The sequence below is a fragment of the Malania oleifera genome, chromosome 3 (assembly GCF_029873635.1).
Source record: "Malania oleifera isolate guangnan ecotype guangnan chromosome 3, ASM2987363v1, whole genome shotgun sequence".
In the NCBI taxonomy this organism is placed as follows: Eukaryota; Viridiplantae; Streptophyta; class Magnoliopsida; order Santalales; family Ximeniaceae; genus Malania; species Malania oleifera.
This window is the reverse complement of record NC_080419.1, coordinates 118,585,490-118,657,578: the sequence shown is the minus strand read 5'-3', so window position 1 is coordinate 118,657,578 and position 72,089 is coordinate 118,585,490. Positions and strand designations below refer to the sequence as shown.

Sequence of the window (72,089 nt, the reverse complement as noted above, 5' to 3'; positions counted from 1 at the left end):
GTTTTATACAGAAATTTTTAAATTTATATTTATTCTAAAAGAAAATTTGAAATTATAGTACTAAATATTATTTTACGAAATTTTTAAAAAGTTCATTTTGGCCACACACTAATAATAATCTTATTTACTTACTGAGCGTCGTCTCACTCCAATCATATTTTATTTCAGATAACTCTGAAGGACATGTGGAAAATCAGGTTTAGCAAGCATGCGGGTGGGGATTAAAAAAATAAAGATTGATTAGAAATATTAGTATGGTTTCATATATTTATGTTTGTGTAATTTTTCTTCTTTTGAAATAAATGATTGTAATATGGATAATTAGCGCTCTAGTGTAATAAAAATTGAGTTTATTTTACTTCCGCTGTAAATTAGTAGTAAAAAGTTAATATCTCAGGCCCCTTCGGGATCGGGGTGTTACACACATATTGTTAAGAGTTAACACATTGGTTAACAAAATCTCACTTGAACTTAATATCCTATCATAAGTGAGTACATTAATTGATTGTGCGTAGTGATACATATCTGCTTAGTGTAAGAAACATATTTGTTTGTGTAACGTCCCTGAATTTCTTAACATAAAATATCACATACTAAATAAAATGGTCAACCCGAACCCGTGGGTAGCGGGGACACCCGTCATACATAGCGGAAAACCTAGCAGCAGTACACATAAAATCTCAAACATCCCGTTATAAAATATAATACCAGAGCATTCTATACATCCTCACATACATCCAAATATCTCTAGGGTCAAACACAAAATAATTCTAACCCTATTACAAAATCTTATCCTTCTCACAGGGTAATCTCACTAGCTCAACGGCGGCCCTGACCCGCCAGTCTCTCAGGAGCTCCTGAAAAATTAATTAAGTTTGGGGGTGAGACACTTCTCAGTAAGGGAAAATAAACTAAATACAGCTGTGTGGCAACATGAATATTTAATGCATTTATACGTATATAGTACATTTCATAACTCCATAAACATCATCATATCGTACTGGGTAAACATATATTTTTACATCTGTTAATAATTCATATCATACATAAAATCATTTGTTATAACTCTAGTATTGAAAATAAACACAGGATGAATAGCTAGCTAGTGTCATGTATTACCCCCCCATGACGGGTTGTGCAGCCCGAAGGCGGGACCCGACAATGGCTGGCCGACCACTGCCGAATCAAATATGTCTGTAAGTACGATGAGCCCGCCACACCCTGGTCCGGACTGCCAGGTGGACGTCCACACTCTACTGAAAGCCACATCGACTATCCATCTCCCATCCCCTCGTGGGACGGTAGCACTAATAAGGCCTCGTGCCAAAATGAACCCATAGCTACGGTACCGAGCTCCTGGTCTGAACTAAACTAACATCCTGGTTGTGAAAACATATAATACATGATCATACGTAACATCATTACGGCCTCGTGCCGAAAACATAGATACGGCCTCGCGCCGAAATCATACATATGGCCTCGCGCCAAAATCATAGTAAATATGGCCTCGCGCCAATAATATAAATACGGCCTCGTGCCGATAGCATAGATTTGGCCTCGTGCCGATAACATAAATACATGACCTCGGGCCCATAACATAAATACGGCCTCGTGCCGATAACATAAATATATGGCCTCGCGCCAAAATTGTTTCAGGTATATATATACTGAAAATACATCATTTATCACAACATAACTCATATTTCCATAAATGCTTGGTTCGTAAAATCTTTCACATCATAATACATTTCACATAAAATAATATTCATGCCACACATATGCTGTTAAAAGTCATACTCCATATTCTAAAATCGTGAATTTCTTACATCTCATACATACATATACATTTTAATCATCATAGCAGTATTTTCCCAATCGTACATTTCATTCGAAATACACAATATAACATATGTTTTTCTGAAAATAAATTTACTCATAATCAATAATAATTTGTATGGAAAATTACTGCTTTAGTTTATTCCCTTACCTGACTATTGAGAAATTCCTTAGAACCCAAAATTTCACTCCCTTGGCGCCCGAAATTTAATTCCTGCAATTTACATTTTTCCCCAGATTAATTAATCTATTTCTCCAAAATAATACTCATCTAACCTTCCGTAGGCTCCATATACCTCAAATTAATATTTAAACTATTATTTAATATCCCTACTTAATTTTTCAAATTTTGCCTGCGGGTCCCAAAATTACACCCGCAGCGCTCACCCAAGCCCTAAATTTTAAAAATCCTATTTCAGTCGCAGATGCTTAATATTTTAGCATTTCTAAATTAATGCTAATTAATTAAAAATAAGCCCCTTAATAATGGCCGCACCCCAAATTTAGAGTTTTGGCCCGATACCTCCACGAGAATTCCGTCCCACTAGACTTGTAGAGAATCATCCATAGATTCTCGTGGTGGTGTCCGTTCGTCAATTGGGCTTATATTTTGCAAGAAATTAAAGAAAAAGGGGGAAATGGCTTACCCCAGGGAATATGCCTACGCCGCTCCTACCACCGATCCGCTCCAGTAGAAATGACGGCAGCAACGAATGGAGTCTAGTGGTATTTTCGGATTTTCTATCGGGCGAAAATCCATCACGAAATCAAAGAGAGAGGGAGAGAGAACGTGAGGAGAGAGAGAAGACCTGCGCTGTTGCAGGAAAAAGGAAATAAAAGAAGAAGAAAAGAAAGAAGAAGAAGAAGAAGAAAAAGAAATCCTGAAGCTGGAAGCTTCAGGATGTAATAATGTTAATAATAATAATAATAATAAATATATATTTAATTAATATTAATAATAATATATTTTATTAAAAAAAATAAAAAATAAATTTTAATTAATTATTTTTTTTCTTTTTCTTTTAAAATCTGATTAATTAATTAACTAATTAATAATAATTTTTTTTAATTAATTAATTAATTAATTTTTTTTTTTTTTTTTGGGTTTTTACAGTTTGTACGAAAAATTGAATATCTGTTGTATTCCCAATGTGTGGTCGGAAGAGGAAGACTTGCCCTATGACAAGTTTCAAACTGGTTCAAACCCGGTTAGGAGAATTAGGTGCACCATCGTGTTAAAGTGTTGTATTAGGAGTCGCTCCACTTGTTAAGCGAGTCATAGTGGAATCCTCTTACTTGTGAGCTTGAGGCAGGAACGTAGACAGTATTGGTTGAACCTCGATAATATACCGGGTGTGCATTTTATATTTTCGCAATTTATTTATTGCACATGTGTGATACCCCGTGGAAGAAAGGCCTAAAAGGATTAGATGTTACTACCCATATTAACAAAGTGTACTTTTTTTTTTCGGAAGCCTTCCCATAAGAACTCCACGGTTTAGCGTGCTTGGCTTGGAATAATCTTGGGATGGGTGACCTTCTGAAAAGTTTTCTTAGAAAGTGTATGAATGAGGACAAAACACACTAAAAATTGCACGTATTGGTCTATGCGGCCAGTTATTAGTCCGATAAGGTTTGCCCCCTATTGTCTGGTTCAAGTAGAGGAGGAGAGACGCAGTGCTCCTTGGTAGATACAGGTTGGGGCATTACAAAATGGTATTAGAGCGATTGCCTAGTCGAAAGTGTGATGAGATTCACATCGCCTGGGTATGGAAATGTGGGTTTGCAACGAGAACATTGCGTTCTGTAAGTGGGAGAGAATGTGATACCTCGTGGAAGAAAGACTTAAAAGAATATTCATATCAACAAGGTCACCTTTCTTATCGGAAGCCTTCCCATAAGAACTCCACGGTTAAGCGTGCTTAACTTAAAGTAATCTTGGGATGAATGACCTTCTAAGAAGTTTTCTTAGAAAATGTGTGAGTGAGGACAAAACACACTGAAAAGGACATGTGTTGGTCAGTGGGACCAGTCATTAGTCTGATAAGGCCTGCCCCCTATTGTTTGGTCTAGGTGGAAGAGGAGAGACGCGGTGCTCCCTGACAGACCTAGGTTGGGGCGTTACAAAGATAGTATCGGTCAATTACCTAACCGGAAGTATGATGAAATTCACATCGTCTGAGTTTGGAAATGTGGGTTCACAATGAGGATGTTGTGTTCAGTAAGTGGGGGAGAATGTGATACCTCGTGGAAGAAAGGCTTAAGCGTGCTTGACTTAGAGTAATCTTGTGATGGGTGACCTTCTAGGAAGTTTTCTTAGAAAAGTGTGTGCGTGAGGACAAAATACACTGAAAAGGACACGTATTAGTCTTTGGGACCAGTCATTAGTCCGATAAGGCCCGCCATCCTTGTTGTCTGGTCCAGGTGAAGGAGGAGAGACGCAGTGATCCCTAGCAGACATAGGTTAGGGCATTACAACATGTATGTTATTTTCAATAGACTGTGAATGGTGCGCATGATTTAATTTCCGCACATTATACTTATCTGCACATTTGGGATTGCATAGAAAGACCCTAAGTTGTGTATTACTAATATCTCGTTTAACATAGGAAGAAGTTTAAAAATTCCAATTCACCGCCCCCCCCCCCCCCCCTTCCTTGGGAATACATCAATTCCAACACCAACCCCTATCCTGAAGTTTGTCAAAAAGATACTAACCCCTCAAAAGACTTGTCTTTTGCACAAATACAAGGAGAGATTTGAATTTTTTTTAGTAAACTTTAGGGAAGGTGCCTAAAATTTTTGATATCCTAGTAGAGGTCTTTAGAATTTTTAAAACCTCTGGGTAGGTTAGTGTCTTTTTGTAAAGTCATAGTGGAGATTAACGTTTTTAACCCTTTTTATATGATATGAATACCATTAAACAACTGTAATCTAATTATTGATTTTGGTTATAAATCTTCTTAAAACAAGTTCTCATCCAAAATTTCAGATCCACTAATTACATGGTGTTATCAAAATGTGATATGTCAAAACATAAAATCTTAATTACTATGTGAAATAATTGTTAGTTGCATATATTATGTGATTCAACATTGCACTTGTCTTATGTTTTGGGAGATTTTGGATTTAAATTTGAATTAGATTTGAATAAGATATTATATAAAATTATAATGAATTTTGTTCAAATTTACCTAATTTTAAATCTAAAGTCCAAAATCAATGCTCTCAAATGCAACGTTAGTATTTTTCATTAAAAGAGTTTATTCTTTTTGTTCATGAGCAAATGGCTCAACGATTCCATTCACTACAACAAACTAATTTGATTTTTGAGAGTACCAACTAATCCAATAAAAAAAAAATCTATCCCGATCAAATATTTGAGGCATTGGACCAACGTGTTGCGGAACAAAAATGTAGAATGACCTCCGATGAACTTTTCAATCTCGATCACTTGAAAAAGGATGAAAGAAGAGTGGCTTGGAGGGCCTCGGATATACTCCAGGGGATCTCTTCGATGCCTAACTAAGGGATTAGTTTGAGAGATTATAAGCAACAATATGTGAAAGGAGGACATATTGCTCTTTGCAGATCGCATGGATCAGATTCTTCCTTTTAGAGGAAAGTTCTGCAGGGTATGCCTGATCTGTTAAGTAAATCTAAGTGGAAGGTTAGAGAAGGAGATGTAAAATTGTGGTATGATAAGTTTCTAGATTCGGGACCTTTATATGCAAATTGTCCAAATGATGCATAATCTCATATCAAATTAAAAGATTTGGTTATCAACAATGCGTGGGATGTGGAAAATTTGCAGAGGATTTTAGGGTATAATAAAGCGAATGAAGTGATGGAAAAGGTGGGAAATTTTAGAAATTTTTCGGACATTCTGATATGGCTCCCGGAAAAGGATGGCTGCTTTAATACAAAATCCGCATGGGATGTTATCAGAGTAAGAGCTCCAAATTTTGATTGGGCTAAGTGGGTTTGGAACAAATGGTTACCGAAGAAAATTTCTATTTGTATGTGGAAGGCTGCTTTTGAGTGCCTAAGTGTTGATGAAAAGGTGAGAAGGGTGGGGGTTTCTCTGGTTTCGGCATGTAATTGTTGTGAGATGAGGCAATCAGAAGATTTGGAGCATGTGTTAAATAAGGGGGACCTTGCTTCTGAGGTTTGGAGGAAGGTTTCGGTGGAGGTAGGTGTTCCTTTCCTTAGGCAACAAAGTTGGAAAGAAAGAGTCCAAATGTGGTTTAATAGGGCTTCTAGGTTCTCTCAATTGGGTTCATTGATGGGTTTGATTCCTTGTTTAGTAGTTTGGAGGCTGTGGAGAAGGAGATGTGTGGCTAGAATGGGAAGAAAATTAGAGAGTAGTACTGATGTGTGGCTCTCCATTAAGTATTGGGTGGGGGTTTTGAGTAGGAACATGACAGAAATGGTTCAGTTAAAGGATGCTGATTTTCAGGTTTTGCAGAATCTGGAAGTGCAAATTGTGAATAAAAGAATTAAAACTATGCAAAGTGTAAGATGGTTAAAACCGAGGCAAGGGAGATTGAAACTAAACTTGGATGGGAGCAGCCTGGGGAACCTAGGGCCAGCGGGTGGTGGTGGCATCCTTAGAGACCATACAGGTTCTTTTGTATTTAGTTTTTCAAAATATTTTTGGTTCTTGTTCAAATAATGAAGCTGAATTGAGAGCTGTGTTGGAAGGAATAAAGATTTGCAAACAGTTGGGTCATACCTGTATCGATATTGAATGTGATTCGAATATTATAGTTAATTGGATTAGAGTCAGGAAGTGCTCATTGTGGTATTTGTGGGATTTTTGGGAGAAGCTTATTGGTTTATTGGAAGGAGTGGATTTTTCGATAAATCATTCGTATAGAGAAGGGAACAAAGTAACAGATGCCTTGGCTCGACAAGGTGCTATGAGGAGGAATAGTTTGTTTATAAATAGTAGTCAACTCCCTAAAGTTAGCAATGGTTTGTATAAATTGGAGAAGATGGGTATGGCTTATATGAGGTATGTTTAGCTGATATTCTTTTGGTTTTTGCTCATGCTTTTTGCTATTTTTCTTTTGTTTGTTATGTTGTGTGAATTTTGTTTTGTAGGTCCTAATTTGTTTTGTTTTGTTTGGACTTGTAACCCGGTTTTGGCTGGATGTTGGTGTTGTTCTTTGGGAGATTTTTAACATTTGTCTTTTGTTATCTCTCATTGATTGTCTTGTAACCACGGTATTCCTCCTCCAAAAGTGAGGGGTTATCAATAAATAAATGGAGGTACCGCCCTTCTTTAAAAAAAAAATAGAGTAGTTTAGAATGATATACCTTGACCTTATTTGCAATGTTCCCCTTTTATATTGGCGAGGTTTGACCCTTAGGAGATTTGCCAATTATGAGCATGTTTATAACGTTTGACGTGAATCCCTCCAATTATTACCGCGTTGGTGTAGATCGCTTTAATTGTCATAGCGCTGACGTCAATTGCTCGGCTAGAGCAATTGACTTTTTTTTCAGTAAAAGAGGGCAACACCTCCTAACTTTATTAGAAAACACCTCCCTTATGGCGGAGGAATATCGTGGTTCTAATCTTGAGACTTTGGGACAACAAAAACAAACTCCAAAACTCTAAAACTAACTAAACCAATATAAATCAAATAAAAAAACCAAAGACCAACAACCAAACAAAAAAAACTAAGAACTAAACAACTATAGGGGAAAACAAACAAAACTCCAAAAGATAACATAAAACTTCAGGGGAATGATTTGATTTGATTTGTTAGAGCAATTAACTTGGATGGTAACTGCCCTCACTTATTCTCATTTTAACTTCTGAGGTAATATATTTTTGGGGTTCTTATGACAAAAAATAATGGTAACACTTAACTTGAGACCATGGCCCAATTTTCAACTTAAAAAAGAATATTTAGGTTGGACTAATCACACAGCCTTCAAAGTTGAAAGCTAGGAAAAAATACAAATAATAAAAAAAAAAATATATTTCCTGGGTAAGTCAAAAGTCAAAACGCAAATTTGAATGGAAGTGCACACTATCTAGGGTTTCTAACTCGTGTCTTTTCCATCTTTTCTCTTCTATCGTTAATTTCTCTTTTCAGTTTTTTTGTGCACTTACAGATGATGAGAAAATCTAAGTTAGAGAGAACACAATTTCAGCCAGTGTCATTTACCGCAAGCATGGGAGTCCAGGCTTTTCGTCCCATTTGTTTTTTTCTGCATTTAATTTTTCTTCTCTAATTCTAAAAGTTTAAAAAACATTCACCCCAGTCTGAAATTTAACTTTTAGATTTGAAGGAGTTTGAATTTTAGGCATAAATTTTATTAAATTTATTTTTAAAATTACATAAATTCAAATTCAAAACATATAATTTATGCTCTCAAACCCAGTCTCTAATTATTCAATTCAGCAATATTACTCGACTGGTCCGACACGAAACCCGGGGGAGGGGGAGGGTGAAAGTAATCTGCTCATTGATGCACCTCTGATAATTCACCGGGATAAACTCTCAAGAGGGAATTGACCCCGTGACCTTAGGGTTACCAAAGTCACACGTCACCCTTACCACTTGAGTCAACCCAACTAGATTACACGACGGACAATTAATATTCTTTCTGTGCTACAATCTAAGAAATGCAACGGATTATTATCATATATATATATATATATATATATATATATATATATAAAATTTTTAAAATATTTAAATTAGCATTATATGGTTATATCTAACTCGTGACCTTAAGGTTACAAAAGTTACAAGTCACCCTTACGACTTGAGCCAACTCGGCTAGGTTACATGAGAGACAATTAATATTCTTTCCATGCTACAATCAAAACGTTATTATGCTCTAAGAAATGCAACGTGTATATATATATATATATATATGATTTTTAAAATATTTAAATTAGCATTGTATGGTTATATCTAGTATTTGAGTGTTACCCCATATACTTTTGTTTTAAATAGGTCAAATTTTAAAAATTTGTGTAAGTAGGTGCAAGTATTCAAGAATACATCACATGGGTTTAAATAATTGAATGTGTAAATAGTAATTTTTTATTTTTTTAAATCTCTGAGAATAACTGAGACTTAATGGCATACAATTTAATATAGTCTGATAAGTATAAATTCTAAAGCAAGTCATTAGTTATAAATCTTGAGTTCGATTTTCACACAACCAAAGGTTATTTTGTTAATTAATTGTCTTGAAGTTTGCTATTGATTTATGATCGAGCCCCTATCTTAATTAAAAAGAAAAGAAGATAAGGAAGTCAATATTTTATAATTTTTATCTCCACCATGCTAGTCATGCCTCACAATTTAAAAATATATTAACATTAAATAAAAATAATTATATTATATAAAAATATATTAAAAAAAGCAGCAAAGAAAACATCAACAAAAAGTTGTAAAAATGAGTGCGTAACAAGTAATTAATGAGTTTTCATCGCCATTATTTATGAATTTTGTTCATAAACATAAAAGACTTTTAAGATTGATTTGTTGATTAAACCAGCTAGAATTTCTTCTTAGCAGGCTCTGCATAAAAAAATAAAACAAAAGATAAAATTTTGAATAGCAAACCCCTTGCTGTTCATGGAGTCAATTCATTTGCAGCTTACATGGAAAAGTGATTTACCTTCATGCCAATACAAATTGTAAAGCATCTTTTAACTGAGAACAAAAACAGAAGCAAGAAACAACAAAGAGGAGAGGAAGAGGAAGAAGAAACACGGATGAAATCATTCAAATATATATTTTTTTTCTAAACTGAGAAAACATGTACCTGCACATATTATTTAGTCTTTTACATCTTAGGAAAAGGTACATTAAACAGCCACAATACAAAGAAGTCAAAAATTTTTGACAGGAACAGAGTATGATTTTAGCCCTCTGCGTGCGCAAAAACAAATTAAATTAAAAAAAATAAAGAATGTGATTATTCCCTTCTACACTACTAAAATCTAAAACTACAAAAACCTGTATTTGCGTGAGGAAGTGCCTTAGTTGCCAAAAGTCCCAAGCCACTCAGTTGTGAATGCCTAAAGAACTAGTTTGCAGCAGCCAAGGGAACCCTTGGGCTAGGATGTCCCATATATGCAAGTCTAGGCGAAAGCCGGATCTTCGGGCTAGGTCGTGGCGAAGGTATTGGAACACGACTCGCAGAGCGGCCAGGCGAGGGCTTCGGGGATAGATTGACCTGCTCGAGTGCTTGGAATTGCAGCTCTGATGGGTAGTCCCGGACACACCCAATCCGAGGCCCAAGTCCAGTGGTCCACTTGCAGGACAAGCGCTTGGCCAAGCTGAACACTGGAGCTTCTTCGTTGGCTCCATTGGTGCTTACACCATCTTCTGCTTCTTGAGGAGCTGTTGTGATGGATGTCCTGTCCATGGGCAAACCAACATCAGGAGATTCTGTATCTGTTGATACTGTGGCTGCAGGGAGACACTCATCGATTTCTGGCTTGGAATCCTCAGTAGTAATTTTGAAGGAAGTGGAATCATCATCTATCGCACATCTCTGAAAATGAAATGGTGAATATCAGATACTTCAATTCTGCCCAGGTCACAAGGCTCAGATAATTTGATTTTAGTTACTCGAAAAGCACAGGCAGATCCACCAGTTTAGCATTAATATGCATAGAAACATACTGGGAAAAACAGACAACTACACAACTACATGCACAAAACTTTATGTGGTGCCAGTGGCATTTGGCAAGAAGAGTTGGGAGTAATTACCTTGACATTGCTTAAATCTACATTGTGCTCCTCAAGGAAACTAATCAACTCTTTGAAGTTCTCTTCAGTCGGGAGGTAGTGTCCGCTATACGGCCATATTGCCTGAAGAAACACACCAAAGAATAAGCTCAAAACAAAAATAGGGATAAAATTAACTGACAAGCCAATATAGAAATCATGTATCGAAGATGTATATATATGACATGTACCTCAAGAACCCCGTCATAGGCAACCATTCTTCCAGCTGCTGTGGTAGCCCCTCCTGATAGAAAACTCGAGTGCTGAAAAACACCCTTTTTCTTCTGTCCCACGTATAAAGCCCTCGACGTGCTTAAAACAAAAATCCACTTACTGCCCTCTACTGTATTTAAGGGTATACCATTTTGCCTATAAATGAGTTTTCCACTCTCCACAATCACTTCATATGTTTCCCTCTCTTTCTGCAAAATCAATTAAGTGGGGATCAGAAATAATGTTATACCAATAAGACACAACAGTATATAATCAGAATATTGTAAAGAAACTTACTGGTCCAAGATACATAATGCATTGACGCTGTAGATCCATCCTTAAGCAAGCCTCAAGATTTAATTCTTTACCGTCGCCAACGTCCAACCTTCATTTATATGGAGAAAGCAAAAATAAGAACGGGGGCATAAAATTAAGAAATCATGTTGGACGGCGAAGTTCTTTTCATAAAGGATATTTACCAGTAGAAGAAAGGTTGAGTGCTTTTGCTATCGGACCAAACATCATAGTAGAAGTGTAAATTGTGACCATACCGATGGCGTGGATCAATCTGTAAAGCAAAATGAACAATTAACCAGGGTAAGCCCATCTATAACAACCAATCTAAAAAATGCAGGCTAAAAATTGAAAAATGGATTCTATAAACAGCCTTAGACAATTGATCACTATCCACCACATCTGTCAAGTAAAAGTGCAACATCTATGATTGCACATCTTCTAAAGCATTAAAAAAATTCAATTTAAATTTGTAACCCAATCTCTATCCTCCACAGTTCAACTCATGGAAATGCAAAGAACAGACACATCAGCACCCAAAAATTATGAACAAGAGTCAAGAAATGCATGTATGGAAAAATGAAAAGTGCATATTGATCTACAACAAAATAGTTGAGGCTACCAGAGGACATGCATTCAAAATTGTATCCCATTTTCAGTGAAGAGTCTACAAAAGAAAGCGCGTTCCTTTTTAAATGAAGAGACGAAGAGTCTACAAAAGCACCCAGACTAGAGTCAAGACTGACTGCTTTAAGTCAGAGATTTGACTCATTTAAAAATAAATCTGGCCTATTCAATTACTTTCCTCAAAATAGAAAAACAAAATGCACTTTTTGAATAGAAAAAAAAAAAGTCATGCAAAAATAAAAATGGCAAAGAAATGATCATCCAGTTAGAAGTTTGCATGAGCTTACAGCTTCAAGCCAGTGTTGTAGAGCGAGTTTCTGAGCCTTCTCATTCTTAGACAAACCCTTTCCAACCTGTAAGTACACGAAATAAGATTAGACTAATTACATTGTAACATAATTGTTTTCCAAAAAGATTAAAACATACAGCAGCTCTGAATGATTCATCCATTAAAGTACCTTCGCAGCCCTTGTCCTTGCTCGAGCCCACCGTGACAAGGCAGACTCTGGTTTCTCTATGTTGAAGAATGATACTGAGCATCGCTTTAGAGACGCAAAATCCAAGGCCTTCCACCTACAAGTTTTTCGATAGATATAAGCACCAAAACGAACAAAGCAGAACAGAAAACAAGCTATGAACAAGGCATCAATTGAGATTAGTCAGAGAGCAACCAGAGCTCCTCAACGACAACTGCACAGTCTGCAAGATTCCGCCGAGTCCGGTAACTCTTGTAAACTTTCTGAAGCTTGGTTGCAGCAGCATCAAGCTCACTAATGGGCCGTGGAGAAAATAGTACCACTGGCTCAGGACGGAAAATTTCGAGCTTTGACTTGTTCATTTGCTCACGGGGTTCGCTCTTCAAAGAGAGAAAGCCCAAACCCTCCTTGCCAGAAACCAAACTAGTTTCAATCTTTGTCTCCTCAGATTCCCAGTTCTTGAAGCTTATTGACCTTCCCATAACCTTTTCATCAGACCCACATGACCAGTTCATGGTTTCTGGGCTTTCTTTCTTGAAGCTAACTGTCCTCAAGGTCATCTCTTCATCTTTCCTTCTAAAGCTTATGGACCTTACGATTATGGTTTCCATGGGATCTGACAAACAGAAAATTTTGTGCCTCATGATTTCATTCCACGATGAAAGGAGTAAGGAAAGACAAAGACCCATTGATTTCAAAAAGGTTTTAAACCTGTATTTGCACAAATTTGAAGAACTCCTAATTGTAAACTTTAGAAAGTTCAAGAATGGACGAATAGAAGATCACAGATTCACAGAACAGACTCTTGGTGCTATTTCCACTTATCCCAGACAAAACCCAGAATTCAAATAACCCACCAGAAATCGAGCACCCAAAACCAAAAACCATGCATTAATCAAACAATAAAAGTGAAAAAAAATGAACACCCCTTACCTCAAATCCGAAACCAGGGCCTTCCCAAGCTCTCTCTCTCTCCCCACTCTCTTATGCGGCTCTTGCTCTTCACAAACTACCAAGCACAGATATCACAATTGCTCCCGACTTTATATCTATATATATATTGGACTCAACAGCATTGAACAAATCAAAATAGGTGTGTCAAAAAGTATGCAATAATGGTGACACTGCTGAAACGTAAAAGAGGGGAAATGGCGGGTGTGGAAATGGCGCGCGTGGTGTGCGCGGGGATCTTCAAGGAAGTTAAAGAGAAAGGATGGAGAAGCTGGGTAAATTCTCCTTTTGCGAAGCAGCCAGAGAGAAATCAAATCCAAGCCTTTTACCATTCTTCTTCAGGCTTGACCCTAGAAAGTGGAAATCAACGATTAGTCACGTGGGTTTGAATTTTGATCCTTCCATGTTCATAAAAAATTTATGCTTGCGCCTTACCCTTAAACGCTGATTACTCCAAATTTGTAAATGAAGAATTTTGTGTGTATATATATATATATATTGTACACGTATGAATTGTTTTTATATATAGAAAGTTTGGTGATGCAATACTACATTTTGAGTAAAAGAGAAATGTCATTTTATTCCCATATAAAGATATTTTAGGAATTTTAAGACTTGTACCCAGTGCTTAGTAGCTTTCGAGTAATTATAAATAAAATCATTTTTTTAAAAAATTACAAAAATATATTATTTTAGTAAAGTTATGGATGATTAGGAGTATTTTGTAGAATATTTATGTTTAATTATAGAAATATTTTTAAAATATACGTGGATGGTTATAAGAATTTTTTATAAAAAAAAAATTATGAATAATTATATGAATATTTTGAGAATGTGAAAAATCAAACCAAGAAAGCATATGATTGAAACCTAAGGCAACAATCATAATATGATAGATTTTCACAAAATTTCTTTATACAAAAATTATTTAATATGATTTATTTTATTTTATTTTATTTTGCTTTCATTATAATAAATTGAAAAATTGATTGTGGCAACACATTTGTTTGTGGTTTTAGTTTTCTATTTTTTTTTTGTTTGATAAAAAATTTCAAAAAAAAAAATTTCATAATTTTCATTTGTTACATTGTTATATAATATATTGTTCTTCATAATGGATTACAGTGGAAAAATTATTTTTTTACTAGAATTAAAATAAAATGAATATTTAAATTTTAAAATATTTGTCAAATTTTTATTTGAAAAAATAATAAAATTCATTGAAAAAAATTTATTTTACCTTTTTTCGATTATCTTCTACAAAAAAAATTTATTTTGGAGTGTTAAAAAGTGAGTTCAAAAATAAAATAATTATTACTAATTTTTATTTTACTATATATTTTTTTTAGAAAAAATTTAAATCCCACCAACAGCTATAGAAGTTTTGTGGGTGGTCATGGTTAACATTACCTTTTCAATCATGAAAAAGAATCAAGAATCATCATTAATAGTTAAATTTATCAAAGAAATTTAATTTAAAAAATGATATAAAGTGATTCAATGCAGAACTTTACGGTAGCAAAGGAAAGTTTTTTTTTTAATCAATAAGTTCACTTTAAGAATGCATGGTGGATAAAAAAAAAAAAAAATTCATTTGAATCATTTTTTTTTTAATTTTATATTAAGTCAGGTGAGCAACAGTAAGGTCAAATTTGTCGATCTCACAATTTATTATTATTTTTAAAAAAATAAAAAATATATATAAATAAAAAAAATAAAAAAAGACTAGCCTTGTAGGATTTTTTTTTTTTTTTTTTTTTTTTTTGAAGCAACGGCAAGTGGACCGACTATACAAGGTCCACCCCCCCCCCCCCCCCGGCGGGGGCCGCAAGGATAGACCCAAAAGCCAACCAATCACCCCCAAAGCATCCAAAGACGCAACCTTATCATTAACTCCTCATTTGACAAAATTGAAGTAGGAAAGAAATCGAACGAGGAATGAAATCAATGCAGAAATAGAATTGTCACGCCTCGAACCCGCAGGTGGTTCTTAGGTGTGAATATATTAAGCTAACATATCTCTGTATCAATTCATATATACATGATACAATACAATAAGAGGATCCGACTCCGTGGGGTATACAGATGCCCTATACACATACACATATACATTCATATTTATCAGTTACGCAGCGGAATACAGTCTTTCCATATATAAACAATATCATACCAGAGTCTATACAAAATTAGGATATATATTCCCATAATTACAACATACTTCGGGTGTCTACAAAAACCATCCCGACAACCCAGATACAAAAACTCGTACCTAACAGGTACTAGTAGTAGCTAATGATACCCCCGCTTCCAAATGCTAGGATGCTAAATACGGCTACCTGATGGACCTGAAAAAAAAAAAAAAAAGCATTTGTACATACATTTGGGGTGAGACACCTCTTAATAAGGAAGAAAGTAGGTTATACCAGTGTGTGGCATACCAGTGTTATTTTATATAAAACATAACACTATACAATACGATACAGTTCCAAAACATTTCTATACAGTTCTAGTATTTTCACAAATGCATTTCAATACATATGATACCCAAAACATACAGTCAGTATCATTACACTAATACGCAACTACGCTATGAAACCCGAAACTTCAAGCGATTACATTGCCAATACGATGTAGCTCACACAAGTACGCAACTACGATATGAACTCAAGTTTCGCAGCGATTACATTGCTAACACGCAACTACTCCATGAACTCAAAGCTTCACAACGATTACATTGTTGTACAAGGTGGCTCACACCCTTCGGTGACCAGTCAAATGACATAGTTATATTTCACACCCTCGGATATAGAGTCAGACACTCTCGCCCATGGTTTTCCATGGTTTTCACACTGGTACATGGCGCAGCGTATGGTAATTAACCGTCATATAACTATTTAGGCGTACGGTAATTAGCCGCCACTAGCCGATTTCACAAAACCTGGAATCATTCTGGAGCTCATACTCCTATACATATCAGCCTACGGTAATAAGCCGCCACATAACTGTTTCACAACATACCTGGAATAATTTCATACAATCATACATACTACACTTATTTGGTTTACGACAAATCATATCGTTTTCCATTTCAAGTATACAGTTTATGCAAATATGAATAACAATCATCTCGATAATACAGTTTAAATGAAACGAACGGTTTTCCAAACAAAGTAAAGATGATACATGAAATCCCCAATTTTTCCCGAAAACTATAACCTGAAAATCCCGTATTTTTACCCGATAGATATCCCCAAATAAGTTACCAAAACATACATACGATCGTAGCCTACAAGCTTACCGATCCTGATTTCGAAAATAAACTAATATAAATTGAATCCCCTTACCTTAACCCGAATTCCAACTACGAATTCTACGGCCCCCAAAACTACGAACCAAGACTCCAAAACCTATGAATCACAGTACAATACATGCTTACAATGCGTACTACTACCTATATTTTGAATCAGAAACGAAAACCAAATCTTACCTCGATTTTATCTCGAAACCTGAAATCGCTTGAAACAGAATTTCGATCAGCTTGTAACATAAAGAATCCTTCCTTGATCCTCGTAGTAATGTCCGATTTACAAATCAGGCGATGAACAGCGAAGAAATCAAGGAGAGAGAGAGAGAGAGAGAGAGAGAGAGAGAGAGAGAGAGAGAGAGAGAGAGGGTTTCGAATTCTAGAGAAAGAGAGGATTTCCAAATCTTAGTATTGTGAGCTCCTGAGACCGTATATGTATGTGACCATGGTATTCCTCCGCCATAAGTGAGGGCATGTATGTATGTATTGTAACGAGGCTGCATATAAATGGCCGTCGTATTCTCTAGAGAATGTATGTATGTATTGTAACAAGGCTGCGTATAAATGGCCGCCATATTCTCTAGAGTATGTATGTATGTATCATAACGGGGCTGCGTATAAATGGTCATCGTATTCTCTAGGGTGTGTATGTATGTATTCTAGAGGGACTGCATATAGATAGTCACCGTTTCACCTTAGAGTATGTTTGTATGCAGTAGTATGAATGTGATTGTAAAGAGAGATTGTAAATTTCGAGGACGAAATTTTTATAAGGAGGGGAAGTTGTAAGAACCCGAACCATGATATATGGGTTTATTATGTAAAAGAGGGGTAAAATGGAATTTGCACAGACTTCGTCGACGAGGCCATAATTCGTCGATGAAGGTAGATGGATTTTCGTCGATGAAATTCAGAGGTTCGTTGATGAGAAAAAGCTGAGAGGTTCAGAGAAATTTAAATATCAGGGTTCGTTGATGAAATCACTGTCTCGTCGACGAAATCTCTGAAGACTTCGTCAACGAGGACACCAATTCATCGATGAAGCCCCTCGGGTCAAAGGTCTTTATAAGGATATTTTTGGTTGCTTCTTGGCTAAGTTATGGAAATCCTCTCTCTCTCTCTCTCTCTCTAGATTTCGAAGCTCTCTCTCTCTTTCTTCAATTCCTTCTCTGTTTGTCGCCGGATTCACAAATCCAAAGTTACTACAAGGATCAGTGAAGGATTCTCTACGTTTATACTGGATCGGAATCTCGTTTCAAAAGGATTTCGGGTTTCGGGCAAAAATAGAGGTAAGGCTCGGTTTTCATTTCTGATTCGGTATATGTATAGTAGTATGGATTGTAAGTATGTTTTGTACTATGGTTTGTAGGTTTTGGAGTCACGGTTCGTAGTTTTGAGGACTATAAAGTTCGTAATTGGAATTCAGGTTAAGGTAAGGGGATTCTGTTTATATCAATCCATTTTCGAAATCAGGATCGGTAAGCCTATAGGCTACGATCGTATGTACGTTTTGGCTATTTATTTGGGGAAATCTATCGGGTAAAAACATGGGATTTTTGGGTTACAGTTTTCGAGAAAATTGGGGATTTCGGGTATCATCTCTATTTTGTTTGGAAAATCGCTTGTCTTGTTTAAACTGTATTATTGAGGTGACCGTAATCCATATTTGCATAAACTACTTGAAATTGTAAATGATATGATTTGCCGTAAACCAAATAAGTGTGGTATGTATGGTTGTATGTATTTTTTTCCAGATATTTGTGAAACAGCTATGTGGCGGCTAATTACCGTACGCTGGAATGTACAGGAACGTGAGTTCCAAAATGATTCTAGGTTTTGTGAAATCAGCTAGGGGCGGCTAATTACCGTACTCTGAGAGTGGCCGACTCTATATCCACAGGTGTGAAATATCACCAGTCTAATTCCAGTTGGTCACCGAAGTGGTGTGAGCTATATGTTACATCATATGATGCAATGGATTCACTGTGGGCCTAGGTTGTCGCAGCGTAGTTGGCACGTGGCAATGTAATCGGGGTAAGACTAAGTGACCTTGTGTAGTTGCGTATGTAGCAATGGATTCACTATTGGGCATGAGTCATAGATCTTCGTAGTTGCATGTGTAGAAACGTAATCGCTGTGAGATTAGGTGACCTTGTGTAGTTGCGTATGATGCAATGGATTCACCATTGGGCCTTGTTCGTCGCAGCGTAGTTGCGTATGTAGCAATGTAATCGCTGTGAGACGAGGTGACTTGGTGTAGTTGCGAACTAGTGTGACGACACTGACCGTATGTATGTATGTATGTATGTATGCTGGGTATCGTATGAACTGGAATGGTTTTCTAAAAATACTGGAACTGTATGTATTTGTATGAAACTGTACGAATTGTTTCAAACTGTATCGTATGTATAGTGTTATAAAGTATGTAAAATAACACTGGTATGCCACACACTGATATAAACTGCTTTCTTCCTTACTGAGAGGTGTCTCACCCGAATGTACGTATAATATTTTCAGGGCCTTCAGGTAGTGGTAAGTAGCATCCTAGCGTTTGGAAGCAAGGGTGACGTAGCTACTGTTAGTACCTTTAGGTACGAGTTTTGGTATCCAGGTTGTTGGGATAGATTTGTTGACACCTGGGGTATGTTTTGTAATATGGGAATGTATATCCTAGCTTGTATAGTATAGACTTTGGTATGATACTGATTATGTATAAAAGATCATATTTCACTGCGTATTCTGGATAGTATGGACGTTTGTATGTATGTATGTAAGACATTCGTTCACCCCACGGGGTCGGACCCTCTTTGTATGTTGTACCAGGTATGTTTATTGATACAGAGACAGGTTAGACTACTTAATTTCACCCCCAAGCTCCATTTCCGGGTTCGGGGCGTGACAGCAAATCATATCGTTTTCCATTTCAAGTATACAGTTTATGCAAATATGGATAACAGTCATCTCGATAATACAGTTTAAATAAAACGAACGGTTTTCCAAACAAAGTAGAAATGATACATGAAATCCTCAATTTTTCCCGAAAACTATAACCCGAAAATCCCGCATTTTTACTTGATAGATATCCCCAAATAAGTTACCAAAACATACATACGATAGTAGCCTACAAGCTTACCGATCTTGATTTCAAAAATAAACTGATATAAATTGAATCCCCTTACCTTAACCCGAATTCCAACTACGAATTCTACGGCCCCCAAAACTACGAACCGAGACTCCAAAACCTACGAATCACAGTACAATACATGCTTACAATGCATACTACTACCTATATTCTGAATCAGAAACGAAAATCGAGTCTTACCTTGATTTTAGCCCGAAACCTGAAATCGCTCGAAACAGAATTTCGATACGCTAGAAACGTAGAGAATCCTTCCCTGATCCTTGCAGTAATGTCTGATTTACAAATCAGGAGACGAACGACGAAAAATCAAGGAGAGAGAGAGGGGGTTCCGAATTCTATAGAGAGAGAGAGGATTTCCAAATCTTAATCAAGAAGTAATCCAAAATATCTTTTAAAGGCCTTTGACCTGTGTGGATTCGTCGACGAATTGGCGTCCTCGTCGACGAGTCCGCCATTACCTTTATCGACGAAGAGGTGGCCTCGTCAACGAGCCTGAGATCCCCGGTTTCCCGAAATCTCTCGACTTCTCCTCATCGACGAGTTTTTGAATTTCGTCGACGAGAAAAGAAGGTACTTCGTTGATGAACTTCGACCTCGTCGATGACCTCTACTCAATTCCCCATTTTACCCTTCTTTCATATAATTAACTCATATATCACGGTTCGGGTTCTTAAAAGAATTATTTCTTAAACGCAATTCCTGTCGTTAGTAAGTAATATGAAATAACTGTATGAATTCAGTTTTAATTTTTTTTCAACATTTGGTATTCTTCAATGATTTCAATAATACAATGAATAATAAGTTATTTTTTTTATTAAAAGCTTATAATTAATTTTTATTATTATATAATAGTTATTTTTATTAGTTTTAATGTTATTATTATTATTATTATTTTTGTTATTATTATTTTTCATTTTTAAACTAATTTTTATTCTTAAAATAATGATTATTATTTTTTCCCTTTTTTATTATAATTATTGTTTTTTTGTTATTAACATTTTATAGCAATAATTATTATATTATTTTGGCCTTTTTCTATTATTATTTATGATGTTATTGTTGTTGTCCTTATTTTAATTGTTGTTTGAATAGTAATAAATATTATTCTTAGTTTTTATTATTGTTATTATTAGTTGTTATTGTATTTATAATAATAACTATTAGTATTATTATTTATTTTTTTATTTGGTTATTAATTTTTTTATTATTTTCACAGTAGTGATTATTATTAGTGTAATTATTATTTTGATTGTTTTTATTACTATTTTTATTATTTTTATAATAATTATTATCCTTAAAACAATAAAATCATTTTTTCCTTTTTATTGTTATTGCTCTTGTTGTTATTATTACTTTACATTAATAAATATTATTTTTATTGTTATAAATATAATTTATTCTTATTGCAATTTATCATTAGTTGCTACCATTTTTACTATAATAGTAGTATTTGTTATTATTTTTGAAATTTTTTATTATAAAATGAGCCTGAATTCCATGGAATGAAAATCAATTCTACCCTATTTAAATTAAAATCATGATTCCTCCATTCACATGAATCGTATTCCGATCAGAATATGATTTCATTTCATATCTGATCGGAATGAATATCAATAAATATCTTTCAAGGCAACCAACTAATGCTATAAATTTGTTCATATAAATCATTTTTTTCCTTTTATTTTTATTTTTTTAAAAAAATTGGTAATATAATGGAAGAATATTTGGTTTTACATTTACCATATATATATTTCTTCTCATTTCCTATCCAACTTTAAAATCATAACAAAATAGTTTCAAATTTTTCCCAATAAAAATATGCTTTGAGGAGATAAGTTCTAATAGTATGCATGTCATACATACATACATACATACATACATACATACATACATATTATTATATATATATATATATATATATATATATATATATATAATAATGTTGATAAGAGGAGTGGGTGGAATTCGTGTGCAAATGGGAATAGATATATAAGATAAGGAAGGCAAGTTGCAAGATCAATTGCATGGACTCATACGCAGTCCTAGTCGCTGTCATGTCCTTTGCGAGCTAGGGAATGAATTCAGCTCTCCTACCCCAGTTTGACCTAATTTCTCAATACAGCTCAACCTAGGGAGGGATTGGGAGAGAGAGTGCGGATTATTTAATGGATTAAGTTGGTCGGTAGCATGTTACGTCTACTATATTAAAAGCGTATAGTATGTACGGCTGTAAGTGATTTTATTTAAGTGATAAATATGCGTTGATAACTTCAAAATCTTAGGTTCGACTGATGAATTATTAAAAATATGTCAGTGCATTAAAAAAAAAAATTTTGTCAAAAAGAAAAAAGAAATTGTAGTACATGTGATGGAGGCTAGGCTTTTCAACAAATTTTAAGTTAATTGGTTTCTTTGACTGGGTTCATTTTCAAAAACTTAATCGTGAGCTACCGACTCAACTCATTTCTTAATAAAGTTGATTGTTGGTAGCATGTTATTTAAGTAGCGAGTACAAAGTCGATGATTTTAAAATCTCAAGATCGATTCCTCATATATGATTTGTCTCATAAATTCTTAGAAATGTGTTAGTGAGCGACATTCTCCTGATTTGGTATTGTTTGGATGCATCTAAAAGACTCGCAAATGTTGAGGTTGAAGTTTCGAATTAAAAATAAAATAAAATAAAATTATAGTATGTAAGATGGTGGCTAGGGCTTTTCAACAAATTTTAATCCAGCTGGTTTGGGAGCCGGGTTCATTTTAACGTGTAGGGCACGGCATATATATATATATATATATTATATAGTACATCACGTGAAAAAAGACTGTATCTTCCTCGTCTTTATTTTTTACCTCAATTTAGGAGAGTTGGTCCTAAGGACTAGGTAGCTCCATGTTACTAAAGTTGGCCTCAGTCTTAGAAATTAGGTTCACTCTTTTTCTTTTCGTCATTGTCCTAACGTGACAGACTACGTGGCAAAAGGATATAGGAGGACTGTAGATCCGTGTACTCTAGTGTTCACCAACCCCTAATGAATGATATTGAAACATGACCTAAATTGTACAATGAGACAGAATTCAATTTCTATTTCATATCCTTTTTCATTTCTAAAATTCCAACGTGGCAATTTCACGATAATAAGTTTTGTCCGTATAACTAGAAGTTCGAGTGAGTCAAGCTTATTCGCTAGCTATTTAGACTCTACTCGTCCCCTAATTCGACACGACTCAATTCTACTCGAATTCAAATTATTAAATATTTTAACAAGTCGAGTCAGAGTTTAATAATAGTACTCGAGTCGAGTTTCAAGCTTAATCGAACTTTCTAATTTTATTAGTTTTATATTATATAATATATATTTAATACTATATATAAATTATATATATATTTATATATGTATTTTATTTATAATCGAGTCGAACTCAAATTTTATGAACTTGCACCTGAATTAAGTTCGCATTTTATAATTATGAAGTCAATCAAATTTGAGTCGAGTTCGAGCTTAACAGGATCAAGTCGAATTAGAGTGTTTTACTATGTCAACTCAACTCAAATACACCCTACCCTATAACATATTTTACTACTTAAAATTTAAAAAAATTATATTATGCATCTCATGTTCAAGATTACCTCCTGCGACAATGCTAAAAAAAAACCTCACTCGCTATTAAATAATGCATATTTCCTTGTAACAAGAGTTGAAAGGCATTTTTTCAAACATAAAAATGGAAAGATATAAAACTTTTCCAAAAATATATTGGATTTGAATTAACATTAGATTTAAATAAAATATAATATAAAATTATTTAAAATTTATCCAAATCACTACAAATATAAGTTTAAGATCCAAAATTCATACTCCCAAACGCAACTTCTAAATAAATATATAATATTTAATTTACAAAAACACTTCATTAAATACTAAAACAATAAGTGTAATAAGCATATTTAACATTTAAGCATTAAATGCTACATTTGCCTTTAATTTTTTTTAATAAAATTAATACATGGGCATTAGGTTTCTTTTAGAATTTTATTGGGCTATCTTCAGACTTCCCTAGAAACAATACATAAAATTGTAAATTAAGAAATTTAATCATATTAACCCCTTTTTTGGGGTTAAAATGTGAACTAAATGGCTGCAGTGCCCCTCTGCAGAACATCATTTTCTTATACATAATAAGAACAAAGTGTGATGAAGGGTTACAAACCCACTAACGACCATTTCAATGAGTATAAAAAATTGCCTCTATTCTCACAAATTTACCAGCAGTCAAAACCAAACCATCACAAGGAAAAAGACACTAGTCATGTTTGCTTTCTTTCCCAACTATGAAAATAAGGATACACAACTAGAATCAGAAGTGGATATGGATGCCATTTTGAATATGTAACATAGTATTTTCACAATAATCAGCAGCCTCAGAAGGCATTGTGTTTGTATGCGTGTGTTAATGTGAGTATTCTTGGGTAAGTAGGGTTTCTCCATGGATTATTCAAGCAGTCGATACAGACTGGGACTTCTGTCGAGGAGGAACCCGCAGCCAACCCTTCATCGTGTCATATGCAGTGAATCCAATTGCCACAGAAGGAACAATCTAACAACAAAACACAGGTACACAAGCTCCGCTAGTCAAGAGGGCTATTCCATACATATAACAAGAAGAAAATCGATGACAAAGAAAGAAAGCATCCTATTATTTTCTTCTTTTGTTTGCTTTTTCTTTTCAAGCGCACAAGATACCATCGCCATGAGGCTGCTAGGAATAGATTAGTTAGAATGAATTATGCAAAAAATTATGTTGATACCATAAAAGCAAGTAACAATGTGACATTTTGCAATTTCATAACAAAGAATATAATAACTGTTTGCAAATTTCACCATGAGAATGTCTATTTCTTTCTTACTACATGTTGACTGAAATAAATGAAGAGAATATACAAAGAATAACTGTTACCTATATATTTCCAAAATTTTTACCATATTCCATCTTATTCTAAGGAATAGTTGATTCAACAAACCAAGTGATCACTGATGCATAGTTCACTAATTGGTATTAGCAACACAAAAAGAACATAGTTCACTAATGCATTCATAAGAGATCACAAGAATAAAAAACATATGCCCATGGATTAAGAAAAGCGGATTTAAATGAATTCTATAAGCAATTTGATGATAAAGTACAGAATGCAAAACAAATTCAAAACATTAAAGATGATCATGACGTACAACAACTCAATTTAAGGATATTCCCTTTTTTTAAAAACAAAAGAACAAAGGAAACCAAAGCTCAGCGGCCCAACTTTTTTAAGTTTTATTTGTTGCATAATCAAATGAATTAATGTAAAATATAGATGATTATTAAATTTTACTTTATATACTAAGGCAAAATATCAATGATCATTGAGTTTTTTATTCCTGCATAATTACATAAATTAATGTCAAATATATATAATTATTAAGTTATACACCGGCACAACTCTATAATTTTTCCACGTTCAGGAAAAACCAGTTGCAAAGAACAGGCAGAACAGAAATTTGGTTTGTTTCTCCCAAAATGCAGACAGACTTTTTCTTCTAAAAAATAGTATCTTCTTTGGAAAAGTCACTCATACACGTCTAGAAGCATGGATTTGAGGTCTTAGATTTGGATGTATGTCGTTGTGCAAAAATTACACTTTTTCTAATACACAAAAATCAGAGCCAAGATCTCAAGCACAAGGTCAGAAAATGCGAATGAAAATGAGCCAAATAGAAAGGAAAAAAAAATCAAGGACTACTCCCAACCAAAATTTTGGCCAGAATCAGTGATTAAATTCAACGAGTTAAAAATTATCAAGAAACTTGCATTTATACAGGTAAAACTAGCAAATAAATTCTCTAAATCCCAGTATGCCTCGAAAATTTAATGGTATTGTGTCAACAACTCTTATTCACAAACAAATGGCAAAAACAAAAAAAAATTGCACATAATTGATGATGCTTCTTCACCCCAGGTACTGTAGCCCTTCGCAATGAGATGCCTTAATTTTTGAGAACAAGAATCAGCAACAATATGATGCCTCTTGAAAAACCAACACACGGACAGTGCAGGCAATAATGAAAAATAATCAATGCACTGAATAGAGAAAAATTACATCTACAATCCAAACAATGCCTTAATTACTAGAGCTGCAAGGTTCAAGAAAATACCTTGATGTAATTGATGGCTTAGTCCGGCAAACAACTGTCTCCAACCATGATTACGGACAATAGTGACAAGCCCATCGATTGTGTTCCTATATCTGACATTACCTTGAGTTGAAAGGCATCAGATTTTCAACCTGGAAAAAAATGGCCCAGGTTCAAAACCCAGAATCTACTTGAATTTATCAAGATTTCGTAGGTAAAATAAATAGGGTTTAATTAACTTCAAATACTCATTCATTCCGACACAAAAAAGAGGCAGTCCACCCAAATGAATAGCAGAATAGGCAATGCTTCATATTAACTATTCACATTTCACCTTTCTTTTGTTCACATAAGCTTGATACCATCAATCATTACTCAATTAAGTTATTTCTATAAAAAACTGACTAAGATAACTATGTGTGCATAAGATGCCAGTCCAAGCAGTGACAAGTTCTCAAATAATTTGACCTCCAAGCAAGTTCATGTACCTCTATCATCAAGGGACCATCCTCAATAGAAGTGATTATTTTTTGGGAAAGAAAAAGAATAGTAAAGAGATTAGAACCCAAAGTATTGAACCACTTGATTAATCAAATTACCCAGTTGGCTGAACATCAAACCTGGCAATTCCCAACAGGTCAGAAGCTGACAGCTAGGTTTAAGTGTGCACAAGGATGAGTTCATCGTGATGTAGGGCAGCAAGCAAGCCAAAGAGACGAGGGAGAGAGAGATCGAGGAGAGAGAATTGAGGGGGAAGCAAACAGTAGGAAGAGACGAATAAAAAAAGAAAGAAGAGGAGAAGAGACATCTGCAAGAGCAGACAGAAATTAGGCAAGAATAGAACAGAATAGAACGAAATAGAATAAAAGAGAAATGAAGCAGGAAGAAAAGAATGAAGAGGGAAAAAAAGATGAGATGGAGAAAGTTGAGAAGAAGTGCCCTGCGGCGAGACCATCATAACATAACCCAAGTGATTAAAATTACTAAATAAATAAAATATCCGCCAACTAGTATACAATCCTATTTTTTAATGTTGTTATCACCAATACTGATCCCTAGAATTATTTGCACAATCGCTCCATCAAACCTCCGGGCTCCGTTGGGTTTTCACAAAAATTGGAGCTCCAGGAGGTTGGTACAATCGGATGGGGTCGACGAGATAGCGATAAATGATAGTCATGAGCCATTAACTTATACTTTCACATTGTCTACTTTCAATTGACATGCAAAATATCAAAAACCAAATTATTGAAATCCTCAAGATTCCAATCCAATAAAGTCAATAGGTAGAGAATATCAAACTTTGCTAGATGATTGATGGCTTAGGGTCTATGTGTCACAAACTTGGTACAAGATTCAACAATTTCATCCTCTAAAAAGCTCTTGCTTTGCATTGTCCCAATTTTAACAATCGAAATTTTGTTGTTTGGTCCTGCAGGACCCTTTCTATGGGTATGAACAGTTTGTTCCAATCGTAATTGCGTGCTCTTCAGATGGTCACACAGAGGAACTAAAAAATCCGGACACAACCAATTGGGAGTTTTTTTCATGCATTTCCACATTGTATCCATAATGCACAAAAATAAATTCAAGTTAACTTGAGAATTTCTCTTTTCTCTTAGCCTCATAGTAGTCGCATAAGAACAGGCACATGGTCGGTTTGCATGAGACTTGATAGCAGGGCTCTTGTGGGTGGTAGAGAAGCTCATGTTGTGCAAAAAAAAAAGTGTTCTTGGGTTCTGAGGGAGAAAGAAGGCGTTGTAAACCGAGTCACTAAGAGATGGAGTAGTGTGCAAAAGGTAGCTTGTCAAACAACTAGGAAAATTTCTGATAAGGAACAACTTGTCATGCTAAAGCAGAAAGGAAGAACTGTGAATTAAAAATAACTTTGACGGCTTACGATCTGAGTTAGAAAGGGGTGAGGGCGGGCGCTGAGTCAGCAACATAAAGCATTGCGCCTTGTGACCTGTGGGTCAGGGGTTTCGAGCTAAGAAGGCCCTCGTCACCGAGGTAAATTAGGGTAAGAGGGAGCTTGCGATCTAGGGGGCGGTGAGTGCCAGCCGCGCTCCGCCGGAACGGGGGGTGCCGGTTGTAAGCAGTTAGCACTTATGGGCCTGGAGGGACGCCCTTTGTAAGCGGGCTTAGGTGAGTGATACGTAGTTCTAGGGTCGTATTGCGCACAAAGCACCACAATAGCCTGTATCGTGGTGCTAGTTTGGGATGCAAATCGGGCGGGTGTCCCTTGTTTCAAGTGTCTCATTGGAGAACCAAAATAAGAAATCAATAACAAACAGTCTCGAGAATTCCACTGGGAAACGCAGTCCATTGAACAAACAATATTCTCATCATAGGATAGAAGAGCACGGTAACCAAGTTCCAAGAAATCAAATCATCTGCAAAACAACGAAAAAGGGGAGCGCAGTTTGTAGGAATCTCCAGTTAAAACAGAACCGAAGATCCTGCATAAGGTGTTCCAAAAAGTCAGAATTAAAAAGAAACCTGACTAGTTAGAGGGTGTGACAGAGGCGCGGATCTGGTTAAAAAATAGAAATTGTACGTCCACGAAGGAGAAAAGTAATAGTAGCGAGAGCTGGGGAGCAAATGGAAGTTTGATCCAGGGTCGAAACGATGCACCAGTGGCGACCCGGCTCGAGCGTGACAGAAACAGTCATCCGAAGAGCTGCGATGGTTCCAAAAAATTCAGAAGGAACCGGACGGGTCGGGTGCTGAATGGGTCTGGGATCGTGTTTGCCTCAATTGATGAAAGATATCACACACGCTAAGTGGGATGCATCATACCACAGTCAAAATCGGGCCGGGTGGCTAGCAGAGCATTACTCCTCCGAGCAAAGTCCAGTAGGGCCCAGACCCGCAACCTCCGATGCAATGTTGTAGGGTTTAGGCCGTCGAAAGCCCAAAATGAACCCGTGGCAATGGGAGCTTAATTCCAACTGGGGAGAACACGGGCGGGCTTTTCCCTGCGGGTCTTCTTGTGGGTGGCAAGATGAACCTTTCCCAGGAATTACCGCGAGCCTCCCACTCAAAGCCAAATTCCAAAATAAGGAGTCGGGGCCCTATTAAATTGAAATTTGAAAAGGAGATTGGGGAGATGGAAAATAAATTTTTTCTTAGCAAAGGAGGCAGACTCACTCCTTATCATAAGCACTATCATCAAATAATCACTTTTACAAATCCCCAATTGTAAACTTTTCAGGTCGCAACTTCCTTCTTGACTAGCCTCAGTCCAGCTAGGATATTGAGAGAATTCAAGAAGATTTCTTTGGGAAGCTTAGGAGGAAGAGTTTAAAATACACCCGTAGAGTAGAGACGGAGTAGAGTCAAACAACCCCAATTTATGTAAGGAGGTTTTGGGGTTTGAAATCCCTTCTCACTTTCAAATAAAAACCCTCCGCGGTAGGTGGTTTAATGGAGTGTCAAATGAAAGAGAAAGTCCACCTTTGGTGAAATAAGATTGTTTCTAATGGGGCTAGAGCACAAGAATAGGACACACACATGGAAGAGGTCCCTCTGGAGTGGGTGTTTGAAATTATAAGAAAGGATGGATTAAAACTTTTTTTTTCATTTGTACATTTCAAGTGGGAATGAGGCCATGTTTAGCATGATGATGGCAATGAGAAACCGTATCTTTAGAGTTGCAAATTTCCTTCCATCTACACTTGGCTTGTGACAGAAATGCCCCTTAAATCATTCAATCAAACTCCAAATCACTGAATCAGGAATTTTTTTGGGGCATTCTTTTACAAGTAACGTGAGAGATTTGAAACTTCACACACTTAGAATTTCTACATATTTCCTACATAATTTTCAATTACCAAAACCATCCCAAACAAGCCAAAATAGGTTTACCAAAATGGTGTGTTCCTTCTTCTCCTCTGTCAAAAATCATTTTAATAAGAAGCTCTCCCGTTGGGATTAATTGCGATTAATTGCGACGACTTCCCCTTGGATTCACTTGAGACAGCAGCCCCTTCAAGGGTGGCCTTTTAAAAAGGTTGCCTTTTTTGCTTTGGAGTCCTAACTGGAAATATTTTTAATTAAAAAAAATATAATGGAAATATTTTAATTTAAATAAAAAAAAATAACCCTCAACAATTCGCAGAAAACGAGGGCTTACAATCCACGAAACGGTGTTTTTTCTCTGTAATGCTGATGCAGAAATCAGTCAAACCACAAGTCTTCCTCCCACTGCCTGGACAAGGACATGTGGATTTGGGCTTCTTTCCTTGAACTGTGCAGCATTGGGTTATGGCCAATTCGTTGGAGGGGAGATTTTGGCTTGGAAAGGCATCAGATGCCACAAAGGAAAAGCAAAAGGCTTTGAACCTCAAATCCCTCCACCATCTTTAGGTGGGGGCTTGAAAAGAAAAAATAAAAAGAGCGCCTTCAAAGATTCATCACCACGTTGCTTCGAACTGCAAAGGCCAATGGATTAACTGCTATGGTCGCGGGCTGGCTTATCAGGAAGATGTGTTAATGAGCATTTCATAACTTGATGTTTGCAAAACTATCTTCCGGGTGTGGATGTTCGTATCATCACAGGGTGGCATCCCCTTGTGCCTTAAAAATAATAATATATTTTTCCTTTTCTGCTGATGAAAAAATGTCCAGTAAATTGGGATATTGGAACTGGGTAAATGGGTCAATTAAGAGAATATGCAGACCATATATAGGGTTCTCTCTTCCTGTGAAACTACACTCTAACAAATGACCTGGGATTGCCTCTCTCACAAATAGACGTAAACAAAGGGCTAGGCGGCAACGATGAGGCCTACACAACTGGGTGTTCACGACAAATCAATGGTTACGAGCTGGAATATTGACAAGGGAAATGGACTGCAATGATCAAAGGCTAGAGGCGAGGTATAAAGAAAAAGGGGGTGGGTTCAAATTACGATAGATGTTACGTGTTTTTTTTCATTTCAGGCATCTTGGTTTTTGACAAGAGAAATTCTCAAAAGGATGTCTATAAAGAATTATTCTGGTGTTGATCTGGCATGGCAGTGATTTTCTTTTCCCCACACACACTAGTCCCTTTTGTTTGCAGAAATAGATGATTTGGCTCCAGGTTAGGATTTAGGTCTGGTTGGTTTTACTGAAGGGGCTGTAATAATAGGGACTGTTTGCTGGATTCTCATAATGCATCAACGATTAAATGGGGCTATTATGAAGGTGGATTGCAGTGGCAGATGGTGGATAGCCGTAAAGGGGTTTGGCTTCTGTAGTAAGAGGAGGGAAGAAAAAAAAAAGGAGGAAAAAAATGCCAAGATGTGGTAGAGAAAGTAACCTAAGGAAGCCCCTAAATCAGAGCTGTCGTGAGCATCTTCCGGGCGGGTATTTTGAGGCGAGCAAAAGAATCCAGTCCTACAGCTCAACATAGGTAGAGGGAAACAGTGACGCATCAAACCTGGCTCGTTTAATTGAGTCTAAGGAGCGGAAGTTCCAAAAAATAAGGTCCCCTTTAACAAAAAAAAATCGTGTATTGGGCCTTATGAATCGTTAAATAATCTAACAAGCAAAGGCAGACACAACAGCTCCAGGACCAACAGCTCCACAAATTCAACCACCCAACCACCAAATTTCCAAATTAATTTCTATGTGTCATGTGTCCACTTTGAAATAATAAAAAAAATAAGCAGCAACGCAAGAAAGCACGTGTGTTTGATTGGGGATGGATGATGCAAAACAAAGAAGAAGAAGAATTAGCGCATGTGTTATAATAGGAATTTTGCTGAACTACTCCATGAATTTATTATGTGATCATTAAATTTGTCGTTTTTTAGTTACACAATGAAAATCATTTTTTGGTATTTAGGGCCAATAATGTTAATGCCTGCTAAAAGATATGGCCAACTTGAGTATCGAATACAGTAACAAAATGAACTTTATATTAAAAAGAGCGTTTTCCTGCAAGCTCCAATGGGGTGACAGAAGCCCTATTAAAATTTGTAGAATGGAGGGCGGGACTCTTAAGGATCTTATCCAAAACAGGACAAAGCTTAGACGTGACCGGTTATAGCTAACTAGATGGCTAAAATGGATAGTCTTGCTTTGTATGTAAAACGGGCAAGCGTCCTCTGGTGTAGAGAGTGAGAAGGGGTGCTGGGAGGGGGTTGACTTAGAAAAGATAGAATCCAAAGCGTATAAGGTGAGTTTGTGTGACACGTAACATGTGGGTAAGAATCGGAATCAGGGGAGAGTGTTAGGGAAATACCAGGAGGACGCGCCGGAAGTCGGCCAAAAAGAGAATATGTAGTTGGGGCAGAGGGAGAAACTAGACGCCATCATGAGGAGACATCTTCTGTCTCTAGAAAAAGGTGATGAATAGGAAAACAATAATGGGGCAGGCTGCACGGCTCACCTTCTCAGCGTCAGAATGAGAAAGGAGTAATGTGTGGCAGGAAAGGAGACATAGCGGCGGACGCTGTTGAAACATAGTTCCGTTGCCGGGGCGTTGGGGGGGAAATGAACATTGGAATAAGCGCTAGTGTCCAAGGGACGGGGAAATGCCACGAACAAGGGCCAGCCACCGGACAGATGTGAATAGGAACGAGAAAGAGTGGGTCTCTTGGTCGCAGAGAGCAGTGCGTGTCGGCGTAGTGAAAAGACGATCTAGCCAATGAGATCTTGTTGGTCCACAGACATTGTCATACAAGACGTCAACACGTACATGTAGGGTGACTGAAAGTAATAAAAGGCAAGGGCGCGGGGGAAAGGAACCGGTCTAACAAACAAAACACCACAGGGGTAGTGGGGGGGCGTGGGCACCTACCGGGAGACGGCGATAAATCAATACGAATTTTTATAGAAAATCTTGTGTTTGGTATTTACTAACTGTATGGATTTTATAATATAAATCATCTCCTGAAAATCAGGTTTCTTGTCAGCTCACATATCTAATAGTTTGATTTTTATCTAATCAACGCTAATGAAATTCTGTTTTATTTGGAAACTAGACTCATTGAATAAGTCAATATGACCTTTCCATTAGAATTTTTAATTTGGCATTTAGCATGACAGTGTTGGTGGCGGTGTATGATAAATAATATAATCTCACTCAAACCTAAAATCAAATTTCTCGTCAAAAAATCATTGATGGGTTGACCTCCAACTTAATCACAATGAAAGCCAAACCCGCTCCGGAACGTCTAGTGACATGTTTGGCGATAAAAGGAGTCCCAACTTAGGAGTCCCACTTTCCAAGGAAGAAGCAGAAGAAATCATATCAAAAGTGGTCTCCCGCAATTCTCCTCCCATAGTTCTAAGTGATGAGTGGTTTTGGGTTCTTATGTAAAGAGCACTTTTCTTGCAAAAGTTCCTTTTCATGAGTTTTTTAGAAGACCTCTTCAAGTTCCACAGTCTCATTTCTTTGGATGAGTTGAGTGGTCAATCAATCTACTTATAGATACTAAGCCACTTATCATTTATAAATTTCTCATCATTGTAAGTGTTGTTTTGAGCCCCAGTGACGCTCATTTGTTATTCTAATAATCTAGCCCTGATGAAAGGCTAAGTCTGGTAAGTGGTAAAACTCTACCTTGGGTTGAAAGCAGAAGTTTTGCTAGGAACCTGGAACCTCGGCTTGGATTCGTCGGAGAATGGACTTAGGTGCTCGTAAAAGGAGACTGACCCACTATAAAAGAGTTGAGCACTCTCCGTCCTCTCTCAAATTACTTATTTTGATTGATTAATTGGCTCAAGTGTTTTTGTGCATATTTCATACAGTAAAATCTGGTTAGAAGCATATAGGGTGAGTTGTGAGTAAACATAAACTTATACTTTCTAAAACTTTCCAAAACTTTCACAACGTCATTCACTAGAACCCATTCGACCCCCCCCCCCCTCTTGGGTTTCCTATGGGAACCACCACTTCCAATGACTCGCACTTGTGAATTGGCAATCCCCTTTGGCATCCCACCCATTGCGAGGTTTTTTTTTTTTTTTTTTTTTTTTTTTTTTTTTTTGTTTTCCATACTTTTTACTCCCTCATTTCATCAGACTTACCTCAAAGGGGAACCTATCTAATCATTTCTTGTTAAAGAGATTTTTGGATACCAATATCCTCCAAGCCCCAAATCCCCCCTAAACTAACTTGGTTCTCCTAATGACATCCCAACCAACAAATGAACCCCTCTTGGTCTCACCACTCCACTGAGCAATATAAAAATGCCTCCTCACCAACTGGGACTGGTCCGTCCAAAAAAACCCCTCATCACTCACCCTAGTACAAATCCTTTAAAGAACGACAAGGAATAATGGTGATGCTAAAAGCACAAATGAGAGTACTACGAGCCCTAGAGAATAATGAGCCTTTTTCCACAAGATCCAACAAAAGCAACAACTTAGGATTTCCCCCTTAATAAAGACCTACCCTACGCACGATCAATGCCAAGTTCAAAAAGCACACTAACTATAGCCTTAAAATCCTCCACACCTCGCTAGAATCTAAGTTAAAGCTCCCCACCTTTGGCATGTTTTGATCTTCAATTCAAAACACCCTGAAACGCTTCACAAACATCTTTAAAATCTTAACAAAATAAAAACTTCCAAAATTTTCCTCCCCAACCTTATCCTCCAGAAAATAGGTGTCAACTGCCAAACTTAAGATGGCGCCCTACATCTCCTCCCGTCCCAATTCATAACCTCTAATCACACCCACCCCCAAAATCCCTGAGCATGAAAGAAATCACCTACTCAATCATCAGCCACTAGACAACAGAAAAGAGCCAAAAGAATCCCTTGCCTCATCTCAAAGGCCTGTAAACCACTCCTTCAAGATTTCTTAGCAATCACTGTATATTTCGCAACTAAGACATTCTTTCATTTCTTTCATCCAGTTTCCACACTGTCCAAAACCCCCTGGATTTCTCATCACTTGGGTCTAAGAACCCCAATTTCACCAACTTTGTCATGGGCTGTTCCGTGCGGGGGGTGCTTCAAATTTTGCTAGATTGATTAACCACTTTACCTAAAAGCCTTAAGCTAAGATGGTAGGTGAACAACGTACTCAGCTTTAAACAACTCCCCTGCACATGGCAGCCCAACAACACGTGAAAATAAACACACATGAGAACTCCAATTACAAGGAATCAATAATTGTCCTAAACAGCACATAATAAATGCAACACCATCGAGACTGTAACCCATGACCTCCTAGTAACCAACTCTGAATACCATGTTAGATACCATTTCAACCTACAAGCTTAATATTAGGTAGTGGGTCACAATGGTACATTCAGCTTAAGACATTTGGCAACCACTCTTTTCTTGCCCCTTCCACCTTGGCATCAATAAGTCGTCGTGCATAACGATCGCCTTGCGGTGGACTGGGGAAGCGTAGAATCCAGAAGTCAACAAAGAAATAGGAGGGTAGTGCACACGGTGCACAAAAGAGGAAAATTATCCCTAGTCATTCCAAACAAAAGGTCCATCTTAACTTCAATCACTTCACCTCCTTCGTAAGGGGGGGAGGTCGTTTCCACCAACCACATGGGTTTTTATGCCCCCTAATACCCGTCCTAAAGCAATCTAAAAAACCCCTCAATCTATGCTCAGATTCCTCTCATCTAAAAAATGCATGACACACCATGTGGGCTCATGTGGGCGAACACGCAACCCAATCTACTACCATTAAATTTGTGGGTATCCCACACTAGAGATCCAATACAACACCAACCCTTAACAACGTGGTCCTCTCCTAAACCCAGAGTTCAAAGAGGACTCGATGAACTAACCAGAAGGAAACAAGGGCCTGCTGGGCAAGTTGCAGCACCATTTTAGCCGGGTTTGACCCACGGAGGCGGGGCTAAGGCCCCCTCTCTCGCAACAACCACACAACACCAGCATAGTATAAAGCCGCATCGCATGAGGAGCTGTCGGCGCAAAAATCCGAGCACCAAAAAAACACGGTGGGCGACTCACCCATCACCCACAACTCCTTAACGCCGATCCAGCAAGCCAGGGAGGAAAGAGCATTGTTCTTATATGGGGAGATAGAACAATGGAATGAAAATGGATGGAGGATTAAGGGAAAAGAGAAAGAGGCGGAGTCAAAAGTAGTGCAGAAGAATGAACGGAGAAATAGGGTGAGAGATAAAAGGGATGAATCGAATCATCAAACCACAGGTAGGAGACGATACAATCAACGACCATAACCCAAAAAAAAACCTATGACATCACGGAGGATAATAGCTAATTGTCTGATAACGCCATAACACATTAGAACACCTAACTAATATAATCCTGCACCTGGTTTTGAGAGTATCAGAAGAGCACTAACAGCTAAGACAAATAAGAATAGAGACTGGTAGGGCTACAACACGGGACTCCAAACAGAATACACCACACGAAAAAAAGGAAGAAGGGCCGCCGTGCGATAACAGGGGAAAGGGGCAAGTGGAAGGAACTGAATATTCAAGGGGGTCCAGCGGGTGGGGTCCTGTGCTAGCACCTCTCGGAACCAACAGTTATAGAAACAATAATAAGTCACAGGTGGGAGAGGGCAGTGTCCAGTACGGAGACCCCAACAAAACGCACACACGGGTGAAAGAACGCACCGGGGCCCTGCCACGGAAGAACGGATGAGACAGTAAATAACGAATATTCCTGTAAATATGTACTGTAGGGGAAGATCAGAAAAGAAAGAAAACTGAGAATACCTAGTTTGTGGGTTGTATCTGTTTAGGAGGAGATAAATTTACATACAGACAATAATAAACGGGAATAAATAAATAAAGAATAAGATGAATGGGTTCAGGCATGCTTGCAAGAGACAAACATAGATGGACATGATGGTGAACCTGGCAAAGTGTGCTTTCAGAAAATCAATTGTGATTCCAGATTGAGGCCAGAACGCAAAAGTGTGCTAAAGGAGATATCTGAATTATCACCATGGGAAATAAATAAGATTAAGCGGCAAAACAAAACAGTGATAAAAATCCGAAATCAATCAATTCCCAATTTTTGATTCCTAGAGTAAGGTGATTTTCCAATTACCAAATGCCACCTAAGTTGTGGTTGGGTTGGGAGTGTCACGACCTCACCTTTATAAGTTTGAGGGAAGTGGGTGAAGTCATCTAATCGCCGGGGAAGATTGAATCCCGGGTAGGTGAGGGCCGTCAGAGAAGCCATAAGCACCAAGGAATGTGTGTAATACGCAAGACCAGCTTTCCGCGCAGTGTGGTCGTTACCTTAGTTTTTTTTCAGCTCATAAACCTTGATCCATCCAAAGCGGTGAGAACCGGGTGGTTCACAAGTATATGTTCTATGATACTAGTGCCTTCATACCTCATATTTCCTCTAAGAACATATTATATCCGCCCACTGAAAATATATGGATTCTCTAAAGCCCTCAAAGAAAAGACAAAGCCACACTGAACAAACATGCTGGATATAGATCAAACCTGCGATCCTGTCCTTCTTCTGACCACATCTAAGGGTAGAGGTGAAAATGTTTTGCCCACATAAAAACCCAGCTAGAGCCCCGCAAGACAGGCAAGCCGCATTACAATGACTTTATTGGGGAAAAAGATGTAAGACATCTTCGAGCTCATAATATAACTGTTTCAAAGTTGCGCGGGGTCGTAAATATAGTAGAACGCAAACACCCAGCATAGCGGAGATTCCAATAGTTGTGAGTGTTATGACTACAAGTGAGTACGATCAAAGAAAACCACATAAAAGTGGGTGGAGAGGAAAGTAAAGAAGTAAAAGACTTGTGTAATAATATAAAGTAAGTGTGGTTGATGGCTGGGGGGGGGGAAAACATGGAACAATTGTACAATATAAAAGCAGCGACAGAACCCGGTTTATATGCAAACTAAAGAACAATATATAATGTGGTGCCATTTCCATCAATATAAAAACACATTGTTCAAAATTATAAATAAAGATAATTATCCTACCATGGACCATATCCCATAAAAAATCAATAAAAAAGAAACCATAAGTCTTTTCCAACAAGCCATTAAATCACGACCAGTAGCCTCCTATAATCCTCTGCCGTTTTTATCCATCTTCACCAAGTTTGGATGATTATGCGACCTATGGCCTAATTTTATGAGAGGTCAGGCCAACAACCGAAAGAAGGGAGTGGTAGAAAAGAAAAAATAGACCCACTTTATTTCCTTTCTCCATCGCAGAATACAGTAAGACTCGGGAGTATCATTAATGGAAAGTTGCCCGATACAATCTACAAAGTCTACTTAACTATTCATGACATAGTTTACGCCCCAACCCATTGTGGGAGTCTAACACGATCGACAAAAAATTTAACATATCCAAAAAATGGTGGAACTTAAAAGGACTCGAACTCCCAAGAATAAAGAGTTTTAAAATTTTAAAAACCACCAACATCCCCACCCCACTAACCCCTAAACTCCTGAAAAATAAAAAAAAATAAAAATTGAGAAGAAATTCTTTCCTCTGCATCGGGCCAGTTTCCTCTCACCCGGGGAGGTCTCAAGCCACAAGATGGACGTGGATAAAATAACAAAAGCTGTTTTGGTGGGGTGTCCCACCGGGGGCGGCCAGACGCTCCCCCCCCCCCCCCCCCCAACAAACGTCCAACACCGCCCCCCCCCCTTTAACAACACAACCGCTTAACAAAACGCTGCCGATGGTGGACTGGGGCCGAAGAGTACCAAAATAGCAGACTCAAGCTTCCAAACAGAAGGACAATTGAGAAGAAGATTAATTAATGATTTTCTCCCTACAAGGCAAGCCAATAGTTCAGGTTAGACTTCACCTCATCACCCCGTTTTTTGTAAAATACAATAGCCAATGTAAACACTAGGCCGTGTGGGGGCAAGGCTTCCCAACTTCGAAAGGCCCTACCTCGGCCAATGGGAACTAACCTTGAATGATGCCTTCTTCCCTAATGCCATCCATGGAGAACTCACCCACCCTGCCAAAATTTCCTTTGGAAAGTACTATCAGCAAACATTAAAGGAAAACAACCCATTAGTGGCACAGTTTCCATTATCCCGCTGAATCCAACCCATACCAGTTGTTGGTTGTAATAATGGAAAAAACCATGCCCAAAAGAAAGCCCAATGTTATTCCAAAAAAAATAGGAGCTAAGATCTAATGCAAGCATTAGGCACTAGGAAAGGCCATCTACCTACTTAAGTGCGTTCCTAAAACAACGCCTTTGGCAAACTTAAAAAGAAGAAGCAATGCGAATTGAAGATGAGTCTAGAAGTCCCTTTTCGGAACAATCCAAATATGCAAGAGGAGTATGCACATCTTCCAAACAAAAAAATACTCTATAATGAAAATGACAGTTTAATAAATAAACAAAAATCAAATCATTCTTCTCGTGTATAAGATTTTTTTTTGGGTTTTTTTTTCTTCAAGAAATGTTCAGATAATTTTACTACTCGGCGGTAGGTCCTTGCACATGGGACAGTTTAAAGGATAAAAAGAAAAAGGGGAGGGACAAAGAAAAAAATTTTTTTGGGGGGGGGAGATCATCAATTACTAGAAATAGAATAAGGAATTGGAAATTTGTTAATAATGGTGTGACTCATATAATATTTTGGATTGCACAATGTGGGAGTGTTTTGTTAGTTAAAAAGTTCAGCAAAAAACCCTTTTTTTTTTTTTTTTTTTTGCGGTTTTAAAATAAAGTAGTAAACGTGCGTAATAGCCATAAGGCAATCCTTCCCTATACTCGCAGTATAAATGCAATAAAAATGCACACTTATATTGAGCTACGAGGTGAGGCATTCATTTTAATGAGGAACTAACAATATGGCCCATAGTAGTTTGCTGACTGTAGATTTAAGATAAAGTGCAAAGCAGGACATTAAAAGTAAAATCCTTAACGCGTATAGGCAACGCTCACTGGTGGCAGCGTATCAAACTACGTACCCCGCTTCCTTTACACATTGTTTGTGGTGGTTACTCAATTTATATATCCATGATATGCTGCATTGAGCTGGAAATATTTTCGCCGATACTATGTCGTTGGAGAGGACTTCCTCTTGTGTCCACAATCTATGGAGAATTAAAGAGAATTTGGTGTGTGGGGTGTGTGTGGTGTGAGAGAGAGAGAGAGAGAGAGAGAGAGAGAGAGAGGGGTAGAAGTGGGGTAGCAGGGCGAAATTGAAGGGGGGGCTAACAAATAAAATACTATTGCTACCAATGAATCATTCACAATCACACTAAAAAAAATGGGGGTGAAAGATTATAAGTGGCACTGATGCACTGAAAAGTTTTTTCTATTTTCCTAACAACCTGAAATATATGCATCTTAGTTTTACTAAACGATAACACATATGTTTTTCTAAGAGAATAGCCTTTGGGATTATTTTAAAGGATTAAAAAAAATTGAAATCCCAAATTAAACTGTCAAAAGGGGAAATCCCTTCATGGAAGTGGAGAAGGATTACAAATTAAACAAAAAAATAATATACATTTTTTTAAAGAGAGAGAAACATTAAGGAGAGAGAGAGGAGGAAGAAGAGAAGAGAGAGCGAGAGAGAGGAGAGAAGAGAGCAATCAGAACTTGAAAAAAAGAAACACATAAGGGTTTGCACAAAGGTTAGGGAAGCAAATCCTTGAACTCGGAGTGAGATTCTGTCATGGAGAAACAAGAATTATATATACCATTATCTTGAAAATAGGAAGCATAAGGTATAGAGAATGACGGTCCAAAATGAAATTCAACGAAATAGAACAGAAGAAGAGAAGTTTTTTCCAGACATATAAAAGACAAGTGCAATCAAGTATAGAAATTAATATACATACATTTGTGAAAAATATCCAGGTATTCTTTTCATTAAGGGTCGTCATGTCCTAACGTGACAGATACGTGGCAAAAGGGATTTTATAGGAGGGGCCTTGTTTTTTTTTTTCGATCCGTGTACTTAGTGTTCACCAACCCATAATGATGATTGAAACATGACCTAAATTGTACCAATGAGCAGGAATTCAATTTCTATTTGATAGTTACTTGTTCATTTCTAAAATTCCAACGTGGCAATTCAGCGATAATAAGTTTAGTCCGTTTATAACTAGTAAGTTCGAGTGAGTCTCAAGCTATTCAGCTTTAGCTATTTAGACTCTACTCGTCCCCTAATTCGACACGACTCAATTCTACTCGAATTCAAATTATTAAATATTTTAACAAGTCGATGTCAGAGTTTAATAATAGTACTCGAGTCGAGTTTCAAGCTTAATCGAACTTTCTAATTTATTAGTTTTATATTATATAATATATATTTAATACTATATATAAATTATATATATATTTATATATGTATTTTATTTATAATCGAGTCGAACTCAAATTTTATGAACTTGCACCTGAATTAAGTTCGCATTTTATAATTATGAAGTCAATCAAATTTGAGTCGAGTTCGAGGCTTAACAGGATCAAGTCGAAATTAGAGTGTTTTACTATGTCAACTCAACTCAAATACACCCTACCCTATAACATTATTTACTACTTAAAATTTAAAAAATTTATATTATGCATCTCATTGTTCAAGATTACCTCCTGCGACAATGCTAAAAAAAACCTCACTCGCTATTAAATAATGCATATTTCCTTGTAACAAGAGTTGAAAGGCATTTTTTCAAACATAAAAATGGAAAGATATAAAACTTTTCCAAAAATATATTGGATTTGAATTAACATTAGATTAAATTAAAATATAATATAAATTATTTAAAATTTATCCAAATCACTACAAATATAAGTTTAAGATCCCAAAATTCATACTCCCAAACGCAACTTCTACAATAAATACTATAATATTTAATTTACAAAAACACTTCATTAAATACTAAAACAATAAGTGTAATAAGCATATTTAACATTTAAGCATTAAATGCTACATTTGCCTTTATTTTTTTTAATAAATTAATACATGGGCATTAGGTTGTCTTTTAGAAATTTTACTTGGGCTATCTTCAGACTCCCTAGAAAACAATACATAAAATTGTAATTAAGAAATTAATCATATTACCCCTTTTTTGGGGTAAAATGTGAACTAACTGGCTGCAGTGCCCCTCTGCAGAACATCATTTTCTTCTACATAATAAGAAACAAAGTGTGATGAAGGTGGTTACAAACCACTAACGACCATTTCAATGAGTATAAAAAATTGCCTCTATTCTCACAAATTTACCAGCAGTCAAAACCAAACCATCACAAGGAAAAAGACACTAGTCATGTTTGCTTTCTTTCCCAACTATGAAAATAAGGATACACAACTAGAATCAGAAGTGGATATGGATGCCATTTTGAATATGTAACATAGTATTTTCACAATAATCAGCAGCCTCAGAAGGCATTGTGTTTGTATGCGTGTGTTAATTGTGAGTATTCTTGGGTAAGTAGGGTTTCTCCATGGATTATTCAAGCAAGTCGATACAGACTGGGACTTCTGTCGAGGAGGGAACCCGCAGCCAACCCTTCATCGTGTCATATGCAGTGAATCCAATTGCCACAGAAGGAACAATCTAACAACAAAACACAGGTACACAAGCTCCGCTAGTCAAGAGGGCTATTCCATACATATAACAAGAAGAAAATCGATGACAAAGAAAGAAAGCATCCTATTATTTTCTTCTTTTGTTTGCTTTTTCTTTTCAAGCGCACAAGATACCATCGCCATGAGGCTGCTAGGAATAGATTAGTTAGAATGAATTATGCAAAAAATTATGTGATACCCTAAAAGCAAGTAACAATGTGACATTTTGCAATTTCATAACAAAGAATATAATAACTGTTTGCAAATTTCACCATGAGAATGTCTATTTCTTTCTTACTACATGTTGACTGAAATAAATGAAGAGAATATACAAAGAATAACTGTTACCTATATATTTCCAAAATTTTTACCATATTCCATCTTATTCTAAGGAATAGTTGATTCAACAAACCAAGTGATCACTGATGCATAGTTCACTAATTGGTATTAGCAACACAAAAAGAACATAGTTCACTAATGCATTCATAAGAGATCACAAGAATAAAAAACATATGCCCATGGATTAAGAAAAGCGGATTTAAATGAATTCTATAAGCAATTTGATGATAAAGTACAGAATGCAAAACAAATTCAAAACATTAAAGATGATCATGACGTACAACAACTCAATTTAAGGATATTCCCTTTTTTTCAAAACAAAAGAACAAAGGAAACCAAAGCTCAGCGGCCCAACTTTTTTAAGTTTTATTTGTTGCATAATCAAATGAATTAATGTAAAATATAGATGATTATTAAATTTTACTTTATATACTAAGGCAAAATATCAATGATCATTGAGTTTTATTTCCTGCATAATTACATAAATTAATGTCAAATATATATAATTATTAAGTTATACACCGGCACAACTCTATAATTTTTCCACGTTCAGGAAAAACCAGTTGCAAAGAACAGGCAGAACAGAAATTTGGTTTGTTTCTCCCAAAATGCAGACAGACTTTTTCTTCTAAAAAATAGTATCTTCTTTGGAAAAGTCACTCATACACGTCTAGAAGCATGGATTTGAGGTCTTAGATTTGGATGTATGTCGTTGTGCAAAAATTACACTTTTTCTAAATACACAAAAAATCCAGAGCCAAGATCTCAAGCACAAGGTCAGAAAATGCGAATGAAAATGAGCCAAATAGAAAGGAAAAAAAAATCAAGGACTACTCCCAACCAAAATTTTGGCCAGAATCAGTGATTAAATTCAACGAGTTAAAAATTATCAAGAAACTTGCATTTATACAGGTAAAACTAGCAAATAAATTCTCTAAATCCCAGTATGCCTCGAAAATTTAATGGTATTGTGTCAACAACTCTTATTCACAAACAAATGGCAAAAACAAAAAAAAATTGCACATAATTGATGATGCTTCTTCACCCCAGGTACTGTAGCCCTTCGCAATGAGATGCCTTAATTTTTGAGAACAAGAATCAGCAACAATATGATGCCTCTTGAAAAACCAACACACGGACAGTGCAGGCAATAATGAAAAATAATCAATGCACTGAATAGAGAAAAATTACATCTACAATCCAAACAATGCCTTAATTACTAGAGCTGCAAGGTTCAAGAAAATACCTTGATGTAATTGATGCTTAGTCCGGCAAACAACTGTCTCCAACCATGATTACGGACAATAGTGACAAGCCCATCGATTGTGTTCCTATATCTGACATTACCTTGAGTTGAAGGCATCAGATTTTCAACCTGGAAAAAAATGCCCAGGTTCAAAACCCAGAATCTACTTGAATTTATCAAGATTTCGTAGGTAAAATAAATAGGGTTTAATTAACTTCAAAATACTCATTCAGCCCGAAAAAAAGAGGCAGTCAACCAAATGAATAGCAGAATATGCAATGCTTCATATTAACTAATTCACATTTCACCTGTCTTTTGTTCACATAAGCTTGATACCATCAAATCATTACTCAATTAATTTATTTCTATAAAAAATGACTAAAGATAACTATGTGTGCATCAGATGCCAGTCCAGCAGTGACAAGTTCTCAAATAAATTTGACCTCCAAGCAAGTTCATGTACTCTATCATCAAGGGACCATCCTCAATAGAAGTGATTATTTTTTGGGAAAGAAAAAGAATAGTAAAGAGATTAGAACCCAAAGTATTGAACCACTTGATTAATCAAATTACCCAGTTGGCTGAACATCAAACCTGGCAATTCCCAAACAGGTCAGAAGCTGACAGCTAGGTTTAAGTGTGCACAAGGATGAGTTCATCTGTGATGTAGGGCAGCAATAGAGAGAGAGAGAGAGAGAGAGAGAGAGAATTGAGGGGAAGAAACAAGTAGAAGAAGAGAAGAAAAAAAAGAAAGAAGGGAGAAACAGCTGCAAGACAGAACAGAATTAGAAATAGAACAAAAGAGAAACAGAAAGGAAGAAAAAGAAATGAAGAGGAAAAAGAGGAGGAAAAAGATGAGAGGGAGAAAGGGGAGAGAGTGCTGCGGCAGAGACATCATAAAATAACCCCAAAGTGATTAAAATTTACTGAAATAAATAAATATCCCCAAACTAGTATAAAATCCATAATTTTTAATTTTTTATACAAAATATGATCACCTAGAATTATTTGCAAGCAATCCTCCATCAAACTCTCCTTGTTCGACAAAAATTGAGCTCAAGTTTTACGAGAGGGGCGACAAGAGCGGAGAATATATATCCATGAGCCATTTAACTTATACTTTCACATTGTCTACTTTCAATTGACATGCAAATATCAAAACCAAATTATTGAAATCCTCAAGATTCCCAATCCCAATAAAGTCAATAGGTAGAGAATTATCAAACTTTGCTAGATGATTGATGGCTTAGGGTCTATGTGTCACAAACTTGGTACAAGATTCAACAATTTCATCCTCTAAAAAGCTCTTGCTTTGCATTGTCCCAATTTTAACAATGAAATTTGTTGTTTGTTCCTCAGACCATTCTATGGATTGAACATTTTGTTCCATCGTATTGCTTGCTCTTCAAGGATGGTCACATGAGGACTACCATCCACACAACCAATGGAGTTTTCATTTCCACATTGATAATCCATAATGAAAAAAATAATTCAAGTTTACTTGAGATTTCTCTTTTCTGACATCATATGTAGTCCATAACAACAACAATTTCTGTTTCATACTTGATAGGCTCTTTTGAGATTGGAAGCTCATGTTGTGCAAAAAAAAAAAGTCGTTCTTCCGTTGTGATGCAAAATAATCTTGTCATAACACTAGGTGAAAATTTCTGATATTAACAAACTTTCATTCTAAAGCAAAAGAAGCTTTGAATTTTACCTTACTATCTTAGGTAGTATTGTGAGGGCGGGCCTTGGATCAACAGTAAAATTTGCTCCTTTGTGACCTGTTGGTCATGGTTTCGAGTCTAAGGAAACAGCCTCTCTACATAAAATTAGGGGTAAGGCTGCATATACTGTGACAACCCTCCCCTTACCCTTGTGAAGCAGGGAGCCTTATGGCCTGGGGACGCCCTTTATCTTAGGTAGTACTGTATTCTAGCCCACCACTCACCCACATAGCCTGTGAGCTTATAAGATGCAAATCTTGTCCTCCTTGTTTAATTGTCTCATTGTACTCAAAATATATATCAAGATAAAACAGTCATCTATGAATTCACTGTTTGGAAAATTTTCCATTGGAACAAACAATATTCTCAATACATAGGATAGAAGCCCATGTAACATTTCCAATAATCAAATCTGGCAAAACACTAAAAAGGTGAGCTTCCAAGTTGTAGGATCTCCAATTTATAAACAATAATCCTGAATATCCTGCATAAGTTCCAAAAAATTCAGAATTAAACCTGACTATAGGAGTTGACAGAGCTGAATTTTCCTCCAAAAAGATATATATATATCGAACAATCAAAGTTGGATTTCATCATATCACTGTCAAAATCTTGCAGCGGCAGAACAATAATCCTGAATATACTGCATATGTTCCAAAAAATTCAGAATTAAACCTGACTGTAGGTGCTGAAAGTGCTGAATTTTCCTCAATATATATATATATATCAAACACTCTAAGTTGGATTTCATCATACCACAGTCAAAATCTTGCAGTGGCAGTCAATTACTCCTCTCTGATCAAAATGTCCAGTATTCCATATCCTCAACCTCCGATGCATTTTGTTAGGGTTTGAGGCCGTCTAAAGCCTAAAAGTGAACCTTGGCAAATGGGAGCTTATTCCAACTGGGGAGAACACGCGGGGGACTTTCCTTGCTGGTCTCTTGGGTTGCAAGATGGGAACCTTTCCCATTAATTACCTCAGTCTCCCACTCGAAGCCAAATTCAAAGATAAAGGAGTCTGGGACCCTATTATTGAAAGTTTGAAAGGAGATTGGGAGGATGGAAAATAAATTTCTTATCAAAAGGAGGCAGACTCACTCTTATCATAAGCACTTTTACAAATCTTCCAATTTACTTCATGTCTCAACTTCTCTTACTAGCCTCAGTCGCTAGGATATTGGAGAGAATTCAAAGAAGATTTCTTTGGGGAAGCTTAGGAGAGAAGTTTAAATACCACCTCGTTAGATGTAGACGGGAGTAGTCAAACAACCCATTTATTTAAGAGGTTTGGGGTTGAAATCCCTTCTCACTTTCAATAAAAACCCTCCTCGGTAGGTGGTTATGGAGGTTCATTAAGGAGAAAGTCCACCTTTGGTGAAATATTATTGTTTCTAAATGCGGGCTAGAGCACAATGATAGGACAACACACAATGGAAGAGGTCCCTCTGGAGTGGGTGTTTGGAAATTGATAAGGAAAGGATGGGATTACTTTTTTCAATTTGTGACATTTCAAGTGGGGAATGAGGCCAATGTTTAGGCATGATGAGTGGCATGAGAACCGTAATCTTAGAGTTGCATTTCCTTCCATCTACAACTTGGCTTGTGACAGAAATGCCCTTATCATTCATCATCTCCAAATCACTGATCAGGGAATTTTTTGGGGCATTCCTTTTACAAGGAACGTGAGAGATTGGGAACTTCACACACTTAGAATTCTACAGATTTCTACATAATTTTCATTACCAAAACATCCCCAACAAGCCAAAATAGGGTTTGGACAAAAATGGTGTTTTCTCTGTCAAATCATTTTATAAGAAGCTCTCACCGTTGGGAATTAATTGCGACGACTTCCCTTGGATTCACATTGGAGGACAGCAGCCCCTTCAAAGGTTGCCTTTTTGCTTGGGAGTCCCTACATGGAAATATTTTAACCCTCAACAATTCGCAGAAACGAGGGCTTACAATCACGAAACGGTGTTTTCTCTGTATGGCTGATGCAGAATCAGTCAACCACATTCTTCTCCACTGCCCTGGACAAGGAACATGTGGAATTTGGCTCTTTCCTTGACTGTGCAGCAGTGGGTTATGGCAAATTCAGTTGGAGGGGAGATTTGGGCTTGGAAAGGCATCAGAGCCACAAAGGAAAAGCAAAAGGCTTTGAACCTCATCCCTCTCACCATCTTTAGGTGGGGGCTTGGAAAAGAAAAAATAAGAGCGCCTTCAAAGATTCATCCACTTTGCTTCAGAACTGCAAAGGCCAATGGATTACTGCTATGTCCAGCTGGCTTAGTAGGAATATTGTTAATGATCATTTCATAATCCTTGATGTTTGCAACTATCTTCAGGGTGGTGGATGTTTCGTATCACAGGATGGCATCCCCTTGATGCCTTAAAATAATAATATATTTTCTTTTCTGATGAAAAAAATGTCCAGTATTGGGATATTGGAAATGGGTAAATGGGTCAATTAAGGAGATATGCAGACATATTAGGGTTCTCTCTCATGTAGAGAACTACACTCTAACAAAATGACCTGGGATTTGCTCTCTCACAAATAGACTTGAAACAAAAGGGCTAAGGCTGCAACGATGAGGCTACACAACTGGGTGTTACGACAAATCAATGGTTACGGAGCTGGATATATGACAAGGGAAATGGACTGCAATGATCAAAGGGCTAGAGGCGATAGAAAGAAAGTTCAATGACGAGAGATGTTACGTGGTTTTCAGTGAATCTTGGTTTTGACAAGAAGAAATTCTCAAAGGATGTCTATAAAGACTTAATTCTGGTGTTGATCTGGCAGCAGTGATTTCTTTTCCCACAGCAACACTAGTCTTTTTGCAGAAATAGATGATTTGCTCCAGGTTAGGATTGATAATGTTGGTTTTACTGAAGGGGCTGTATATGAGGGACTGTTGCTGGATTCTCATAAGGCAGCAACTGAATGGCTAGGATGAAGGTGATTGCAGTGCAAATGGTGGAGAATAAGGGTTTGCTCTGAGAAGAAGAAGAAAAAAAAAAGGAGGAAGAAAAGGCCAAGATTTAGAAGAAAAGTAACCTAAGGAATCCCCTAAATAGACGCGAGCATCTTTCCTATTTTGAACAGCAAAAGAATCCAGTCCGACACGCTCAACAATAAAGAAAACCCATCAACCTCTCTTTCATTGAGTCTAAGGAGCGGAAGTTCCAAAAAATAAGGTCCCCTTTAACAAAAAAAAAAATCGTTATTGGTGCATTATGAATCGTTAATAATCTGAACAAGCAAAGGCAAGACACCAACAGCTCCAACAAATTCAACCACCCAAATATGTCCAAAATTTATTCTATTGTCATTGTCCACTTTGAAATAAGAGAAAAGAATAAGCAAGCAACGCAAGAAACACATGTTGATTTTGATGATGACAAAACAAAGAAGAATTAGCGCATGTGTTATATGAATTTGTGCTGACTACTCCATGAATTATTATGTGATAATTATTTTCTTTTATGTTTACACATGAAAATCATTTTTGGTATTTAGGGCCAAGTATGTTAATGCCTAGCTAAAAAGATAATGTACCAACTTGAGTATCATACAGTAAAATGACTTTATATTTTTCCTGAAAGCTCCAAATGTGACAAAGCCCTTTATATTTAAAAATTAACTCGTAAATCTTTCCAAGAACATTCAATTTGACTCTTATATATCTAGAGCTAAAATGGGTGCTTCTGTAAAAGTTCACCCTGTCTTAAGATAAAATCATACTATAGTTTTGTACTATTTGTGAATCTAATTCTATATTTTATTCCACGTGAGTCCAAAAATTATAATATTATTTCATATAAAACTAGACTCATCATTCTCTCTAGAAAAATTTGATGTAATATTAAAACAATATGGTCATTCTGCACTGCCATAAAGTCAGAATTAGAAATGAGTATGTTGCAGTAAATTAGACATATCTTACTGTAACATCTTTGAAAATATTTCTTTCTTTTTTTACATGAAAGTAGACAATACGGAAATTCCAGAACGAAATGGCACACTTAATATGAATACATATTCGATTTGTTATAGATTGTATAAATCAGCCAATAGATTTTGTCCTCTTTCATAAAAGCAGCTCAACACGTCTGTAGTGTTTGAATTTTATCTCTTTGACCGCTACACTAATTGGTGTGATTTTTTTTTCTTTGGCAACTAGACTTGTCGATAAGTCAATAAGAATTTTTATAGAATCTTGTTTGGTATTTACTAACTGTATGTGATTTTATAAAATATATCATCTCCTGAAAATCAGGTTTCTTGTCAGCTCAACATATCTATAATGTTTGAATTTTATCTATTCAACGGCTAATGATTCTTTTTTTATTGGAAACTAGACTCATTGATAAGTCAATATGAACTTTCATAGAATTTTATTTGGCATTTACATGACAGTTTGTGATTATATAAAATATATAATCTCACCTAAAAATCAGATTTCTCGTCATATCATTGATTGTTTACCTCCAACTTTAATCACAATGAGCCAAAACCTCTCCCAACGTCTAGTGGACAATTTTGGCGATAAAAGGAGTCCACTTTCAAGGAAGAAGCAGAAGAGAAATCAATATCAAAGTGGTCTCCCATTCTCCTCCATATTTCTAAGTGATAAGAGTGTTTTGTTCTTATGTAAGAGAGCACTTTCTTGCAAAAGTTCTTTTCATTAGTTTTAGACCTCTTCAAGTTCCAAGTCTCATTTCTTTGAGAGAGTTTGAGTTGTAACATCAATCTACTTAGAGATACTAAGCCACTTATCATTTATAATTTCTCATCATTGTAAGTGTTGTTTGAGCCCCAGTGACAGGCTCATTTTGTATTCTAGCCCTGATGAAAGGCTAAGTCTGGTAATTGTACTCTTACCTTGGTTGAAAGGCAAGAAGTTTGCTAGTGGAACCTCGGCTTGGATTCGGTCGAGAGAATGGACGTAGGTGCTCGTAAAGGAGACTGAACCACTATAAAAGAGTTTGAGCATCTCTCCCTCCTCTCTCAAATTACTTATTATTTGATTGAATTAATTGCTCAATTGTGTTTGTGCATATTTCATACATTATCTTGGGTTATTGAAGCATATAGGGTGAGTTGTGAGTAAACATAAACTTATTCTTATCTAAACTTTCACAACGCATTCACTAGAACCCAATTCACCCCCCCCCCCCTCTTGGGTTTCCTATGGGACCAACACTTCCAAGGACTCGCACGTGGAACATTGGCAATCCCTTTGGCATCCCACCCATTTGAGAGGTTCCATACTTTTAATAACCTCATTTCATAAAGAATTAGCCTCAAAGGGGAACCTATATAATCATTTTCTTGTTAAAGAGATGTTTTTGGATACCATATCTCCAAGCCCCAAATCCCCTACTAACTTAGGTCTCCTAATGACATCCCAACCAACAAAATGACCCCTCTTGTTCTCACCACTACCTGAGCATATAAAATCTCTCACCAACTTCTCCAAAACCCCTCATCACTCACACTAGTACAAATTCTTAAAGAACGACAAGGAATAAATGGGGATGCTAAAAGCACAAATGAGAGTAATACGATCCCCTAGAGATAAGTGAGCCTTTTCCACAAGATCCAAAAAGCAACAAACTTAGGATTTCCCCTTAAATAAAGACCTACGCACGATAAAGGCCAAGTCAAAGAAGCACAACTAACTATAGCCTTAAAATCCTCCACATCTCGCTAGAATCTAAGTTACAGCTCCCCCACCTTTGGGCATGTTTGATCTTCAACCCTGAAACCTTCACAAAAAATCTTAACAAAATAAGAAACTTCCAAAATTTCCCAACATTATCCTCCAGAAAAAATATGGTGTCAACTGCAAACTGAAGATGGCGCACCTTATTCTCCTCCCTCCCAATTCATAAACCTCTAACCACCCCAAAATCCTGAGCATGAGAAATCAACCTACTCAAATCATCAGCCACTAGAACGAACAAGAAAAGAGACAAAAGAATCCCCTTGCCTCAATCTCAAGAGGCCTTAAACCACTCCTCAAGATTTCTTAGCAATCACTGATATATTTCTGCAACTAAGACATTCTTTCATCCAGTTCCTCCACACTGATCCAAAACCCCTATTTCTCATCACTTGGTCTAAGAAACCCCAATTCACCATGTCATGGGCTTCTTCAAAATTTTGCTAGATTACCACTTTACCTAAAAGCTTAAGCTAAAGATTGTAGGTGAACAACGTACATCAAGCTTTAACACTCCCCTGCACATGCAGCCCAACAACACGTGGAAAGATAAACACACAATAGATAACTCCAATTACAAGGAATACAATAATTGTCTAAACAGCACATAATAAATGCACACATCGAGACTGTAACCCATGACCTCCTAGTAACCAACTCTGATACCATGTTAGATAACCACTTTACCTACAAGCTTAAGTTATTAGGTAGTGGGTCAGCAATGTATATCAAGCTTTAAGACAATTTGCAAACCACTCTTTTCTTGCCCCTCCACCTTGCATCAAAGAACCTCATAACATCATTCTACTTCCTAGCAATCCTAAAAATAAGTAGGACCTGGCACATTATCCCTATCCATTCCAAACAATGCCATCTTAACTTCACCTTCGTAGGGTCGTTCCAACCAAATGGTTTTATATGCCCCTATACACCTCTAATCAAGCTCCCCTCAATCTATGCTCATAGTCCTCTCTCTAGAAATGCTTACACAACCATGTTGTCTCATCCCCAATCTACCATTAAATTTTTTGTATCCCACACTAGATATCCCAATTCAAGCACCAACTCCTTAACAAAACTTTCCTCATCCTACCATTCATGACTCTATGAAACTAACCAGAATTACAATGTCCTTCTTTCAAGTTTCACCCATTTTATCCTTTGATTTTTAACACCACTTATGCGGCTATGCCCTCTCTCTCAACAACAGCACCTCTAGTTCATTACATAGATGAGCTCTTCTCATCCTATCCAACTCACCCATCAACCCACACTCCTTAAATCTATCCATCAATCCATTTTATTAATAGTACATTTTTCTTATATTGTATAATTATTACAATTTATTAATTATGTAATTATTAAATTTAAAAGATAAAATAAGATATTATATTATTATAAATAATGTATGATCTAATATAACATAATAATAATACAATAAAGCAATAACCATATGAAAAGAATTGTATTATAATTTATTATACAATAGAATTATATATTATACTGCACAATTTTTTGAGATTTATAATAATAACTACAGGCTAATAGTAATAAGAATAATATTAACTATAACACAATAACAGTAATAGCCACAGCACCTTCTATAAACATTGAAAAGGTGAAGGGAAGAATGAATATTAAAACATGGTTAATTTTTCCCTCTTGCCTTTATTGGACATTGCTTTTATGGGCATTCCAGTAACGTATTAACCTCACACTTTTCCCTTGCCAGCTGGAACGTTATTATACATTTATAACTAATGATTCTTTATATTTTACTTAATTTTAAGATCATAAAATAATATAATAAATGATAATACTCTATTTTTTGTATCTTTTATTATTATATTAATATTACATACAATAATAAAATAAATAAATAAATAATAATATTATTGTTCATGCATGCTTCATAGACAAACATATATGTACATGTATGGTGAACCTGGCAATATTGTGCTTTCAGAAATCAAATTTTGATTCCAGATTGAGGCAAGAACCAAAAAGTGTGCTAAAGGGAATATCTGAATTATGCATGCAATGGGAAATAAAATAAGATTAGCGCAAACAAAACATTAGAAATCAGAATCAATCATTCCAATTTTGATTCCTAGAGTTGATTTCCAATTACCAAATGCCACCTAAGTTTTCCACCTCACCTTTATAATTATAGGAATTAGTCATCTATCACCAATTGAATCCCTAGTGACTCAGCTAAGCCAAGTTTAACAAACCAGCTTCCGCGCCAGTGTGCTACTTAGTTCAGCTCATAAAACCTTAGCCATCCAAAAGGTACCTTTCAAGTATTATGTCATATTGATACTTAGTGCCTTCATACTCATAGTTCCTCTAAGAAGACATATTATATCTCCCACTGAAAATATATGTATTCTAAAGCCTCTAAAGAAAAGACAGCCACACTGAACAAACATGCTGAGATAGAGCAAAACCTGCATCTGTCTTCTGACAACATCTAATGGGTAAGTGAAGGTTTGCCCAAATAACCCAGCTAGAGCCCCGCAAGACAATCGCATTACAATGGACTTTTGGTGCTCTTCAGAAAAATGACTTTTAAGTTCCTCGTATATATAAAACTTCAAACCAGCATAAGGAAGGATTCCAATTAGTGTTGGACCTGCTCAAAAGAAACATAAAATAGGAAGGTAAAGACTTTGTTTGTTGTAGCTTGAACAATTTCATATAAAAAGCTACAGAACCCTTTTTATATGCAAACTACAGAACATATATAGATGGTGCATTTACATGCAAGTATAAGAAAAACATTTCAAAATTTATAAATAAAGTATTAATCCTACCAAATGGACCATATCACATAAGAAAATCAGATAAAAAAGAAACCATAAGTGCTTTCCACAAAGCCAATTATCAACTACCAGCTAGCCTGCTAGTAATCTCTCTGCCGTTTTTATCCCATCTTCACCAAGTTTGGATGATTATGCGACTCTAGTGTAGCCTATTTTATTGAGAGTTCAGGCCACCGAAAAAGAAGGGAGTGGGAGAAAAGAAGAAAAATATACCCACTTATTCTTTCTCCCAATCGGCAGAATACAGGACTCGGGAGTATCATTAATGGAAAGTTGCCAACAAATCTACAAAGGCAATTACTATTCATGACATATTTACCCCCACCCATTGTGAGTATACACTATCGACAAAATTTACAATATCCAAAAAATTGGAATTAAGAACTCCCAAGAATAAAGAGTTTTAAACCACCAACATCCCCACCCCACTACTCCCTAACTCCTGAAAAAATAAAAAATAAAAATTGAGAAGAAAATTCTCTGCCATCCCAGGTTCCTCTCAGCCACAAGATGACGTGGATAAAAGTACAAGCTGTTTGGTTCCCACCCCCACGCTCCCCCCCCCCCCCCCCCCAACAACGCCCACCCTTTACACCAGCTTACAAAACCCATGTAACTTCCAAGAGGCCAAAATACAGACTCAAGCTTCCAACAGAAGGACAATGGAGAAGAAGATTATTAATGATTTCTTCCTTACAAAGGAAGCAATAGTTCAATGAGACTTCACCCCGTTTTTTGTAAAATATCAATAGCCAAGATGTACACTCCTTCAAGGCTTCCCAACACAAAAGGCTACCTCAAAAGGAAACTACCTTGAAATGATGCCTTCTTCCCTAATGCCATCCATGGAGAACTCACCCACTCCCTGCCAAATTTCCTTTGGAAAGTAATATCATCAAAACAATTAAAGAAGAAACACCCATTAGTGGCACAGTTCCATTTCCCCTGATCGCACCCCATAAAGCTTGTTGAATAATGGAAAAAAACCATGCCAAACCCAATGTTATTCCCAAAAAAAATAGGATGCTAAGAAGCATTAACATCTAGGACCTCTACCGAATTAAAGTGCTTCCTAACTAAAGCCTTTGGCAAACTTAAGAGCAAATAAATTGAAGATTGAGTACTAGAAGTCCTTTTCAATCCAAATATCTAAAATATATGCACATCTTCCAAAACAAAAATATCTATATGACAGTTTAAACAAAAATCAAATCATTCTTCTCGGTGTATAAGATGTTTTTTTCTTCAAGAAATGTTCAGATAATTTACTAGGGCCTTTGCACATGGGACAGTTTAAAGGATAAGAAAAGAAAAAGGGTGAGGGACAAAAGAAGAAAATTTTTTTGGAGATCATCATTACTAGAAATAGAATAAAATTGGAAATTTTGTTAATAATTTAAATTTTGATTGCACAATGGTGAGTGTTTGTTAGTTAAAAGTTCAGCAAAACCCTTTTTTTTCCTTTTAAATAGTAAAGATATAGCCATATAGGCAATCCTCGGCAGTATAAATGCACAATTATATTAGCTACATAGGGCATGCATTTTAATGAGGACTAAACATATGGCCCATATATTTCTGAACTGTAATTTAAGATAAAGAAAATCACATGAAAATAAAATCCGTACCTACACCTCGATAAAGAGCACGTACTCCCCCTTCCTTGTAAACATTTTTTATTACATCATTTATACCATTATATGCTGATTGAGCTTGAAAATTTCCCATACGATTCTTGAAACTTCCTCTTGTGTCCACAATCTATGGAAGAATTAAAGAGAATTTTTGTGTGTGTGTGTGTGTGTGTGTGAGAGAGAGAGAGAGAGAGAGAGAGAGAGAGAGAGAGATTAGCAGCTACAAATAAAATAACTATTGCTAACAAATGAATCATCACACTAAAAAAATTGAAAGATTATAAGTGCACTGAAAATTTTCTATTTTCTACACCTGAAATATATGCATCATTAGTTTTACTAAAATACACAATATTGTTTTCTAGAGAAAATAAGCCATTATGGGAGTATTTTAGGAATTAAAAAATGAAATCCAAATTAACTGTCAAAAGGGAAATACCCTTCATAGAAGTGGAGAAGATTACAAAAAAATTAATACATTTTTTAAGAGAGAAAACAAGAGAGAGAGAGAGAGAGAGAGAGAGAGAGAGAGAGAGAGAGAGAGAGAGAGAGAGAGCAATCAAGACTTGAAAAAAAAAAAACACATAATTTACAGTGAGGGAAAGCACCTTGACAAGTGAATTTCTTCATGAGAAACAAGAATTATATATACCCATTAATCTTGAAAATAAAGCATTAGTGTAGATGACTCCAAATTAAATGAACAAATACAAATTTTTTCCACATATAAAGACAAGTGCAATCAATTATAGAAAATTAATATACATACATTTGTGAAAAATATCCATTTATTCTTTTTAATTAGATCCTAGTACATGAAAAAAAAAACAATAACTAGCACGTGTAAGCAGAGACCAACCTTATGTTCACCTAATCTCTCTCATACAAATAAAAACCAAAAATTTAGTTCATCCATATGAAAAAGTTACTCACCTGATAAGCAAGTTTAGCTCGAGCCAGATCAAGGGGATATGTGCATAAAACTGCTGTCCCTCCGGCTGCTGAGCCAGCTAAAAGATCTATGATTGGTCCAGTTCCTAAGGTAGAATAGTTATTCAAGATCCAGCACCGATATTGCTCATATGTCATGTAATGTAGGGCTGCATAGGGCACTATCCGAAGGACACTAGCACCATTTCCTCTAAAAAAAAAATAAATTCAAGAGTGAATTAAAGTAATTTTATTTAAGAAACATTTGTGAATATATATAGATGACATTTATTGACTTCAGACTTACTTATAAAACCCTGAAACACCTTCATGCTTTAGTAACTTCTTAAGTGAACCGCACACCCCAAGAGAACGGAACCCTTCAGTTCTTGTCTGTACAGGGAGAGAAAGGGAGATCACAATACTTGTGCATGTACACATGAGGAAGAATTATTGAGGACTGCACACATGCAAGGACACATAATTCATACACAACTAAAAGAGAAATTTACGAAGAAACAGGGTTAGCAAAATCAAGTCAGCATGATGAGCACAAAACAGGTATAAACTGACTAAAGTTAAGCATTGGACATATATAAAAACATATCTCCGAAAACACAATATGACTCTTCACCAACCCAAATTCCTCGAACACTGCTTAATCAATTAGACTGAAACTGTCAATGGTAGAACTTGCATAAACTCTGGAAAGGCATACAAAATTGTACAAAGCATAGAAAAATTGAGCCCAACCCCCTCATCTACTTAACACCATTCTGGATAAACGGATATGAATAAAAGACAAACACTTCTCATGGCCTGGAGGCAACACTATATGTAACCTCCAGCTCCAAAAAATGGCGTGAAGGAAGGGAACATAAAACATGAGAAAAATTCTCTCAGGGAAAATAAATAACATTAGACATCCACACAAACATGCAGAAAGTAAAAGTGGGGACTGGGATAATGAACATAAAAAAATTCACCTGCAAGAGTATTTTGATTCTCTCCAAAGGAGCAATTGCAGTCTTAGCAACTGCTCCAGCAGTACCACCTGCAATTAGTTCCTTAACATAAACAGGCAAATGATCAACATAATAAATCTCCCTGCTTGCAGCCGATCCATCAACAAGCCCAGCCACATTCGTGGACAAGGTGGATCCTTGCGATGGATCCATATCAATTTACTCCCACCAAATACTCTATAAAAACCTTTCTATATATGCTCAAAAAAATATCAATTATAATCACCCACCCTGCAGCTTAAAGAACTCCTTATCCCATCTATCTCTTGGAATACAAAATGAGAAGCCTTTTTGCTCAAAGGGCAGACACAACAGCCTGAGAACACCCAGAAATGTGCAGGGATAGTTCACAAGCCGATCTTCCTCTTCACTAATACCAAGATACATCAACAGTTGCAATAAACTAACCACGACGGTCGATAATAAAATAACCCCTTCAATTTAAACAACACCCACATGGGTCACAAGAAAAATATCATCAGCACCAAACAATTCGATCGGTCTCAGCAAATTTGATCGAAAATCAATTATCAGAATCAAACCCTTAAAACGTAATGGCGTCCTTAGGAATTCATAACCAAATAGACAAGATCCACTTGAGATTGATCCACAACAGGAAATATTTCGACCGAAATCGGCAAAAAGAAATCGACAATCAGAACTTCTCTATCCACGATAACGCCCAGAATAGTCTACAACGAAATCGAGAACGCCGGCTCAGGATCGATCAAGATCATCAAATTTTTCAAAAAAGAAAAAGGCAAAAGAGATTTACAATCAGAACCCCTTCAGGCCTAATAACTCCCCAGGGATCCGCGGCTAAATCCAGAATACCCAATTGGGATTGATCGAGATATTTGAAAAAAGATGAATTGAAAACGTAAAAAAGGTTTATAGGGTTTACAGGAAAACAGGTATGCGTCTAAGAAAAAACCATACCCGTTCTCCTGCGCCGAGTGGTGAGGTTGGGGGATTCCTCGCGCTATCCTTCCTTCTTAGACCCGACAGCGAAGAAGGCGGCGCTTTACTTAACGTTCAAAAAGAGTTGCGTGATTGGGCAGGGCTATTCTCATAATCCAATTCCAATATCTGTGCAGCTGCCAAGAAAGTATTCCACTTTGGTGTGACGAGTTTTTTCCATTTTTGATTTTATTATTTAATAAAATATTAAATAACAGTTTGATTGTAACAAATTTTCCCATTTTAATGTATTTGACCCAACGAATTTTAACAGTCGGGACTTTCGTGTGTTGATGTGTGACATTTAAAATTCGTTGGATGGTCCAACGAATTTTCTTTAAATCTCGCTAGACCATTCAATGAGTTTTGTTTGGAAAATGAAACGGTGTTTGACACGTGACAAAACTCGCTAGATGAGCAGAGGGAAGGGCAGTGTTGCAGAGCAAAATTGAGGTGTTGCTGGACGATTGTACACCTAAGCTCGTCAAACGTTGGGGAGGAAGATATTGATTACACGTTTAAATTGTATAATTAGGTGTTTTAATTTAAGCATTACGAATTATATTTTTAATTAAATGACTAATTAACCTCAATAAATTAACATTTAGTCATATTTATAACATTTGAGTTTTATTGAGTAAATTATGAATTTTTGGTATTTTTTTATCGCAGGGCGATTATTGGAAGTTAAAAACCGACAATGCTTCGTAATCTATTCGTAACTCTCTCATCCGACCTCTAATTTTGATGATTCAAGATGCTATAAAAAGATATGAAAACGCTCTACAATTTTCATGTTTTGCGTTTTGAGAAATACTAGTCGCATCAAGATCGAAATAGGGAGTGAAGTTATCATACGTTGTTTTATGGACTGTTTCAGCATTACTCCGTAATCTGGGTGTAACTTTCTCATCCGAGCTCCAATCGAGACAATTTAAAATTTTGGGGAAAGCTGAGAAAGAGTTCTATAACTTTTGTGTTTTGAGTTTTGAAAGACATGGACTTTAATATGGTCGAAACTGGACTTGTTCACTGGGAGACAGAAACTTAAAATGGAACAAATAAAATAAGAAATTGAAGAAAGAAAAAAAAAGATGTGGGCTGGGTCCATTGATGTGACCCGGCCATGCAACTTAAGAGGTAGCTGGGCAGCGCTGGAACCGTGGGTACTGTTGGGCGCACAAGAGCAAAAGCATGTGTTTGGAGGGCAAGAAAGGAAAAGAAAAGTTAGCAAAAGAAGGGTTTTAGGTAGGGTTTGGGGAAGTTTTTTTTTAAAAAGGTAGCTGGGGGCTATTTTTTGGGGTTGTGCACCGCTACAAGAAGCAGAGACAGCAGTTATTGCTGTTGTGTTGGAGGAGCTCCCATGGCCACTACATCTCTCTCTCTAATCTTTCTCTCTCTAATCTTTTTGTTAGTTGTATGTTGTTATTTATTTTCATTTGTCATTTTAATACATGTTTTAATATTTAGTTTCAGTTGAGTATTAATGTTGGGTCTATTTATGTTTAAAAATATTAGTGGATTAAGTTTATTTGCAGATTAAATTAATGTTGAGTTTGTTTTATTGATGTGTTTAAGCTACTTTTATTTTTGTTCTCATCTCTTTCTTCTTTCTCTTCTCTCTTCCTTGCCATTTTAGTTATTCACTTTAATGTTAGTTTAACACTTTGTTTAAGTTTAATTCTCTTTAGCCATTGTTGAAGCTGAATATTTTTATTTGAGTTATTTTTATTGTGAGTTTAGTTTGTTATTGAATGAGTCTTATTTGCTTTATTTTTTTGGTCAAGTTATCATTGTGTTGAGTTGGGTGTTTAATCTTAAGTCATTGTTGAGGGTTTAATTTTAGTTTATCTTTGTTTACTTAGTGAGTTGTTTGGTTGGTTTTATGCGTGTTAAATTTTTAGTTTAGGTTTTGCGTCACTTCAATTTCATTACAAACTTCCAAAAATCCCAAGAAATCGAATCTGAACCATGTTCAGTAAAATTGTTTTCTTATTTTCTTTTCTTGTTTCGAGCTAGTTTAGAGCTAATCTGCATTCCTCGTGGAGACGATCTGGCCTATTTGGACTAATTATTACACGACGTAACTCTTATACTTGGGATAGCCCTAGTGCTACTCATTTTTAGAAGTGAGTCGAGTTTTTGGTGCCGTTACCGGGGAGTGCCAGAATTAGTTTTAATCTAGTGTTTCTCCATTTATTTTGATTTCTCTCATAATTTAAAAACACAAATATATATATAATATTTTCAAAAAAAAAAGAGCAAAAAATTTTTTTGATCATGCTTGATTGTTGCTATGTTGGTGACTGTCTGCTGTTTGGGTTGATGTTTGATGCCTTGGGTTAGAGACATTTCACATAGGTTATACAAACTGTCACCTAATACAAGTAGTAGGTTTCCTATTTCTGTTGTAAGTGAGGACACTAAAATTGATTTGAGTGATCTTTTTAAAGAGAATTTTGAGGAAACCATGGCTAAACCTCCACCTGCATCTCGCACTTTGAAAGACTTTTTGTAACCTACACACACCACTACACCATCCTGCATTGCTTTGCCAAATAATGCACCGACTTTCACCATTAAGCATGGTATGTTGTCAGTAATACATCAGTTCCACAGGATGGATTCTGAGAATCCTTACCAGCATTTGACTGATTTTGAGTTGGCATGTACTACCTTCATTACTAGAGCAAGAACTAATGAATACATTAAGCTTTGTTTTTTTCCTTTTTCCTTGAAGGATAAAGCGAAGATTTGGTTTAATTCTCTAAGATCTAACTCTATTTCTGATTGGACTGACATGCAACATGAGCTCTTACATAAATTTTTTCCTTTTTAGAGAACCCAGTTCCTACAGGAGCAAATCAGTCAGTTTATGCAGAGAGGCGATGAGACTTTCCAGGCTTGTTGGGAAAGGTTCAAAGAGCTGATTAATATTTGTCCGCATCATGGGTTTGAGTCTTGGAGGCTGGTAAATTATTTCTATACTGCCCTCACTCCTAATTGTAAGCAGTTTGTTCAAACTATGTGTAAAGGGGAGTTCTTCAGCAAGGAACCAGATGAAACACTAGCATTCTTTGATTACTTAGCTGAAAGTACACAACAGTGGAATACACGATCTGATCGGGCACCAATGGCAGTGCAACCTCTCAGGGCAATTGGTGGTGGAGGTAGATATGAGATAAAGGAGGAAATTGATATACAGGCTCGTATTGCCGCATTAGCTAGTAGGGTAGAGGTTATGGAGTTAAAGAAGGTGAAAGCAGCGAAATCAATTGAGGTGTGCTCTCTATGCGCCGACTCTAGCCATAAGGCCCAGGATTGTCCGATCATGACGGTATTGCAGGAGAGTAGGTCTGATCAGATTCAGTCAACAAATTAGGTTAACAGAGCTCCCAATCAACCCTTCTCAAACACTTGCAATCTGGGACGGAGGAATCACCCAAATTTTTTATGGAGGAATGATCAGGCAGGTCAATCTTCTTCATAGTTTCAGTAGCTTTCCCAGTCCTTTGCACCATAGTCTCAGCACCCATATTAGCCACATCTGATTTCTCAACACTATTCACCTCCAAGGTTTTCATCTAATGTTGCACTCATTCCACCAAAAATGTCTTTGAGGATACTCTTCAACAGTTCATGCAAATTCAGGCCACAACTAACAATGAACTGCGATGCGCCATTAATAAGATCGGTACACAGTTTAGTACCTTAGAGAAAGGGAAATTTCCAGTGCAACCTCAGCCTAATCCTCAAGTATACTGGCAGCAACAGCAGCCAGTGCATAATGTTTCAGGGGATTCTATTGAGGTGACAAAGGCCGTCATTACTTTGAGAAGTGGGAAGGAAGTCCCCCGACCCGAGATATCTACTGAGAGGCAAACAGTTGCCTCGACACCGGAAGTTGCAGTGGAGGCAAACGAGGCCCAAGAGAAACCAGAGAAAGTAAGCCAAGAATTGAAGAAGTTAATTGATGTGGAGGCCGAGACTAGTAAGGAGTATCAACCTGTGGTACCCTATCCCCAGAGGTTGGTAGCTGATCAAAAGAACAAATACCATACTGAGATTCAGGAGATCTTCAAGCAGGTGAAAGTCAATATCCCACTTTTGGATGCCATTCAGCAGGTTCCTTCGTATGCGAAATTTTTAAAGGACTTGTGCACAGTGAAGAGGAAATTGAATGTAAAGAAGATGGATTTCTTGACAGAGCAGGTTAGTACATTGATATTGAGTGAAACTCCTCAGAAACTCAGAGATCCTGGTTCTCCCACCATCTCCATTATAATTGGTGAATCTCGCATTGGGAGAGCTCTACTTGATTTGGGGAGTAGTGTGAACTTGCTACCATTCTCGATATATGAGCAATTGGGGTTAGGTGAGCTGAAGAAGACCTCCATTGTGCTACAGTTGGCTGACAGATCAGTGAAGGTACCACGGGGTGTTATTGAGGATGTATTAGTTCAAGTCGACAAATTCTACTACCCGGTGGACTTTGTGGTTTTGAATATGCAGTAGCCTATATCTACCATTTCCCAAACACCTGTCATACTTGGACGCCCATTCCTTGCTACCTCCAATGCGTTGATCAATTGTCGAAGTAGAGTGCTGAAGCTCACATTCAGGAATATGACATTGAAGATGAACGTGTTCAATGCTTGCAAGATGCCTAGTGGTTGTGATGACTCCGAGGTACGAGCAGTTGATGTGATAGATGATTTTGATATTTCAGAGTTGTTATCTGTGTTTGGTTCTGACAGTGCATTTGAGAATGACTCTCCTGAGTAGCTTGACATTTTTTATGGGACAGTTCCTTTATCTAGAGAGTTGACAGAATCTGACGGGCAATGCACGGAGATAGATGGTTCCCTCAGTTGTTAAATGCAGGTTATATAAGTAGTTGGTGTAAGCCAACTTCTAAAGCTCTTGACTTACCATAAGTCATGAAGTCATCAGAAGAAGAAGTCCCTACACTTGAGTTGAAGCCCCTACCTGAAGACTTGAAATATGTTTTTCTAGGCCCAGATGAGGGCACATTCCCTATGGTAATTTCTTCTCATCTTACTTTGAAGTAGGAAACTGAGTTATTGCAAGCATTGAGGCACCATCGAGGAGCAATAGGCTGTACTATTGTAGACATCAAAGGGATTGATCCTGCAATCTATACTCACAACATCTTTCTAGAAGGAGATGCAAAGCCAGTTCATTATGCGCAGCGGAGATTGAATCCAACCATGAAAGAAGTGGTAAAGAAAGAAGTGCTGAAACTATTAGCTGCTGACATCATCTATCCCATCTCCGACAGCAAATGGGTAAGCCCAACATAGGTAGGACCAAAAAAATCCGGTTTGACTGTCATTGAGAATGCTAGTGGAGAGTTGATCCCATCTAGGAAAGTAACGGGTTGGAGAATGTGCATTGATTATCGTAAATTAAATTCGGTTAGCCGAAAAGATCACTTCCAGTTACCCTTCCTAAATCAGATACTCGAAAAAGTAGCTTGTAATGCTTTTTATTGTTTTCTAGATGGTTTTTCTAGGTATTATCAAATTGTCGTAGCACCATAGGATCAAGAGAAGACCACCTTCACTTGCCCCTTTGGTACTTATGTTTTTCCTAGGATGTCATTCGGATTATGCAATGCACCCGCTACTTTCCAGCGCTGCATGATGAGTATTTTCTCTGACATGTTAGATGAGATGTGTGAAATTTTTATGGATGATTTTTTAGTGTTTGGTAAGCCTTTTGACACTTGTTTGAAAATTTTGACTTCTATCCTAAAAAGATGTGAAGAAAAGAACTTGTTGTTGAATTGGGAAAAGTGTTAGTTTATGGTAAGTAGTGGTTTGGTACTTGGCCATTTAGTTTCTGAGCGTGGTATAGAGGTTGACAGAGCCAAGGTAGAGTTGATTTCCCAATTACCTGCCCCTAAGACAGTAAGAGATATTCGTTCTTTCCTTGGCCATGCTGGCTTCTATAGGCGTTTCATTCAGAATTTTAATAGTATTGCTAAACCACTGTGTTCTTTATTTCAAACTGAGACTTAATTTTTATGGACTGATGCATGCCAACAGGCTTTTGAGACACTGAAAAAATATTTGACCATGACACCCATTATGCAACCCCCTCAGTGGGACTTGTCGTTTAAGATTATGACTGATGCTAGTGATTTCGCTCTTGGGACCGTTCTTGGTCAAAGAGTTGGTAACAAGCCTTCTGTCATCTATTATGCAAGTCGTACCTTAAATGATGCTAAGAAAAATTATACCACCACCGAGAAGGAATTGTTGGCTATTGTGTTTGCCTTAGAAAAATTTCGCTTTTATGTCATTGGATCTCCTGTTATTATTTTTACTGATCATTCTGCGTTGAAATATTTGTTGGCAAAAAAAGATGCTAAGCCTAGGTTAATTAGATGGATTCTACTTCTTCAAGAGTTTGACATCACCATTCGAGATAAAAAAGGAGTAGAAAATGTTGTAGCTGACTATCTTTCTCGTTTGCAGCTACCTGATATATCTGTGTCCCTTTCCCCTTTAAATAATGATTTTCCTGGTGAGCGTCTTTTTGCAGTGTCACACACTCCTTGGTTTGCTGATATTGTGAACTACCTTGTCACTGACCGAATGCCAGACCATTGGGTAACTAAGGATGAGCGTAAGTTCCTTGCAGAGGTACGTCACTACTATTTTGACAATCCATATCTGTTTAAATATTGTTCTGATCAATTGGTTCGCAGATGTGTGCCCAATGATGAATTTATTTCTGTGATGCATTTTTGTCATAGTGGAGTGTGTGGAGGCCACTTTGCTGCAAAGAAAACTATTTCAAAAATTTTGCAAAGTGGACTCTACTGGCCTACCATGTTCAAAGATGTTGAAACTTTTTATAAAACTTGTGAGATTTGTCAGAAATTAGGGAAAATCATAGTAAAGAATGAAATGTCTATGTCTCCCATTTTGACTCTTGAAATTTTTTACTGTTGGGGGATTGATTTTATGGGACCATTCCCAAACTCTTTTGGGCATTCTTACATTTTAGTTGCTGTAGATTATGTCTCAAAATGGGTAGAAGTTATACCTTATAGAACAAGTGACCACAGGTTGTTATCCATTTTCTCAAGGAGTTATTTGCACGTTTTGGCATACCCAAGGCAATCATTAGTGATGGAGGGTTACACTTTTGTAACAAACCGTTTGAAAAACTCATGCAAAAGTATGGAGTACCCATAAGGTCTCTACTCCATATCACCCTCAGACTAATGGTCAAGCTGAGTTGGCCAATAGAGAGGTCAAAATCATACTTGAGAAAATGGTGCGTCCTAATTGAAAAGACTGGTCAAAAAAACTTGTTGATGCACTATGGGCTTACCGAACTGCATTTAAGACAAATTTAGGGATGTCTCCCTACAGGTTAGTCTACGGTAAGACATGTCATTTACCTGTTAAGATTCAGCATCGCGCTTTATGGGCTATAAAACAGATTAACTTTTCACTTGATGACGCTAAAGGTTTAAGGAAATTGTAGAGAGTCCAGGAGGGAAGCCTATGACAATGCCCGCTTAGCAAAGGAGCGGATGAAGTTGCTACATGATAGGAAAATCAAAGACAAACAATTTTTCCTTACTCAACAAGTGCTTCTCTATGACTCCAAATTGCATCTGTTTCCCGGGAAACTGAAGTCCCAGTAGGGTGGTCCGTACATCGTTGAAAAAGTTCATTCCCATGGCGCGGTAGAAATTATAGATCCAAAGAATGGCAACAGCTTCACAGTCAATAGCCAGCGTCTCAAGTCCTTTATGACTCCATTCGATCCACATGAGGAGGTCTTGCTTCTGCAAGACCTCAGGGGAGTCCTCTGACCTTTCTCGTTTACTCTTTTCTTTTTCTTTTCGTTTTATTTGTTTTTATTTGCATCTTTCTTTTATTTTTCTACTGTGTTTGTTGGTTGTGACTCTCTATTGTTCTTTTTATTTTTGTTAGTTTATTTCCCCTATACATATCTTTTCCTTTTTCCCCTATGCTTTCACATTGAGGACAATGTTTCATTTTAGTTGGGGGGAGAAAATTTGCATGCCCTAATAGTGTGCTTCCACTTAATGAGTTTTAATGTGTTATTTGCATATTATAGATGTTTGCATGTTGGTAATCCCACCTTTTGGGAAATACTGGTATTAAGCTCAGAGCATGCTGAATTCCTTATTTGTGAACATTACATGCCCAAATTTTATTTTTTTATTTTTTATTTTTTTCTTTTTGAGGATATAGAATAAGTAGGATGTAGTGCAATCAAAGTTTGAATTAAAAGAGAGTTTTATCCATTTCATTTAGTTGTAACCAAGAGAAGGATGTTGAAAGTCTTGTTATACACACTACACGGGTTAGAAGACTTAGAAAGACTACCTTACACCATTTCTGGTTGATATAAACTTCAGTTGCTTGGGACTCTAATGAACCATATCCTAATGGCTTAGAAAGGAAAAAAAAAAGTTTGAAGCAAATAAAAACCAGAAACAAGCCAGGGATCAGTTGCAAAAAGAAGAAAAAGAAAAAAAAATTAAAAAAGAGGAAAACAATTGTGCATTGGAAAGGGCTACCTATTACTGGGGCCCCAACTAAACAAAAAGTGAGTACCTTTTAAAGTGTAATAGTGTGAAAGCCACCTTTGTACATTCATGCACTGGAAATGGCTACTTACTACTAGGGTCCTAACTAATCAAGAAAGTGGGTGTCTTTTAAAGTGTAATAGCGTGAAAGCCACCAGTACAATGATTTTGAATTAGAGTAAGACCATGCAGTTATCTTAGACTAATTGTGTAAGAACCCGAACCGTGATATATGGATTTATTATGTAAAAGAGGGGGGAAAATGGAAATTGTGCAGACTTTGTCGACGAGGCTATAATTCGTCGACGAAGGTAGAAGGCTTCTTGTCGATGAAATTCAGAGGCTCTTCGATGAGTGAATGCCGAGAGGTTCAAGAAAAAATTGGAATATCTGGCTCGTCGATGAGGCCACTAACTTGTCGACGAGGCTAGTGGAGAATTCGTCGACGAGGAGGCCATTTCGTCGACGAATCCCCTCGGGTCAAAGGCCTATAAAAGGATATTTTGAGTTTGCTTTGGGGCTAAGTTTTCCCCAAGCTCTCTCTCTCTCTCTCTAGAACTCTTCCTACACTCTCTCTCTAGTTTTGTTTACCGATCGTTGGCCAGTTCTTAAATCCAACAATACTGCGAGGATCAGTGAAGGATTCTCTACGTTTCTAGCGGATCAGAATCTTGTTTCGGAGGATTTCGGGTTTCGAGCTAAAATCAAGGTAAGGCTCGGTTTTCATTTCTGATTTGGTATATGTGTAGTAGTACGGATTGTAAGCATGTTCTGTACTATGGTTTGTAGGTTTTGGAGTCTCGGTTCGTAGTTTTGGGGACTGTAAAGTTCATAGTTGGAATTCGAGTTAAGGTAAGGAGTTTCTGTTTATATCAGTTCATTTTCGAAATCAGGATCGGTAAACTTGTAAGCTACGATCGTATGTATGTTTTGGATACTTATTTGGGGAAATCTATCAGGTAAAAAAATGCACGATTTTCGGGTTACAGTTTTTCGGGAAAATTGGGGATTTCGGGTATCATCTCTATTTTGTTTGGAAAACTGTTGGTTGTGTTAAAACTGTATTATTAAGGTGACCGTAATCCATTTTTGCATAAATTGTATACTTGAAATTGTAAATGATATGATTTGCTGTAAACCAAATAAGTGTGGTATGTATAGTTGTATGTATTTGTTCCAGATATTTGTAAAATAGCTATGTGGCAGCTTATTATCATACGTTGAAATGTATAGGAACGTGAGTTCCAAAATGATTCCAAGGATTTGTAAAACAGTCATGTATCGGTTGACTACCGTGGGCGAGAGTGGCCGGCTCTATATCCGAAGTGTGAAATATCACCAGTATGTTCCGGCTGGTCACCAAAGGGTGTGTTCTACACCGTATGTAGCAATGTAATCATTGTGGGCCTAGGTAATCGCAGCGTAGTTGTGCATATGGCAATGTAATCGTAATGAGACTAACTGACCTTGTGTAGTTGCGTATGTGGCAATGTAATCACTGTGGGCCTGAGTCGTCACTTTGTAGTTGCATGTGTAGTAATGTAATCGCTGTGAGACTAGGTGACCTTGTGTAGTTGCGTATGGAGCAATGTAATCACTATTGGGCCTGACTTGTCGCATTGTAGTTGCGTGTGTAACAATGTAATCGATGTGAGACTAGGTGACCTTGTGTAGTTGCGTATGGAGCAATGTAATCACTATTGGGCCTTGATCATCGCAGCGTAGTTGTGTATGAAGCAATGTAATCGTTGTGAGACGAGGTGACCTTGTGTAGTTGCGAACTAGTGTGACGTCACTGACCGTATGTATGTATGTATGTATGTTTTGGGTATCGTATAAGCTGGAATGATTTTATGAAAATACTGGAACTATATGGAATTGAATGAAACTGTACGAATTGTTTCAAATTGTATCGTATGTATAGTGTTATGAAGTATGCAAAATGACACTGGTATATCACACACTGATATAAACTGTTTTCTTCCTTACTAAGAGGTGTCTCACCCCAAATATACGTACAATGTTTTTCAGCTCCTTCAGGTAGCGTAAGTAGCATCCTAGCGTCCGAAAGTAAGGGGTGTCGTAGCTACTGCTAGTACCTTTTAGGTACGAGTTTTGGTATCCAGGTTGTCAGGATAGTTTTGTAGACACTTGGGATATGTGTTGTAATTATGGGAATGTATGTCCTAGTTTGTATAGACTCTAGTATGATCTTGTTTATGTATAAAAGATCGTATTTCGCTGCGTATCTAATGAGTATGGATTGGTATGTGTTTGTATATAGGGCAACCGTGTACCCCACGGGGTCAGACCCTCTTATTTGTATTGTATCATGTATGTTAAATTGATACAGAGATAGGTTAGGTTACTTAAATTCACCCCCGAGTCCCATTTCCGGGTTCGGGGCGTGACAAATTGACTGTGTTTGAAACCGTTAATGTTTGTTGGTGGTCAATCTTAGAATTTTGATCCTCTCTTGTACACATGAGTTTTGTTACACTCCATTATCTTGATTGTTTTACTAAATCGTGTATAAATCTTTCAATTAAGACGTAACTTGGATTAATCTATGTCCTGTGTTCCTCAACTCATTAAGCATATTTCATGGCATGTAATTTTCATAAGTATTGAAATTTAGTGCTTCTCTCCTGGTTTGATTGCATTCACGTTATTTGCTAGGGACTAATAAAACGTTAGTTGGAGGGTGTGATTACGCACTTAAATTGCATAATTAGGTGTTTTAATTCATGCATTACGAATTATATTTTTAATTAAATGCCTAATTAATCTCAATAAATTAATATTGTGTCATATTTATAACATTTGAGTTTTATTGAGTAAATTATGAATTTTTGGTATTTTTTTATCGCAGGGCGATTATTGGAAGTTAAAAACCGACGGTGCTTCGTAATCTGTGTGTAACTCTCTCATACGACCTCCAATTTTGATGATTTAAGATGCTGTAAAAGATAAGAAAACGCTCTACAATTTTCATATTTTGCATTTTGAGAAATATTAGTCGCATCAAGATCGAAATCGGGAGTGAAGTTACCATATGCTGTTTTATGGACTGTTTCAGCATTACTCTGTAATCTGGGTGTAACTTTCTCATCCGAGCTCCAATCGAGACGATTCAAAATTTTGGATAAATCTGAGAAAGAGTTCTACAACTTTTGTGTTTTGAGTTTTGAAAGATATAGACTTTAATATGGTCGAAACTGGACTTGTTCGCTGGGAGACAAAAACTTAAAATGGAACAAATAAAATAAGAAATTGAAGAAAGAAAAAAAGATATGGGTCGAGTCCATTGATGTGACCCAGCCATGCAACTTAGGAGGCAATTGGGCAACGCTGGGAACCGTGGGTACTGCTGGGAGCACAAGAGCAAAAGCATGTGTTTTGGAGGGCAAGAAAGGAAAAGAAAAGTTAGCAAAAGAAGGGTTTTAGGTAGGGTTTGGGGAAGTTTTTTTAAAAAAGGTAGCTAGAGGGCTGTTTTTTGGGGGTGTGCGCCGCTGCAAGAAGCAGAGACAGCAGTTGTTGCTGTTGTGTTGGAGGAGCTCCCATGACCTCTCCACCTCTCTCTAATCTTTCTCTCTCTAATCTTTTTTATTAGTTGTTTATTGTTATTTATTTTCATTTGTCATTTTAATACATGTTTTAATATTTAGTTTCAGTTGAGTATTAATGTTGGGTCTATTTATGTTTAAAAATATTAGTGGATTAAGGTTATTTGCAGATTAAATTAATGTTGAGTTTGTTTTATTGACGTGTTTAAGCTACTTTTATTTTTGTTCTCATCTCTTTCTTCTTTCTCTTCTCTCTTCCTTGCCATTTTAGTTATTCACTTTAATGTTAGTTTAACACTTTGTTTAAGTTTAATTCTCTTTAGACATTGTTGAAGCTGAATATTTTTATTTGAGTTATTTTTATTGTGAGTTTAGTTTGTTATTGAATGAGTCTTATTTGCGTTATTTTTTTGGTCAAGTTATCATTGTGTTGAGTTGGGTGTTTAATCTTAAGTCATTGTTGAGGGTTTAATTTTAGTTTATCTTTGTTTAATTATTGAGTTGTTTGGTTGGTTTTATGCGTGTCAAATTTTTAGTTTAGGTTTTGCGTCACTTTAATTTCATCACAAACTTCCAAAAATCCCAAGAAATCGAATCTGAACCATGTTCAGTAAAATTATTTTCTTATTTTCTTTTCTTGTTTCGTTCTAGTTTAGAGCTAATCTGCATTCCCCGTGAAGACGATCTGGCCTATTTGGGCTAATTATTACACGACGTAACTTTTATACTTGGGATAGCCCTAGTGCTACTCTTTTTTAGAAGTGAGTTAAGTTTTTGGCGTCGTTACCGGGGAGTGCCAGAATTAGTTTTAATCTAGTGTTTCTCCATTTATTTTGATTTCTCTCATAATTTAAAAACAATATATATATATATATAATATTTTCAAAAAAAAAAGAGCAAAAATTTTTTTTACTTCCTTGAATTTGTTATATATTGTATGTGTAATTTAGTGTTTGAGTATGCTGTAATTTAGTGTTTTAAAATTGTTATTGAAAAAAAATTTAAGATATGCTGTAATTAGTGTTTTAATCATTGAAATATGAATATTTTTGGATTTGAATATGCTGTAAATTAGTGTTTTAATCAGTGAATATGAATATTTTACGATTTGAATATGCTGTAATTTAGAATAAAATATATATAGGCTTCCAAAGTTTACGAGACTCTGGCTGTACATACAGTGAGAGCTAGCCATCTCTGGCCCATCCCATATCCTAT

General features: G+C 36.6%; 3 protein-coding genes across 18 annotated transcripts; 1 reads left to right on the top strand and 2 right to left on the bottom strand.

Annotated features, from left to right (window-relative positions):
• Positions 1-9,585: 9,585 nt before the first annotated feature.
• Positions 9,586-13,631, bottom strand: LOC131150844 (IQ domain-containing protein IQM1-like). Of its 2 annotated transcripts, XM_058101864.1 has the most exons (10): positions 13,604-13,631; positions 13,151-13,518; positions 12,413-12,833; positions 12,200-12,314; positions 12,029-12,094; positions 11,300-11,388; positions 11,118-11,205; positions 10,799-11,029; positions 10,590-10,691; positions 9,586-10,371 (listed from the first exon to the last, which is right to left on the bottom strand). In XM_058101864.1, exons 3-10 carry the CDS (start codon positions 12,826-12,828, stop codon positions 9,901-9,903), a joined length of 1,578 nt encoding a protein of 525 aa, XP_057957847.1. In that variant the 5' UTR covers positions 12,829-12,833; positions 13,151-13,518; positions 13,604-13,631; the 3' UTR covers positions 9,586-9,900. The 2 variants fall into 2 exon arrangements, with proteins under 2 accessions (XP_057957847.1, XP_057957846.1); XM_058101863.1 differs by lacking the exons at positions 13,151-13,518; positions 13,604-13,631 and having other exon boundaries at positions 12,413-12,906.
• Positions 13,632-23,845: 10,214 nt separating this feature from the next.
• Positions 23,846-58,836, bottom strand: LOC131150842 (mitochondrial carrier protein CoAc1). 15 transcript variants are annotated; one of them, XM_058101853.1, is made up of 9 exons: positions 58,683-58,816; positions 57,974-58,435; positions 57,705-57,772; positions 57,026-57,111; positions 56,722-56,929; positions 55,783-55,915; positions 53,780-53,964; positions 43,872-44,000; positions 23,846-24,213 (listed from the first exon to the last, which is right to left on the bottom strand). In XM_058101853.1, the coding sequence occupies exons 2-9, from the start codon at positions 58,128-58,130 to the stop codon at positions 24,112-24,114; spliced, it is 1,068 nt and encodes a 355-aa protein (XP_057957836.1). In that variant the 5' UTR covers positions 58,131-58,435; positions 58,683-58,816; the 3' UTR covers positions 23,846-24,111. The 15 variants fall into 15 exon arrangements, with proteins under 15 accessions (XP_057957836.1, XP_057957839.1, XP_057957845.1 ...); XM_058101851.1 differs by lacking the exon at positions 23,846-24,213 and adding an exon at positions 41,905-42,275 and having other exon boundaries at positions 58,683-58,825; XM_058101850.1 differs by lacking the exon at positions 23,846-24,213 and adding an exon at positions 41,905-42,275 and having other exon boundaries at positions 58,519-58,817.
• A 3,506-nt stretch (positions 58,837-62,342) lies between these two features.
• On the top strand, positions 62,343-63,488 carry LOC131151522 (uncharacterized). Its single transcript, XM_058102763.1, has 2 exons — positions 62,343-63,131; positions 63,219-63,488. Exons 1-2 carry the CDS (start codon positions 62,343-62,345, stop codon positions 63,486-63,488), a joined length of 1,059 nt encoding a protein of 352 aa, XP_057958746.1.
• Positions 63,489-72,089: the final 8,601 nt, after the last annotated feature.

Excerpts from the sequence above, each read along its gene's own strand:
- LOC131150844 (XM_058101863.1), bottom strand. The coding sequence starts at position 12,906 with ATGGGTCTTTGTCTTTCCTTACTCCTTTCATCGTGGAATGAAATCATG. Across the intron at positions 12,315-12,412 it reads GTTGTCGTTGAGGAGCTCTG|GTGGAAGGCCTTGGATTTTG; the intron begins GTTGCTCTCTGA and ends AAAAACTTGTAG. Across the intron at positions 12,095-12,199 it reads CAAGGACAAGGGCTGCGAAG|GTTGGAAAGGGTTTGTCTAA; the intron begins GTACTTTAATGG and ends GTGTACTTACAG.
- LOC131150842 (XM_058101848.1), bottom strand. The coding sequence starts at position 58,130 with ATGTATCTTGGTATTAGTGAAGAGGAAGATCGGCTTGTGAACTATCCC. Across the intron at positions 55,916-56,721 it reads GAGCTAAACTTGCTTATCAG|ATTGTGGACACAAGAGGAAG; the intron begins GTGAGTAACTTT and ends ATTCTTCCATAG. Across the intron at positions 53,965-55,782 it reads TGCTCTTTATCGAGGTGTAG|GTCCAACACTAATTGGAATC; the intron begins GTACGGATTTTA and ends TCTTTTGAGCAG.
- LOC131151522 (XM_058102763.1), top strand. The coding sequence starts at position 62,343 with ATGCAAATTCAGGCCACAACTAACAATGAACTGCGATGCGCCATTAAT. Across the intron at positions 63,132-63,218 it reads TGGCTGACAGATCAGTGAAG|CCTATATCTACCATTTCCCA; the intron begins GTACCACGGGGT and ends AATATGCAGTAG.